This window comes from Vanessa atalanta, chromosome 11 (genome assembly GCF_905147765.1).
Source record: "Vanessa atalanta chromosome 11, ilVanAtal1.2, whole genome shotgun sequence".
NCBI classification, from domain to species: Eukaryota; Metazoa; Arthropoda; class Insecta; order Lepidoptera; family Nymphalidae; genus Vanessa; species Vanessa atalanta.
Window position 1 is genome coordinate 11,485,878 of NC_061881.1, and position 72,089 is coordinate 11,557,966.

The following is a 72,089-nucleotide window of genomic DNA, read 5'->3' on the forward strand; positions in this document are numbered from 1 at the left end:
ATTAGTATGAGTAGCGATTGTACTTACAAGATGTCATAGTGTGTGTGAGATGATTAACGTAAGAGCGTTTTTACATTACCCGATCCGATATCGGAGGAAGTAAAATGTATTAAATATGTTAGATACATATGAAAATATTATCCGATCCGATATCGGATATCGGGACCGACACCAATGCATTGGCAGTACCATTGGATGCCCGTGAGCTATCGGACGATACTATTTGTAAGTGTGCTATACGTGCATTTAAATTGTCTCTGTGTGCGCAGAGCCCTATGCACGGCGGCCATTTTCCTTTTTTGTTTTAGGTGCGTTTTGTATCTTGATAAAAATAATATAAAATGCTCCCTCTGAATATCTAGCTCCCTCAATGGGATGCATCCAATACTTTCTATGTACAGATCTTTTGAATAGGAACGATTTTGTCAGAATTATGTGAAAATAGCACATGTGTCGGTTATCAGCTGTCAGCTGTCATCGTCCGTCACCGACATCGGATCGTATAATGTGAAAACGCTCTAAGACTTAAGACGGCAATCAAAAATAAAATTAGATTATATTTGTTAATGCACGCCGACAATTTATCGTGAAGGTTATTATACGAAGTTGAAAAATAAATACAGATATATATTTAATATAAATTTAACATTAAGTTTTTATTCAAATAAACACAGTTAATAGGAAGCTCATTGAGTCCAAGTGAAGTGGGCTCTCGAGAAATACTCCTTTGAATACGTTAATTAAAATCAGGCAAATTAATAATATCTCTGAAACGATACATCGTTGGTTTTTTGTAGCTTAGGTAGTCAGGCTATCAAATTTGTCACCTGAGTAAGTCCCCGTAAACCACGAAGCACTAGTTTTAGGTATATTGGCTATAAAAAAGCGTGGAGTTAATGCTTGTTGACTTCCAGGCAGGAGACATAACATACATATGTATTTAACTAACATGACTGTATTTTTAGATATTCAAAAAGAGTAACTACTGAGTTTCTTGCCGGTTCTTCTCGGTAGAATCTACATACCGAACCGGTGGTAGCTTTACTTTAAATAGTTTGTTGAATGACGATTCAAAAGCCTACTTGAATAAAGTACATTTTGATTTTATTTTTGAATTTTTTTAGTGAGGTGTTAGTAAAGAAACCTACTTATTAATTACAATAGATTTTATATTATAAAACGATGAATAAATATTAAAAGAGCTTACATTGAAAAAGTATAATATTTTCTTAAAGAAAATAATACAAGCCTTAATTTTATTTCGTAACGGTTTTTCTCATAAATCTTACTACTATAAAATGTTTCAGAGTTTAAGATAAAGTTTGCGTGGTGAATGGTGCATGCTTGATACACGTATCGTAGCTTCCTGTGGTTTTATCTGAGAAAACTTTTCTTTTCCACCCTAACTTGAGAAAGAAATAATATCAGTAAATAAATATAAGTTAATAACGTTTTATACGAGAGAAACTATTTGCGTTAGTTATAAACGTAATTTGGCGTCTAGTTGAACGGTTGTATAAATATTTCTGTCATCACTGATCTATAGAGGTATTCTGTAATAAACTCACTGCGTAAATACGAGCGTGAAATCTCAGAATGTGACACGCGAAATACAACTGTAATATATTTTTTTTAGATGTACGTATAAATATCATCGTCGATTGTCAAGATTTCACGAGTGAGATACGATACGTGAATTCTTACAGAATCAAACGGCTGTCATTCGAAGGAGATAATATTATTTAATTAATCACCCCTCTGAGCGACATTTACAGATTAGATGCCCTACCTTGATGGTAGAGCTTTGTGCTAATTAGGTGCCAACGTCTGGTTGGGTATCACCTACTCATCAGATATTCTATCGCCAAACAGCAGTACCCAGTATTGTTGTGTACCAGTTTGAAGAGTGAATAATCCAGTGTAACTACAGGCACAAGGGATATAATCACCAATCATCATCTTAGTTTCCAAGGTGATACATTGACGATGTAAGGAGTGGTTAATATTTCCTAGAGCACTGATGTCTATAGACGTCATTTTACCGTCCTACATATACAAAAAGAACTTAAGTATTTAATCAAAATATTTAATAATAAATAGTTATAAAACAATGTCACCTTCAATAACAAGAAACCCTCGTTAATTGAATTATTTTATAATCAAATCAAGCCACATTTCGGCAAAACAATCCTTTACGGTAGTGTATAAATTCCCTTTATTAGGACGGGTCTAATATTGGGCTGGCAAAAATAGTGGCTCACCGCAGACCCGGGGGACCGAACGTAATAGCTAGCCCGCATTAAAGGGTTTGACGTGCCCTGTTTGCACCATCGTTTTATTTTGACCGATTTGTCGTATATATCGAATAACATTTTGCGTGACCACGATATTGAAATCATTTTTGTAATTAGTGATATGATGTTGATTTATAATCTTATGGTTATATTATTACCATAAATGCCTTGATATACTAACCACGTGAGCGAAGCCGCAATAGACAACTCTACCTAGTCATTCATAAACTGATATTTCTTGCTTTATAATAATGATATTACATGTTTTTAATTAATAGCTTACAGAAGCTCTAGCAACCGTTCTTCGTGGCTTTAATCAAATCAGCTAAGCCTCCAATACTAGTAATAGATCTTAGTTCCCAATAAATTCGTCACAAGGGGAATCCTTTGTAATCATAAATATTTATTAAATGCTCGCTACAAGTTTCTGTTTCTGTCTTTCAAATAAGATGTATTTGAGGAATAAACAAGACAGCACGAATTATTTTGTAATGTATATTTTTTAAATGATATTTTATCACAAAATTCTTCAAATATATTTCTATATTTCTATAAATAAATATCCACTAACTTAGTTTACCGTCCTCGACTCTGGTCTGTAGAATAAGTAAGTATTCCTTTGAAGATATTCAGATTTACGAAAGATATTTCTTCTAAATATACAGAATCGTTTGTTGATTTAAATTAAATCCTAAGAGAGGTCTTCAGCTAAATACTTTAACTGATAAAGTCGTACTCGTTTATTCTCGAGTTTTGCCTGAGTATGTACGCCATTTCATTCTCATTGTTAAAACATAAATATCAATACAATATTTATTTACATTATTAAAACAAATGAAATCTGAAATCATTCAAGTTTGCTAGGCTTTTGATGTTATAGTATCGAATTAAATTTAAAACTGCTAGCGGGTTTAAATTTGAATAAATGAAGAAAAGAATCACCAAGAAAATATTTTCCACCAATTTACACGTTGAGTATCGAAATCAAAGAATACAAACTCCATGCTGTCTGTCATCTATATTGCAATTTATCGGGTTGTCTTTTTCAATCAATGTTTTAAAGATATAAGATTCAAATTTAGAACAAAATATCTGATTTTAATGGTGCCTTTTCATAACATTCCAGACCTACTGTTATACAACAATTCGTGTATAATATCAGGTGCTAAACAAGGCAGTAGTGCTACGCCCGCCGTTTGTTCAATTTAATTTTTTCGTGCAATAAAGTATAATAATAATAATATATCAATAAATCTTCTTCTAGCCAAGTGATCGTCAATAATAAAACTATTTTCAACTCGCGCGATAGATAAAAAAGGGAACCCAATAGCACTCGAACTAAGTCCTTCGGTCAAATCAGTTCCGACACATTGGAATCAAATTCACCCACCCGTAAATGGAGGCCGGTATCCTGAAATTCTACTTACGAATACGAAACAATCCATTACCAGATTGTTTCTGAAACAATCGAACTTGAAATAATTAAACTCGGAACATAGATACAGAGTGTAATGGGTCTTAATAAAGACATGGATTCATGATGAAAAATATTGAAAATTAATTTTTTGAATATTCTGATTATGAGGAAAGATTGAACAGAACATGAAAAATGAATATCCGAAAATATAATTGCGGGTTCATACGGGGTTCAAAATCTAAACGTGGATTATAATAGAGAATGTAAAGGAAAATATCGTGAAGATAAAACGACACATGTAAGTTACATGTGTCATCTTGTAGATCTGAAGAGGTACGCCCAAATATACGAAAAAAGCTTTAGTATATATTAATCTCATCATCATCATCAGCAGGACATGATTAGTATATTATCATATTCTGATTATGGAAGATGATTTTGTAGTTCGAAGCGAAAATTTCTCCTACTACAAGCTTTAAATTTAATTTACACGTTGTATGCCTTTGTGTTGAGCCGATTGAGTGCCATAGACTCATCAATTATTCAACCGCCAAAGATCATACTCTGAATTGCTATGTTCCGGTTTGAAGGGTAAAACAGACAGTGTAATTACGGGGATAGAGGATATAACGTCTTAGATTGACGGAACATTGATTGAGTAAGTTTATGCTTATTAAAGTTCCAATGTCTGTGGGCGAAGTTGACCACTTGCTTATTCAGATGTTATTTGAAAAAACTATAATACTATCCTTTTTAAACCCACGTGCGAGAAAGAGATAGCTATACTATCCTGTCGATTAAGAGCTTAGACATAAAACATTAGATCATTGGTGTGAAGTTATTCTACATCAATCCCAAAACACAGGATCAAGAAGGATACAATGAAAGGAAGATGTGGCTTTACAAAATAGTTTACTTAAAGTAATAAGCTGTATATGTTCTTCTGCTGGGTGGTTTGCATTTGTTGCAGCGGTTTTCAGTTAAAAATGACGTTTCTATTACTATTCACGTATCAATCATAGCTCTTATGATTTTAACAAAAAAAACGACCTCAAATAATACTCTTAGAAAAAAATGTATGCATAAAATTCGAGCCCAAAAATGTCCATATTCAAATGCAACCAAACGGGAAGTATACAGTTTCAAATGAAAAACAATTTTCCGGATCGTTTCATAAACGCCTTCGTTCTGAGGTAACAGACATTAAAAAATACAACGGAGTTGAGAACTTTTTTTGAAGACTTAAAAACAATAATAAATATGTTCAATATCAAATAAACATAAAATGCGTTAAATTATTAAGTGACTTAAAAAAATCTTATTTTCTTTTAAGAATGTATTGAGCGAGTAATTTTTTAGCGTTAAAAATTCGTTAGCATTTTTCCCATGATCGTTGAGAAACTGTAATTTCAATAACGTACATTACAAATTTTCATATTTAATTGTTCTAGTTTGTGCACTAGCCCTTAGAAAATGTCTAGTAAGATTTCCTAGATTACGACTCACATAAATGCAATCTCTTCGTTTGAAACTCAACGCCTGTTGATAGCATTTGTCGTAAGCGAATCTTAATCACTATCACTTACTTTGAAATGTTTTATTTATCTTTATTCAATTTTATTTACAATGTTATGTGCAATTTATTAATATTACTATTATTAATTAATTATATCTGATTTTGATGCCGTAATAACATGCTCTTTAACCACGTGGCTTATAACCGCAGATCCATGGTTCAGTCACTGAGTTGGCCCAATATATATAATTTACGGAAAAGCTCATTAACTTATTACTTTATCCGTAATAAACAATTCCATTTCCAGTCCAGAGTTTGGAATTTGACAGTGTTTAACATCCCGTACGTCATAAATCAAGTAAACCAGTTAGTCTTGAGCATTGCTCCTGCGACTGAGTTCTTGTCGGACGTATCAGATGTGCCATCTAATAGGGTCATAGGAGTGAGAAAATTTAAAGTGCACCGTCTAGGTAGATACCACCCACTCATCAGATATTCTACCGCCTAACACCAGTATTCAGTATATACTTGCGTTCCTTTTCGATGGGTTAGTGAGCCAGGGTACAAGGGTTAGTTATCAAGATTGGTGACGCATTGGCGATGTAAGGAATATTTCTTACATCACCATTGTGTATGAGCGATGATGACCACTTACTATCAGTTGGCCAATTTTGCTCTTCTCTCTATATCATAAAAAAAGAAAAAAAAATAGTTGGTTTTTTTGTAACTTAAATATTTCTATAGGATTAACATTACTCGTTTCTTTCTTTCATAAATATTAAAAGAAGCAGAAAAACACCGTTTTCAAAGCATATACTGGGAATAATTTTAACAATTTATCCTTAAACGTAACGCAACTGCTCAGTATTCAGAATATGGGGTTATATAAAGTACATCTGAACTCTCAGTTGATCACATAAAAGGGTGTTTTATGGTTTATCCCGTAGCCAAATACCAAGTGGCTGATCGGAGGAAGGGTATACCGGTCATAGTACAGGAGGCAATTTTTTTTTAGTACTATGATATTTTTTTATGAAAAAGACTTAAGGAGTCAGTTTTTTTGTGACACCATTCACAGTATCAAAAGAAACGTTTAATACGCAAGAATGTTACATAAGTTAAATTACATTTTATTTTATAGCCGAGAAATAAAAATACCCATCAGTCGGAACCGTTTTATGTTTAAACTTTTCAGATCCTCGCTGTAAATTTTTAACATTAAATTCCGTACAAAACGTAAACTTTACTGCTTAATATAAATACAAAAAACTCACTCACAAAACAAAAATACTCATAGTATTTGGTCGATTTAATGTACTCGGAATCTAAAGTACTTACAAATCTATTGAATAAAACTATTATACAAACTTTTATCAAACTCTAAGTAAGCCCGGGTCAATTTCATCTGCTAATATACCAAAGTCAACTTTATATAAAATACTTATATAGAATATCTATATATATAATAATATATTTAGGTGATTGCACAGTTTAAATTGTGTTTTAGTACGCTTTAAGTAAGTCAGTTTATTTGTAGATACAAATAATAATATCTCAGTTAGCGTGGTAATTGTAGAATGCACAGAGCCTTAAATATATTTTTTACAAATTAAATCAAAATCCCAAAAATCTGTAGGCTATAAAGGATCAGGCTATAAAGGACTTTCGAAAGCAATTTTGAATTGTACAGCAACAAGAAGTTATGGCAGTTTTAAATTAATAACTTATTAACACGCAAACACATAAACGATTACTACTTTTTTTTATAACATCTCGTTCGTGAAAATGTTAAGTTGGACATCTTCTATAGTTTTTTCCCGTTTTCGGGCGTGGGTTTAAGATATAAAAAGTAGCATGTGTTTCCTTGAGGTTTGCTATGAACAAAATTATATCAAATCCAGTTCCGAGGTTTGGCCGTGAAAGCATAACAGACAGACAGGTTTAATTTCACATTTATAATATTAGAGTAGATCATTATTTTGCGGGGGCCGAGCTGGTGCTCGGCCGCCATTTCAATCCATGGTTCTAGAATATTTATAAAGGGCATCAATTAATCAAGCACTTAAACATTTTAACCTCCTGAATGGTGTCAATGTCAATACAACAGATAACGCATTCTCAAAAAGGATCTGTAATAGCCGCTAACCAGAAAAGCCTACCAATTCTACTCAGTTAACAGTTAACAAATCGCAACCCGACATAGGTGTAAAAGCTGGGGCGAATGATGACGTACAAAGTCTCGAAAGTTCTATTTGTATTACAAAAAGAGAATAACAATACTGTAACAAAAAATCGACAAACTACGGACATACGTATAAACTTGGATAACATCTTCCCGTTAAGGTGTGGGTATAATCCATATAGATTGCCTGTTTTTTGTTAACGACGTTCGAATCACTCCCAATACACTCATTCTTACCTATGAGTCAGTTCTATCTTATTTATACTCTAAGGATTTGATCATAGAACTTAATATGTATTAGAAATACTTTTAATGTAACATTAAGACAGAGGTAACATCGAATCTAATTAATATTTATTAAACAGAAAGTAGTAAAAATAAATGTACGAGTATAATTTGAACGAATAGTTCAAATTATACGGCATTGTGCGTATCTCATTCGAAACGCGAGGCAAATATTGCATTGAGAATAGTAATTGTATTTGATTTATGATTGATTTTGTTTCTGACATTTTTTTGCCGTAGGTAAGTTCGATTCGAATTGCGAATTATATTCATTATATTTTTATTAGTGTCGGTTATATATGTGTAGTATCTGAAGTAATTAAATACGATATACAAAATTAATCATACATAATTATTCTAGACTTTTATATAGATAGTATAATATTACACACGGTGCTGCTCGCCAGTTCTGTTACTAGAACTTGGCTGACACGCTACCGCGTGTCTAGATGTTTATTCATAATTCTTGGTCATACATAGATACTACACAAATTATCAACTTTTATGTTTGACCATATTATTTTATTCTTCTTAAGAAAAAAAAATTTAGTTTATGCAAAGAGTATGAATAAAAAACGTTAAACCCTGAATTAATAGAGTATAATAAAATAAAATAATACATATTTTTAACGATACAAATGTAAATGGTTCTATTTAATAATACAATCGATTACCGATAGTGGATTCGATTTAATTCGAAAGAAAATTATATGTGTATTTATTTTAAAAATAATCTCTATTCCGATAAACTAATCAGATTGACAGCTGTCAAATATGATCCCAAAATAATTTATTATAATATATAATCTGTGCCTTGACGGCACAACTAAAAGCTTTTAAGCTAAGAATTTAATTTATTTAATTAGTGAGTTAAGGAACCTTAGAAAATATTTCGTAGTTAATACTATTAAAATATATAAACGTGTTTTGTGATTTTTAAACATTTTCATTGGTATAATCTAATTCGGAATAGTGATATTGCGTAAGTTAAGTCAGATGAATAAGCCACGGTTCATCAATGTTGAAATAAAATATGTGATTAACAAATTCAGACATAACATCTGTGTTTGGACATTACATTTTTAATCTAGGCAATAGTCCTTACTTTAATCGCAAATTCGATCAGGCCCTTTCTTTAATCGCAGTAGAATTAAAATTACACGGTAAACGAATGTCATTTTACACTAATTTATTTTAATTCTTTATACTGATTCAAGTAACTAATATTTCATCTTATAAAGGTAAATAATAGCTGAACTATTTTCTTTTATATCTTTAGAGATAGCGAAGGGTTTAAGGTGAACCTTAACCGAAGACGGGTAATTCTATAGTTCTAACTACAATAAGAACTGGTGAAAAAATTGGGTATTCATGTGCATAAGATGATTTTATAATTCTAGCGTAATGTGTCACGTGAAATTTAATCACATGTGTATCAATCGAACCGCAATGGAGTAGTCCAGGCCAGGTAGTAGACGACCCACATGCTGCTATTACTATTAATCTCATAGGGTAGCTGTCGAGCAAATGTCACCTGATGGAGTTGGGTCGCCACCAGACATTCCCTACATTGCCAATGCACCACCAGTTTAGAAGCTGAGATTTTATATACATACGTTATGCCTGTACACTGGCTTACTCACCATTCAATTAAAAAAAAACAACAGAAAATAATATAGCTGTTGGGGTTAAATAAATTAAAAGTGGGTACACAACCAGGCGGGCTTGTACAAAGAACTGTGTACCGAGTGAACCACTTCCGTTATATTCATTGTTCTTTGCTTATCTGTTCTTCAAGCCAGTACTGTGACCATATATGTATGTGTATATTGTGACCATAGAGCTAAGATTTTTCATAGAAAATTATTTAAATAAACCTACAAAATTCTGTTGAAATAATTACTTAAAGTAATTGAAAGAAATGGCCTAAAAATTTTTCATATATTGACAAGTTGGGACTCCACTTCCACTAACCATCAGTTGGTGAAGAATCTATGCATACCCGGATTGTATTGCAAATAAAAAAAAAAGAAAAATCAAATTTTAATATTAGAAAATTGAAGTACATTGTTACATTATGTTCTAGATCCATGATGGCGTCTTTTGCGGAAGTAGGTATATAAGTGACTCAATATTTGAGAAGATTATATTACTTGTCTTCTGAGTCTCTTCTGACTTCTGAGTCAATCTGACATTTAGCTTATGATAAATACAAATATATTAAATTGCTTTAAAAATCCGCACAGCCAGGGTTATCCAGGGTATTTGTAAAAAATATATTTAAATGAATCCCAAAAATCCCACTTTGTATTTATATTCGTTAAACCTCAAACTTACAGGAAAAATTAGTGCCACACTGGAACAAATCGTTTGAATTACGAATAAAATCTTAGGATTTTGAAAAAATATTGTTCACATTCGCCACCTCCCACTTGGCATTATCAGACTTCTATTTATGATCATACAGGGATCTATTAATAAAAGTTTCAGGGTGGTTCAAAAGGTTTGGCGAAAAAAAAAATTACTTCTTTGCAGTATGGTATGGCGGCCATTGGGAACTGTCGGAAAAGTATGGCAAGGTGATTTTCGTGAATGGATACTTTACGATGATTAGCTATGCAAAAATTTGCCTGGTACAAATGGTTGAATTGTTTTATTTAAATTAATGTATTCGCGTTGGTATGGCGGGATTTAAGTCACAACCGATAAGTATGGCATTACGTTACCGCCTACTTCTTTTTTTTCGACTATCTGAAAATAAAAGCATTTTTGTGGAACAAATCGTTCGACACTCGTTATTTATCCGACGCATTCGATTAACGCCCACGCGATTGGACCGCCGGTGCGAGCGCTATGACCATCATTTTCCTTTTTGCCTTTAGGTAATTAGACCCCTGAAGAACCGCCATACTGGTACAAATGACCTAGTATTTTTGTCATCATCTCCTGGTCTATGGACTTTATTTAATATGTCAACTGCTATTAATATCTATTTAATTTTGAAATAATTAAAAAAAATCTCACATTCCATATTATTTGGTCTCCCTACAGAACGTAACTCACGAGAGTCTAATATCTGTGGCGGCATTTATCAAGTTTGACACGTTGCTATTGTATATAACGATTTTCACGATCTATTTACTACAATATTTACTTGAGATAAAGTTGTTATTAGTTCGACCTTTGATTTAGGTGTAGAATTGCAAATTAAAATCTTACATCTTAAAATTTGAGTAGGTTCGAAACGAATATTGTATTCATAATATAATTACACTTTTATTTTAAGGCAAATAAAATAAACAAACAAACAATACATAAAAGTAGAACCCGACGTGATGTTACCCTATGTTCTTTATTGTACTCCACTGAACATGTAAGCAAAATTTCATGATAATCCGATCATGTCTGCATGTATTACTCACTCAGGTAAGACATGAAAGAGTCTCCTTGGTATTAGTACTGGGTAGTCACCATTTACTCAAAGATTATTTCACCGTCAAACAGTTATATATAGTTAGTATCTTCTGTTTTCAATAGTGAGTGATTCAGTGTAACTACAAGCATAAGGGAAGTGCGATCAGAATCTATGGATTGGTTAATATTCATTACAAAGCTAATGTCCTAGGCGATCGTGACTTACTATCAGGTGGACCATTTGTCGTCGCCTTCCTAAATTAAAAAAAATCACCTCTCATTCACATTTGCAATATTTTTATCTTCTTTCCCCTTTACCAATGTTCTGTTTGCAAAATACATAACTTAATAATAAATGTATGTAGATTGTCTGTTTGTGTCAGCACATTCGTTAGGTAGACATAAGACAAAATGATAAAAATCCAAATATTTTGTTGTGATAAATTTTATTGTACCATATTTTTTTTAACTTAACAGCAGTCTCATAAATGTTTATTGTATGGATTGCTTTAAGTATATAATTTATTTATTCCAAAATCAGCTTACATTTAAATGTTATATAAATTTGTTTAATAAATGGTTTATTAGTATTAATGATGTCCTTATAACCGAATTACCACAAACAGCTTAGAAAATAACCAACTTTGGAAAAAATATTGTAGGGCACAAGTATGTTTGCAATCATAAGTGCACTATTCTATTCATACACTTGGTGTAAATTAGACTTGCTTGTAGGCCTGTGCTATGTGCTGTGTGTGCTAGTCCGCCTTGGTAGGTACACGCCACTTATCAGATATTCTACCGCCAAACAGTAGTACCCAGTATTTTAGTGTTCCTGTTTCAAGGGCGAATTAGTAGTATAAAATCTTAGTTTCCAAAGTTTGTAGTACATTGGCGATGAGGAAGGGTTAATATTTCTTATAACGCCATTATCTATGGGCGGTGGTGACCATTTACCATCAGATAGCCCATTTGCTCGTTCATCTACATAAATCATATAAAGAAAATAATTAATTGAAATGACCAGTAAGTGTTCAGATCGAGGACTGACGACTTAAAGTGATTTTCAAGGCACAGTTATTAAAAGCATTACCAACACTCAAACTACTAAGAAATAATATAGTCCAGCGTTTTATGAAGTTCGCCAAACTCACAAACTGTAATATTCATTTTCAAGTTTTTAAGCACATATTTATTCTTTAAAATATAATAATACGACGGACAGTTCTAACAATTAATTTATTAACAAAAATATTTTATATTTTGTGATTATATTGATAACGTTCTTCGCTGCTAATTAGATTTTTTAAATTATTATTTGGCACCCAAGTTCATAATAGCAGTCCATTGTTGTATGCAGTGTTGTATCCGTTGGTCTTACAATACCGTGCAACCGCTAGCTGAACAATGAAAATTATGAAATGAAAACAGGTTTCATTTCCATCATGCAAAGGTGTCAAGATCAGCGTTCGCAAATTCCATAAATCAAGGGAGATTAAACCGAGAGTTGCAGAAAACAGAGTCCGTTGTTGCAGGCGATTGTAGAAAAAATAAAATCCGGGAAAATATAGTCAACACGAACACGAAAAGAACCAAATCTCACAATGACGAAACATTGAGATGAGTTTTTAACAAAGTAAATATGTCATTTATAAAATAGATACGTCATTTTCGGAAGCACTCAGCGCTTTCAGTGCTTTAACTCATTCTTTTACTTTACGGATCCAGCTGTTAAGGTATGATTCCGTTTGTTGTTTTATGAATCAGAGAAAACACCATGAAATCTATGAAACGTGTATATTTTGTTTTAAATGATATGGAGTGTGCGTTAAGTTTTAGTTAATGGAATAAGGGATATAAAATAAAATAAAGTCACATATATATTGATTGTGTTTTTTTGGGCAGAAAAACTGTTTATTGATCCGATCCAGGATTTTCTCAAGATCGGGCTTACAATCTAGCCACTAGATCAACGAGACAGGATTTGTACATAAATTTCTTTTTTACAAACGTTATAAATAATAATAGCTGAAATAGTCTTGGCCTAAGTTCAGTCGAAGTCGTGATAATTCTGTGAAACATCTTCCTTTCGGTTACAGGGAATACTTCCACGTCGGGACCTTCTTAGGAAGCTAATATAAAACGACGACATGAATACGTCTGAAGATTCGTGCCAGATACTGAGACCCTTTGACGTCTCCTTTTTAGGATCATTTAAAATATTTAAATACGTAAGAAACGTAACGTCCAATATTATTATCATTCTAACCGCCATAGGATAATTCTTTCGCTATATTATTTAGTCAACAACGTGACCTTCAATATATTTTTTTCATAATTTGTGCTGATAATAGTTTGTTTTTAAAAAAGTCTCACTGTCAAATGGGTAACCTGATGATCAGCTGTTACCACTCATTAACTGTCACTTATAAATATAAGGTAACATATGTATATGACAAGTAGGTAGTACCACGATGGAATTGCACATCGTCCCATGGCCAAGTAGATTCAACTAAATATGAACAAATCGATTTCTAATAATTTTATAGTTTTTAAATCAAACTGAAGTCACAAGCAGAGTTATATACGCAATGGTATACGAAGATTTATTGTCTGGTCACTGAGAAAATATATTCCTGACACTTAGGTACGTGATCGAGTGGACTAGGTAACTTTGAAGAGGTAGGGGATTTACTATAATAAGAAATATATGTAACTAAATAGCGTTCAGTTCCGTGATCTATTGGAAGACCAAATTTGCATCTAAAAAGCTTGGTCTGACAAGGCGAGACAATGCTTCACGTTCCTTTTGGGTTATATTTGTTTATTATCGTTACTAATCATGACGAACTAATATATGTATGTCGGAAAAGCATTCTCTTGGCGACCTGATCCTTAACTCATATCAAAAATATCATAAGTGTTATAGGAATATTTTGTTTTCTACATACGAACAAACAAAAGACTAATGGTCGACACTGCAAGTTTGTCGTTTTCCATACTTACAATTTTGAGAACATCCGAGCCTTGCGTTTGTCCTTTATATGTACATAAAACTAACACAAAAGCAATTGAAACTAAACCTTATTTCAATACGCATACAATCCAAGCGGTTCGCAATCGAATTAAAGGCGACACCGTAGTACAAATTTATTTAATATCCAGCTACAGAATTTTCAACCTTATACTCTTAAGAATAAAGATAAAATAGTGGCAAATGAGTGTTTCATTTCTGTCGTTCACGTTCTGTCAGACCGTTTAAATGGTACAAATTGCCATTCAAAACGTCATCACGTTTTACAACCAGCGAATGAAAACTATTTTGTATTTTGGTGTGCATTAAAATTATATGGAACGTATTGTAACGTATCGTTATTGAGATTAAATGTTTTATTGCAAATATGGACGATACAGCCATAAAATCTTTGTAAACATATAAATGTTTAAACTTTATCGGCTCGGTAAAATGTACGAATACTGAAACGCTTAATTATTGAATTGATATTTTAAGAGAAATAGAAACAGGTAGGCATTTGTTTCGGCTCATCTGATTGGGGCCACTAAACAGTAATTCCACAAACTAACAGCAATATTTTGTATTCTTAAGTACTCAAGGTTAAATGCCATGGTTCCCGCATTTGTTTTTAACTAGTGACTATTATTACAGTGGATGTGTTTTATCGCAACTAATTCACAATTGTATCGCCTGCCTCATAAAATATATAAAAAAAAAATTGCAAAGATATCGATAGATATGTAGGTATGTATAGATTGTACAGGTAATTCATATATTAGGTATAATGGAACTGAAACTTTAAACTCTGTAGATTTGATACATATACATCACACAAGTGAAAAAAAACCTCGAAACCCACTTTAAAATAAAATATGTCTATCTGATGATCATCAGACAATATAACCATTAAACTCATTTAACTTTCGATATAAGTTTGAATATATTTATTTGTATATTGAGTTCTCATCATTCTCAATAGATAGGATTTTGTTTTGATAGGAAATTGTTACTACAACTAATTCCTTTAATTCTTCATATCTTCCTTTGAAATATTCAGTTTCAGTCACGTATTGTTTGAAACAGTTATTCTATTGAATACTTTTTTGAATTGTGTGTAAACACGTTCAGAATTCTAAACGTATGTTATTGTGGATTTTTCAAACAATATGATAATATTTACAACAAAATAGTAATCTGTAAAAAAAAACAGACTTTATGAAACATAGAAATTATATTATTTTATTCAAGAAAGAATTTAGGCCCTGTAAAATTTACTAAAGAATATTATGTACGAAATTCAATCGAATATCATCTCTTTACTCTATATTTTTTATATAAGGTAAAAGTTTAGGAAGAACTCTATAACTTATAATAAAATACACGTGTGGTATAAAGTTCTTAAGAGGCAGTCACATACCCGTGTTTAAATATAAGACTCAAGTGAAGCATTGTTTCCAATAAAACAATAATAGTTTGAAGTAAGAACTGCTAAATATCGAAATACCCAAAAACATTAACCTGCCCTATTGTTTTCATAATAGTCCTATGAGTTACCTATCGACAGTGACAGGGGAATTTCTGTTGAATCTCAAAGAATGATTCGACATTTTCCATCTACACTCACCGGATCATAACTCTCAGGGCAATAAACTTCCTCTTGAAGAATAACTGTAATAAAATTTATTACCGTTGTATCGTAAAAGACAATTTTTATGTAATTTTAAGTACAAGAAGTTCTTTATTTTACGACTTGACTCGTGACACAAAATTTAAGTTGCGCCATCGATTGGAATCGCGGATGATAATATTATTTACTTTGTAATTCGTTGTTTTGATATAATTTCCTGTTACTCAGAAAATACTGTTATTCAGAAAATATCTAATAACTGTAATTTATAAAAAGAATATTATCATTTAGAAAAGATAGGCAAATGTGCCACCTCGTGCCTTACATTGCCTATGCGTCAGACATTACAATTCAAACATTAGAAACAGAGACGTCACCTCTCTTGTGCCTGTAGTTACACTGGTTCAACTTTAAACTGGAACACACTCAGCGGCATAGCGAGGGTGATTAGTGCAGTTTATTCTCTCTGACGGTACTGGCCGTCTTCGTGTTTGGACTCCACTACCATTAACCATCAAGTAGTGAGGAGTCATATTCTACCCAGTTTGTATAAAAAAAAAGAAAAAAATAAGAGTTTAATTCGCTGTTTAGCAGTAGAATATGTTATAAGTGCAGCCACTTACCTACCAGACCAGACGGACAAAGACACAAAGTCACCAATTAGATAATCTCTCTTGTTGTTATGTAAGACTTTCTTATATTATTTTATAGAATGAATATATTGGAATTGTTAAGGAGAAATAAACGTGGGTGTAACAAAGAACAACCGATAGTGATTAATATTCATGAACATTACAACTCGTTAGCGTATTAAACTTAGTATCCCATCTTCTAGCTGATGGATAACCGAGTATTAAAATAGTAATATATTATAAGTTTCAAAAGAATCATTATCAACTAATAAATATTAGAAAACAAGAAAACTTAAATTTAGTTTGTTCAATTTTTTTTATCCATGATTATTAATTTTTATTATTTTATTATATACTAACTGTGCCCGCAACTTCGTGCGCGTTTAAATTTAATATATATTTTTTTTTATATCATAAGGTGGCAAACGAGCAGGAGGCTCACCTGATGGAAAGTGACTACCACCGCCCATGGACATCTGCAACACCGGGGGGCTTGCAGGTGCGTTGCCGGCCTTTCAGGAAAGAGTACGCTCTTTTCTTGAAGGTTCCCAAGTCGTATCGGTTCGGAAAAACTTAAAACGGAATAAAAAAGGGTATCTTTATTATTATTATTCATATAATTCTAAAATAAAAGTAAGTAGCCTAAGTTACTCCTTATTACATTAGCTATCTGCCAGTAAAAGTCCCGTCAAAATCGGTCCAGCCCTTCCAGAGATTAGCCGGAACAAACAGACACAATCAGACGGACAAAAATTGTAAAAAATGTTATTTAGGTATATGTGCCATGTATACATACATATGCATTTAGTAAAACGCGGTTATTTTAATATTACAAACAGACACTCTAATTTTATTATATGTATAGATGTAGGTGGTCAAAAGGGCCACCTAATGATAGGTGTTCACCACCGCTTATAGAAATTAGCGCTGTAAAAATTATTAACTATTTCTTACATCGCCAATGCGACACCAACCTTGGGAGCTAAGATGTTTCGTGCTTTGTACAATTACACTGGTTCACGCATCCCTCAAGTAACAACACTACGTATACCCAGACGAGCCTACACAAAACCCTACCACCAAGTAAATGGCAAATGTTATATACTAACCATTTCTTTTTTGGACAGTTAAATTAAGTTCCATTCTATCCAGGATGTTTTTGTAATATTTAAACACACTATGACTAAATCATACAATATTACGAAGATGGTGTTTTTAAAAGACGTTTGTCTGCCACCCGCATTCGAGCAGTGTCTTGAAATAATCAAAAAACTTCTACAAGAGGAGAGAAAGCCTTTGCTCAACAATGAAACTTACATTGAATTTACAGGCTGTTTGTTATTAACTTTCTTTTCATGATTCTATTATACGAGTATATAGAAAAATATTTATAACAGTTCGCTAATTGTACAAGCAATCCGACCTATTGGTAGGATGTATTTATATTTACCCAATTTCATGCTGATTACTTTCCAAACTCTAAGTCTGGCATGTTCTGTGGCAATGGATCCGACACCTCGCTCGTACAATGCGACTCAAAGGAGACGGGACGGTCTAAACTCTGCGAGCTATAAAGCGCTCGCTTTACGATGCAAACGCCATAGTGTTTTGTTGTATGGACTAAATGGGAGACGAAAGAGATTCCGTCTGTGGATAAATTATCTATGAACTGTATTGTTAGAGATGCCTATGTAATTCTTTCCCTTATTTTTATTCTATGAATTTTTTTTTTGATAATTACTCCATTTTACCTGTTATTATTATTTTTTAAATAAGCGCCGTGATAGTCAAGTGATCGTAGGATTTGATGCATCATTAAATTCATGTCAATACTTGAGCGCCTTTGTCTATGGGCGATGGTGACCACTTACCATCAGGTGGCCCATATGGTCATCCGCCAACCAATGCCATTAAAAAAAAAAGAAAAGAAAACCAACACTTACCTGAAGATAATCTGCCACGAGTATTCACTACATTGGAACAGCGTAGTCGAGTAAGCTCCAAATCTATTCCTCAAAAAGGAGAAGATGTCTTTGTCCAGCAGTGGCAGTGGCATTACTGGACTGTTACTGAAACTGACACTGTCAACACTATGCGTAGTAGATATTTCTATTCTTAGGTGTATTTGAAGACATCTCTTTAAAGTATAAGTATTATATATGTTAAGTATTATAAAGTGTTAAATGAATATAAATCACATTTTAAATGCGTTGCCAACCACGGGATATAAGATGTTACGGCACTCGTGTCTATAATAACCTACTCGAGATTTATGAGGCCTTGAAGATGTAAGAAGCGCATGCTTAATGTACTGCGAACACAAATGGTGAAAATTGCTTTGTTCAATGAAATTACATACTTATTATCAGATTATTATCCATCGCGCTGCTCTAACTGAGTTGGTACATACAGTATACAATCTTATTTGATCCACACTCTGGCTTCTTCGAGCATGAAAATCTTACGCAACAGACGATGAAAATTATAATAAATTGTTCAAGTAGACTTCGAACTCTTTGGAATAGTCATTTTACGAGGTTAACTTTAATATCAATCCATCGGTTCGGAATGTTAATTCTACTCCGAAGAACCGGTAAGAATAAGTTCTAAGATTTCAAATAACCACTTGTTTTTGCAGAACAAATACCGTTTTAAGTAAAAAGCATTACCCCAAAGTCATGAATAAATTACATTAAATTTTGGTGGTTGCTCAAGTTTTGATGCGCGATTTTTTTTTCTTTGCGCAAATGTGTTCGAAATAACGGTCCGAAGAAACCAGGTTTCTTTGGAGTTACTGTTTTATACGTGGATTGATTTTATTCCAAACAGCACCTTAATCGAAAATTCGGGATCTTCATTGTTTGTTGCGACTTTTTCATTGACCTAGATCACAGTTGTTTTCCAAGAACTGTCTTGCTTTTTAATGATCTTGATTGGTCTTTGTGAGATTCTGAATTACTATACTAGTCTGTATAATATTTGATCAGCCTGTCCATAATGGTTTCATCACTACTATAAATTGTCATTTGCTTAAGATTAATATAGAAGCTAAATCCCTAATTATGCTATCAATAGAAAAATATTATACCGTTCACAATTTCTTTACAATTGGACCATACATGAAATTTAGCAATTGCAGTTCCGACATACTGCAATTGACCACACCACTACGAAGCTTGCGACGACAATGTAAGTGATTGCAGGATGTGGCTTTCAGCTCTTACAAACTCCCATTGATGTCCTGGAACAGCATCAGTAACTGTGTAAGCTCTTAATGAAAGATTCATTGATTGTTTATATACTTAAGTACCAGTAGAATTGAACTCGATATGTTCTTTATCAAGGTAAAGTGAATTTTATAACTAATTTTCTCTGTAAGATTTATTTTTGACATATTCTTTTTCATTTTATTCTTTTCCTATTTTTATTTTGATTATAGCATAACGTCTTATAGTTCTTTTTAATATTAATTTCGTATTTATTATGTATTTATCTTAATACAGTCTTCTGACACTAAAGAGATGAAAATGTCTGGATGGTTTAATACATGAGCAATATTTAATCAAAATTATTAACCCAGACATTAATTGGTGTGTATAATTCAAACAATCGACATCTTTATCATTTACATTTCCTCAGAATTAAAAAAAAAAGTTTTTTTTTTTCAATATCATAATAATTTTTGAAAAAATTAACACCTTTCGAAATTCGAATTCGTCCCATTCATTCAACGTTAAATTGACCCGTATCTATTTCAGTTTCAGATCACATTGACGTTTAACGTGACATCGGTATTCGTTCAATCAGAAAACGTTCGTTCAATAAACGGATTGAATGAAAGACAAATACAATGAGTCAGCGTTTTGGTCACAGAGGAATTTAAATACAGAAACAAATATTGGACAATGTAATTTTGTTTGCAATGAGATTTCACTATTATGGCTCACATGAGAATTTTTGTTTTTTATTTTATTTACAGTATTTTTATATTTTAATATTTGTTTGAGTCCAATAAAAATATCTAGTAAGAAAAATACTTAATAATTATATTGAAAAAAAAGAACAACATAATTAATATCATAAATTAAAATAAGCTAGATATCCCGACTACAAATCCAATTAAACGTATAGTAAATAAATCAGCAAAAGGTTGTTACAGCGAGTGTATCTCAACCGATGATTTCAGGCCAAGGTTCAAGCAAACACTGCTGAATTTTCGTGAAGAAAAACATCGTGGGAAATAGCATATGTCTAATTAATATTCTGTCATAAGTATTTTTATTTCTAATGTTTAGTTTAATTTCTATGTTTCCCTGATATTGTTTAAATAGATATGTCCCGAAACAAAGTCGCGTTCTGTTTTTAGTTGTACCTCCACTTTCCTCTTCTAAAACATTCAACGGATTTCGATAGATACGGTTTTTACTAAAAGAAAGTGCGACAAGTGAGAAAAAATTGCATCCAATGCCTTATGAAATCTTTGATCAAGTAAAATATTTATGTGCAGTCATGTATTAAAATATTTTCATTAATAAATACAAATAAATACCAAACTTGATTAACTGTGCTGTACAGTTTCGTTACATCTTAATGATCTCATTAAGAACAACCCAAGAAACAGGTTAACAGGAAAGTTGCCTATGGCTTCAAATGAGTCGTTCGATGAAATCCGATAGAACTAATAAATCTGGTAGTCCATAACATTCACTATGCTATAGAATTATTGATTTGCCACTTAAAAAAAATTAAAACTCCAATTTTGAAATCATTTTGTTTTTTATAATAATAATATCATCGTGATAATTTCATGTTTAATAATGACGTTGTCCTGACCAAATTTTGGTGACTTTCAAAGACCCGACAGTTGCTATTTCTGTGCTAATCTAAAGGGCAGACTCATCTGCACTATTGCACACCAATTCCCCTACTCCAATATTTCCTTGGAACAGCAAACTGGTATGACCAGCAGGCAGTAGCTTTTACAAATGTCGTTCGATACAAAGGACTGCAAATTCGGTGATTCCTCGACAGGAAAACCCGCTAAATTTTCATTGTGTATTGTGAATACTAATACATAAATTAAAAGAAAAAACATGCTATTGCAATTTGATAGTAATCGCCCTTCTTTTGTTTTGTCAAATAAAATTTTACACCAAGGTTCAAATATATTAAAAACATTTTATATTAATTTGGTATTAATCGCTCCCAGTTCACACCTCAAAATAAAATGGAGTCAGTGGACAGCAAGCGTTAGCTAGCCCGTATAAATTGAATAGGAAAGCCACCTAAACATACCCTTAGAAGTAGGCGTCCCATAATTATCTTTTCCCCTTTTACGTGACATTTTTCGGACTAAAGGTTCACTATGTTTGAATGAACGACTGAATGAACGATTTACTGATGTTGCTCTTTTTATTCCGACGTTAAAAACATGTTAATTTGATTACATTAGGATGTGAACAATATATTTAATTTCTAGTAAAATTTGTATGTATTTGCTTTATGCGGTATTTCTTCAAATACCTCCCGGTTTCTTTGAGATGTTTTTCTTGACCTTTGACTACATGATAAATATGAATACCTGGTTTGAATACTGCAATATTTGTACGTCATACGTTAAATGGGGATTACACTTGGTGAGTATCGAATCGATTGACGATTAAGCATTACGTTCGCCAATTTTCTTAATAAACGATATTTATGTTGATTTTATATAATTTTATCCTCTAAAATCAGAAATATAATATTCACGCTGTACTTTAATGAATACCAAATTGCACTATTTTCGTCTAACAATTTCGAAGAAAATAGCCTGTGACACAACGGATAGAGTATAACCTAGGACTATTGAGTCTGCCCGTTACGATACCTTTGCCTTTTTTGTCGAATATACATATATATAACCTAAATATTAATGTGTTTATTAACTATGTCAATACTTTATGCAGTCGTTGTTCACACTTGTGTGAAAGGCACAAATGATATGCGAGTTGAATCAAATAATTTGTTTAAAAAATTAATAAATATGCATCACTATTTGTCAAGCATAAGAAACGTGTATTCATCCACTATCCACATATTAATTTTTATTTGGTCAATGTTTGTACTATATAAGGATTTGTAAAAGGGTTTTTGTTTGTTCTTTAATTTAATTATCAATGCGAATAATATTTACAGTAGATTGTTATGTACGTGTCATGTCACATGTCATTTCTTTTTACAGTGAATCACCCTGATACATAGATTAGATCCTGATACCAAAAAGGGAACAGGTTGATCAAATTATTTTTTATGGCATAGTTGGTTAAAGCGACCGCTACCGCACATGGATATTTGCAACACCGTAAGGTGCGTGGCCATCCTTTAAGAAATGAGTAGGCTCTTTAAGGTTCGCAAGTCGTATCGGTTCAGGAAACCCTTGGCGAATACTGTTTCTACAGAGTAGCAGGAAATGAAAAAAATGCCTTAAAATTGCGCTTTTGTTTTGTTGTATCAAAGGCTTAAGGACAATTCAACGAATGAAATGGAAGAAATCAATGTCGATTTCTTCCACTTGTTCCTCTGGCCTGTGTGTTTTGTTTTCCGAACTGATAGTAGATTTTGCTGTATAAGTAAGCGTGTATGTTACTGCTCGTCCTGACTTAATACGGTTGAAATAACCGATTTATTTATTTATTGTCATTTGATTTAAAAAGAAAATATAGAGTTATACTGTCACTTCCACATGGCGACGCGACACCGTAATAGATATTCCATGTCTCAGTTCCGTGATGGGCATCATGCATGGGCAGTGGTTATCTCTTATCACCATCTACTCGTACACATAATAACATAAAAAGAAAATTGAAAACGATTATAAAAGATAGTTTTAATCAATATTAAATGTCACTAACATTATTTTGAATGAGGAATAATAATTTATTGGAGAAAATCGCGGCGCTAATAACCGTTTTTTAATAATTTGTAACAGATACCTAAATATTGTTGACCTGCGCTTACCTTACCTTTTCTCAAAAGATAGACTCATGCTATTACGGACATTTTTGAAGTCAGTTTTAAACTGTACAATTTTTAAATACATTATGAATCTACTTTTAAGTTTAGTCGGCGTTAGCTATGTAAGCGTAAAAAAAGAGTTTTCACTAATTTTTTACAAAATATTTACAAATAATATGTAAAAACCTTTAGTTTATCGCTCATACAGAAACATAAAGCGACTTTATGTAATACCTACTATTTACTTTTTATAGATTAAATGAACTGATAAATGTATTTGATATATATATTTTTTTTATAATTTAATACTGTATTTATATGGTAAGATAAATAAAAAAGTAAAATATCCGGTTACTGTATACTATTCACTGGCTTCGTAACTTGTTAAAAGAATATATGTTAAAATTTACAATGTTGCTACCATAAATAATGAATCGTCCATAACACAACACAGTATCGAGGTCATGCGGTCATATAAGGGTTACTTCTCGTAGGGTTGCCATGCGTGAAAAAAATTGTTTTGCAGTATTTATTTAGCTATATATATTTTATGATAAAACAATATATTAAAAACACGAAAAGATACAAGTTTTGTTGATCTAAGATGATAATTTTCTAGACTAATTATGTCAACTCATATTAAGAGATATATTTGATATTCTTAGAAAATTATATTATATTAAATTGCAACTCAGAAGATATAACATTAAAAATCTCGACTTTTCTCCCCTGCTTTCTGTAGTTTAGTTTTCTAGAAGACCCAATACATATTTTAATGGAAAATGCCTATTCATTTATGTCGGTGAATTTAGGTGGGTAAATTGAGAGCAATTATATGAAACACATTCTAAATAAAGGTCAAGGGTTAGGATTACTAATCATAGACAATTATTCATAGACAATTTAAAAGGTATGAACATTCCACAAACAAATCCTAGATAGAATTATCGCAAATCCAATTAGATTGAAGGTGAAAATTAAAACAATGAAATCTAAACGAGAATCACACTGGGATTTCACTGGTATACAATACTACAAAAATATTAGTAATTGTATTGTTGGACGAAGCCACGGCCTTTGGAGATTGACGTAAATGCGTTCTGATTCCAAGGTACTTGATCCCTCGTTTGTCGGGGTAGCGTTACGATAAGAGTTTTAGGGTGAGGTTTAATATTATAGTAAAATCATCTCAGCCGAACTTTGAATCCCTGATTATTGAGTGTCTGATACTGAAATGCCTATACAGCGTGAATTTCTAGGCGTATTTAATATTCAAACTTTATAACAAAATACAATTTTGCGTAATTGGACTACGTCAAAGATGTCTTTGTACTTTGAGTCAGTCTTGCTTGTTCTATGTTGTATCTAGACAATGAGTGACTTAATATAAAAACACTTTTTTATTCGCTATCGTCTATGGAAATTGGTGAGCCTCATTGAACGTTTCGTTCTGGTCAACAATTTTTGCGGATCTGAATGTAGTCTGAGATACAGTCGAATAAATCAAAATATGATAAGGTACACTGATCGTATTCAATTAATTGTCATTATAATAATCTTATGAAATATATATATTTATACACTTACTTTGAAATGGCTCCTAAGATACGGTTCTTCCTAATTTAAGTTCCAGGGTAACTTTGAACATATGAACAAAAACCATTTCAAATATTAATATTTATTTATTTATTTTATTTATTTATACTTTATTGTACACCACAAGATACAGATTAAAATATGTTACAAGAAAAATTTAAATATTATTGTAGAGTACAACGGGCGGCCTTATGGCTAAGTAGCCATTTCTTCCAAATATTATACTTATTATAATAATATTATTAAAACATTTTTTTTTAAATATCGAATCTGTCACTTGAGAAAGCCTAAAAAGATTGGCCTATATTTATTTTAAACATTTTCAGGATTGAATCCGCAACTTTGTTCCTCTACATTTCTAGGAGCTATTGAAGTTCCTGTTAGTACAACATTATATAATATGAGAGCTTCCTGTTTCGTGTAATTACTGAGGAGGGATAAGTTTTCCTGTGTAGTTAGTTAGGTGTAAGACATTATAACTTTTTAAAGTAATTTCTTGATTAATTATCCTCTCTGCACAAAGGCTGAAGAAATCCCTTATTAGGATAAGCTAGCTTGCTCTAAATATCGTCTTGTGTATGTTTGTAATATAGGTTTGTAACTAATGTCAATAAATTAAGAGCGCGTGGTTAGTCTAACTATTATTATAAATACGAAAGTTTCAGTGGATGGATTGTTGTTCAATAACTTTGGAATAGCTGAACAGAGTTGAATGAAATTAGGCGCAAAGATAGAATATAATCTGGAATAGTACATAGGTTATAGTTGTAGGTTATGAGAGCCGAGATGGCCCAGTGGTTAGAACGCGTGCATTTTAACCGATGATTTCGGGTTCAAACCCACCAAGTTCAAGGCAGGCACCACTGAATTTTCATGTGCTTAATTTGTGTTTATAATTCATCTCGTGCTCGGCGGTGAAGGAAAACATCGTGAGGAAACCTGCATCTGTCTAATTTCAACGAAATTCTGCCACATGTGTATTCCACCAACACGCATTGGAGCATTATTTGGTGGAATGTGCTCCAAACCTTCTCCTCAAAGGGAGAGGAGGCCTTAGCCCAGCAGTAGGAAATTTACAGGCTGCTAATGTACATAGGTTATATATGTATATATATATATATATATATATATGATTATATTATCTATAGCACAAAGGAAATAGTGATAAAAAAAAACATTAATTGATCCATAATTGGCAAATAAATATCTATTACCGTTCAATATGTATTTAATTAAAAAATATTTAAAATGTGTTGTATTGATTGATCATTAAAGACATTCAAACTAAAATATGCTTTATTTCGTAAAGTGTAACGTCGTGTTTTGTTTGTTCTATTGAGTTGTTTACAAAAAGTGCCTTATACATATACTTAGTATTTTCGGAAGGTCATTCGTATTAATTTTTCTTTATTGATATATGCCTCATGTTTCGAAGTATTTCGAGAATGTTCTCCATGGTAAATAATCACTACATAGTATAAAACAAAGTTGCTTCCCGCTGTCAGTCTGTCCCTACGTATGCTTAGCTCTTTAAAACTACGCAACGGGTTTTGATGCGGTTTTTATAATAGATGTGATGTCGTAATTTTTTTCATATTTTCCATGCAGGGAAACAGCGGCTTGTATTGTCTAATAAAAAAAAATAATGTTAACGTTGTATATAAAACATTCTGTAGTATATTTAGTATCGGCATTGCACCCGTGCGAAGCCGGACCGGGACGCTTGAAGCGATATAGAATAGCGCGATCCGTGGTGGATGAGGCAGTTTACTTTCGTAAGCGACAGTGAATACATCTCTGCGATACGATGAACAAGGAGTATACCTGGGACTTAAGCGAATACTTTTTAAATAATGCACTTCTTTCACCAACAGTATTTTATTACCTAAAAGCCAAGGCCAGCCCTAAAACCGTGGCTTTAAAAACCATACATGATTAACCAACTAAATAGATATGACAAGCGTTTAAAAAAGTTCAAGCTAAGAGCCTTTCTTCCTGTTTATTCGACTCAGTCAATATGCAATCATATACGTAAACATTTTATGTCAGATTTTGACACTCATTTGGTGACTTTATACAGGTCCACAGTTACTTAAAAAACTCATAAATGATATATATTTTCCCAAAAATGTCTCCGTGTGAAGCCACTTAAAACTTAAATCTTCCAAACTCGATTAAATTTTTTATAATAAAATTGATATGTTAAGGATTCCAGGAATGACTACCTGCCCATCATAGTCTTAGACGAATCGATGACAAATTATTATTTTTTACCTCAAATATATAAAAAACATTTGCAACAGATAAGAGTGAAGTAAAAATTGAATATGTGTGCGATAATATTACCTGATCATATAAGAAAATCCATGTTTGTATCTAGAGATTGCAACCCTAGTTTTGCTTTACAAAAGGAAGCTCTGTATAGATGTGGTCCTGTACAATCTAGTTCATCGTACCCTACCTTCACTTTATATTGTGGTATTCACGTTCAAATGCGGTATTCCTGTAAAGCTAGCTCTTAGCAAAGACTACGATATACTAAAAACACTTATTTACAAAAAAAAAAAAACTTGTTCATATACGAGTATTTTATGTAATATCTGACGAATTATATTAATTAAATTCGGAAATAAATGTTTAATAGAATATTTAATCATTTATATCTTTAGTAACCAACAGTCTAAAAGGGTCTCTCTGTTGGCAAAGGGCATCATCTTCTCGCATGGAGAATATTTTGAGGTTACGATACATATGTGACATAATCTCAGCCAACACCCGTAGATTTCCTTACGCTGATTTTACCACAATGAAGTGAAAACTTTGTTAATGAAGCACATCGAAATAATGACGTTTTTCTACATGTTTCATGCAGGCAGACTCGAATTTTCTTGGTGGAAGGGTTTTGTGCAATCCCGTTTAGGTACCACCCACTCATCGAGTATTCCTGTTTGAAGGTGTGAGTGAGCCAGTATAACTACAGGCAAAAAGGACATATCATCTTAGTTCCCAAGGTTGATGGCGCATGGGCGATGTAAGGAATGGTTAATATTTCTGTCTATCAATGCCTATGGGTGGTGATAACCGCTTAACATTAGGTGACATATTTGACGGTCTGCCTACCTTTTACATTAAAAAATTACCAAAAACAGGGCCACACAGATGATGTTAAATCTGCTCAAAGATATAAGCACTGTCAAAAAAATATGCTATTTCACAAACGGTAATACACCGCTAAAATTGAGAATTACGAAATAATGCCCTTGTTTGCTCTGATTACATTTTACTTTTATCTTGGGATAACATAAGGAGTCCGACCTAAATATCGAGTATAATTTTGCCGCATATGTATCCATACCCTCACAGTGGATCAGATTGGCAAAATAAACCCTTACCAATAAAATCTGACCTAGAAATCTTGACTCAGGACTGAGTAATTCACGGTATGACCACTGATTTTGTATGCTTAATTTCTCTTTATAAGCTGTCTAGTTCTAGAAAAACTAGGAAACTATCGTGATAAAACTGACACAACCAACGGGTTTAATTTTGTCACATGTTTATATGCTAACTATGAGTGTGCTAAAATAGGTCCCAAGACTTCATTACCAGAAGAAGATGGCTTTACACAGTACTGCGTAATTTATATTTCGTGATTTCGTGTACGTTGTGTCTGTAAAAATCATTTAGTTCTTAATGTTCTAGGAAAGTATCGTAACGCAAACATTATATATAAATCTGCCACATACACATCCACTAACTCAGAGCGTAATCGTTTCAGAATATAATGCCCAACTCCCTAATCGTAAATAAGGTTTTTACCTAGTGGATCCTTAATGGCAAAGCCGCAGAGTGTGCTTCATTTGTGTTTATACGTCATTTGCTCTAAGAAAACGTCTTGAGGAAGCTAAGATATAGATCGGATAATGGTTCTGCGAACGAACTCTCATTTCAGTATGTAAAATAAGCCCCAAGCATTACCCTGAACAGAGGAGAATGCTGATGTCGTATCACATCGCGTTTACTTGGTTTAATCAGTGTGTACAGTTAAACGCCTGCATATAGACGTAGCTTACATTTATATTAAATGAATATTTGGGGCTTGTGTGATTTTGACAATTGTAAAGTTGTCGATTTATATAGAAATACTGCTATACTAAAATAAATATTGATAGCTACTTTTTTTTTAATTTAATTGTAGCAAACATAGAGGGTCACATTAAATTAACGTGACTCCAAATTATAGAAAACATACCACAGCGTTTCACATATCTAAATAAGAAAGAAAAATATAGGTTTTCAAACAAACTTTTAGTTATATCAACCACATACATGTTTAAAATTTTAAAGATTCACACGTTATTTGAAATAGTTAATATTCTATCGAGACTCGAACCGCGCAGCAATTGTACGCGTAATTATTGTGCTCATTCCCCAAGCGCGATTGTTTAGAACATTGTTCTTGAACGGCATCCGTTGCACTCAAATGCTCCGTATAATACCGTTCCACTTCTAATGAAATAAAGAAACGTTTTGTCTGCCCACCCCATTGACTGCAGACCTACATACGTTGAATGCTCTACTCTGACCTCCTTCCCTTTATCTATAAAAATCGATATTCAGATAACACTATATTTCAAACGTTATTATTTGATCGCTAAGTTAGTCTTGAAATTTATTCCGTGACTTACAAATATCATTCGACGGGTTCCAAGCTATGTTCAGTCACGGTAACTTAAGACATCGGTGTACTAAAATTAACCTTATAGATGAGAAAAGACGATCATATTTACTTCCAATTATTTTTTGAGATAGATAGGCGGGCGGGCATAAGGATCAGCTCATGGAAAATGGTCATCACCGTCCAAAGATATTGGTACTGTAATAAATATTTATCATTTCTTACGCCACCAACCTTGGGCAACTGGCTTGCTCGCCCATCAAACCAAAACACAGCAACACTAAGTATTTTTATTTGGCGATAGAATATCTTAAGTGAAAGTAGTACCAAAACTAGGACTTGCACAAAGCCCCACCACTATGTTTAAGCTATGGGGTGAGTTACATTACAACATGGTATAGAAGTACCAGTTATAACTTCAATGCTAAATGTATTTATTGAAATACCACTTTTTTAACGAGTACTATATAAAGATTTTTATTAAGAACATAATAACAAAAAAATAAACGTGCAACGTTTGTACGAGTATGTGCATGCGGGTGTGTTTGCGTGTGTGTAAACATAATGACAATATTAAAAAATCTATTTTCATTCTGTACATCCACAATAGTTTTTAATATTGAAAGATCAATAAATATACAATACATATTATTTCAAATTTGACTAAGCGTTTCGTAACTGTTGTAATTTGCATTAGTTAGGTGTGAAATCAATTGGTGCATTGAGTATGCTAATGTGCCAAGATTGCGGCTAAACGACCAGACGGGCGATACTCCCTATAATTATGATAATACTCAACAAATACATATGGCGACTTTTTTAAGAAATCATCACTTATACCAAGATTTTATGCGAGTCCCAAAATTAGAATTTACTTTTAAACCCCCAATTTTACACCCTCGAGGGGTAAATTAAAAAAGAAGTCTATTTTCTTCCTTGGGACTCAAACTATCTCGATACCAAATTTCAAATAAATCAGTGCAGCGGTTTAAGCGTGAAGATGTAACAGACAGAGTTACTTTCGCATTTATAATAGTATAGATATGGATTCTTTTACTTGTAAAAATATACTGCTATTTTTAAAAATAATGCTAAACTGTTATCTCTATAATTGTTATTTGACATCGACGGCATCGACAAGAAATCTATTTTTCCGTAATCCTATAATTAAATGGTCTATCTACTCATCTTTAATATCTTAAATTAGTTTCATAGTTATAGCGATGCCTTTTAAAAAAGGACAAGTAGAAATATTATAAAAAGGAATGCTGATCTATACTAATATTACAAATGCGGAAGTAACTCTGTCTGTCAGTTTGTCTGTGGTTTTTTTACTACCAAACCGTTGAACCTAATTTGATGAAATTCGATATGAAGCAAGCAATTTCTAACACTTCACCACCAACCCCGAGTGAAACTGCAGGCGACGACTAATCTCTTATATGTAGATAACATTGCAGTAAAAATAGTTAGTATTTTTATTGGAATTCACTAAAACAATAGTAGCACCAATAGCGAAATTGGCTAAATAAATCCAATGGAACTAGCAAAGGGGTTACAGCAACGAGATTCAATGACGCATTAGCGAAAGTGAGATTTATTCCCGAATTGAATAATAAAGCTCAATTCAACGATGAACGCTGAGAACGGGTGAATTTGAATAAAGGGTCCCAGAAATAGCGTACGCCTGGTACGCTTAGAAATGGGCATCAAACGGCTTATATTTTGATTCATGCTGACTTGATCAGGTACTTTTTCTATAATAGTGAAATTAAATATCTATTTTACTGTAAAATCTTTCTACGAGCTAGCTATGCATCCGTGTCAAACGTAAATTATGACATCATGAATTATTGATTTAATATAATGCAAAATGTATTATAGTTTAAAAGGCCTTAGGATCCAAATTTCAAAATTAGGTAATAGTTTTTTTTATGATTTTGATAATAAAAGTCTCGTATTTAAAGTCCAAATATTAAGTTAATATTTCATATCAAGATCATATTTTAATGCATATTCTGGTACCTATGTCGTCGGAACACTACTTTGCTCACATTATTTGATATAATGTATGATGGATGGAAACCTTAAACAGCTGGATTGCCAAATTTCGAAATAGGGCGTTTTAAAAGTGCAATTAACTTACTCACCATAGCTGATTTACCAGCCAAAGTGATCGATGCTGTTACAACTACAATTATTTCCACATTTATTGCAAGTCTAATACCTAGAATGATTTCTGCTGTGCTCAACACATATAAAAGGCTAAACAGGATTGGCGAGGACAAACGTCCCTGCCTGCACCATTACATCATACCAACAAATATATGTATAAAGTATGAAAATAAATATTTTGTTTGGTTTAACTGCCAACAAGCACTGTTAGTTCCAGTGAACTACATTAGTCTAACTTTTCGTAAATTATATCGTTCGATACCGAAAGTGTTTTGCCTTTCGATACAATATCGAATGGCCTACACAAATATTGCTTTCCGTGAATAACCTGCATCTGACACCAAATTTTAGCCAAAATTGTCATCTAACCTTAGATTTTTTTTTTAGTTTTACGAGGAGGAAATGTATTTACGCATACCGGGACGGGTATGTGGGACTGCCCGGGGCCTAGTGCCCCGTTTTACCCTCTAAATCCTCCTCGAGTTTCCACCGCACCGCATAATGGTGGGGCTACGGGAACGCACGTGCCACTGCAGCCCCGCCAGTCGCAACCACCATAAGGTGACTGAATACATTGAATGCGGCGAGCATTCCTCCTCTGCCTCCGTCCCGTGATGTGACGGACTCCCCAGTGTCCACCACTTGAGGCCAGGCGTCAAGGGCTGACGCCCTGGGATGGATAAGATGACTGGCTTCACCGCTGACCACCGGTGTAACCATACCTCGGATACTCGTAACGAGCACCCCTCCCCCACTTCCTGCCAACAAGGCCGCCAACACAGTCCACTCTGCTTACCAGAGACGTACCAGGAGTGACCCCATGGCAGACCTTAGTCTTAGCCTGACTGACTGACATGTACCCCATATAACCTAACCTAATCTAATCTGAAGTCGATCAAGTCTGATATATCTCCGGACTTCTTCCTCGGAATCAACAAAACAAGACTATATCCCTGTATGCCAAGTAGTTTCAGATTTCGCCATCAACACTCATTTGTAAAATTTTATCATATAGGTATTAAGATTTATATTTATTACAATAAAATATGTCAAAAAATATATTGAAAAATCAAGGATTTGTAATGTTGGCCTTGAAAATAAAATGTCCCGCACATTTCATTGAACATATTCGTAATTATGGTTATCTTTTAATACTGTTATAATGCATATTGATGTACTGTATTCAAAATAGGTAAAAACATTTAATAATTGATATATTAAATAGAGTAGTTAAAATAATCTAACCTATCTACAACGCACGGTTATCGCAATAACAAAACGCAAGCACGTCACTGAATTATTCTAATACGCAAAACGTCAAACTCAAACGTCAGTTTATGTGAATATTGTTTTTTTTTTCGTGTTATTAATTCCAAAAGTTATTAAAATTACTATATATTAACCCTAACCGTACATAAGATTAACGTATTTTTATTACCAGTGCTTATTTACCTTATTTAGATCATAATATTTAGAGCCACTTCCGTCATTGCACAACAAAGAAACGATATCTACATTTCTATTCCTGAAAATCTGTTAGTTTTTTTGCTTTCTAAGCAGCATGACTATGGATTACGTTACTGCCCTCAAAATTCTTGTAATTGGAGAAAGTGGTGTTGGAAAATCTAGGTAAGTTTTTGAGTTCTTATTCAGATTTATATGACTCATGAAAGATGTAATTAGCATCCCTAGTGTATATTTTTTTATGTTATAGATTGACAAAGATTTTATTTATTGAGCCTTAATATATGAAATATCAATTTGCTTCGATTATATCTCAGACATATAGTTCTTATAACAGATAAAAATATATATTTCATCTATTCTTTTACAAAGTTGTAAATATATTGTTTAAATTAAAAAAAAAAAATATATATATATATTGTTTTTAGGTTGGTTTTGAAAATATATTTACAAACTGAACCATCCATTATTATCAAATAACAGTCTTTGTTGAATTGCTATTTTGATCATTATATATTTTATTCTTGCTTGATCAGATAAATAAATTGATTGCTGTTAATAATAGATAAATTACAAACAAATGACCTCTTTGGACTGGACATACCATATACTTAATGTTGCATTCATTGTTAGTATATTGACATCATATGATAAAAAAAAATAAGTTACTGATGTTCGTCGAATAAACCTGATTTAATTTTCTGGAAATAAATTTTTGTTACTATTTTGTCTTACTTTACTTTAACCTTAATATTAGATATGATCACTGAGAAAATATCATTATTCACATTGTTTTTCAATTGTTTTTAATTGGGTGGCCTTAATAACTTGGCTTGCTAGCTTAGTTAACAATTATGCTACTAAGTGACGGATAAATAATAATACCAGTATTCATAATTATTCTAGTTACAAAAATGTTATTTTTACCGAGGATCGGTTAGAATGTTTTGAGTAATAAATGAATTTACAATTAGAGAATGAGGATTTGATAATAAAATTGTTGTATTCTTATCAAAACGAATACTCTAATAATCCTTAAAATATTGTTAACTCAATATAATTTAAATTAATTTATCGTAGTTTCACAAACAAACCTTGACTTAATTTTGCAAGGTTAATGAGGCCTCTGTGTTTTTAGCAACAAAATTTGACTATTGTAATTAATATTGAATCAAACAAGTTTTGGATCGAAACTGTGATAGATTTACAGACTTGAAATTTAGAGTAAATCTATAAATGGAAGGCATAGTAAAAGTCTTTACTTTTTAGTAGTTAGAGGCGTAGCTTAAAATTTTGTTAAATATTTTATATATTATTGGTTGGAACACAATCACCTTTTATAACTTTATTCAATTGATTTATTCAAAGAATCAGTCTTTTTAGCAGTTATGAATTTATTTTTGATTATCCATGTGTTTTGGATAGTCTCAATTATGGATACATTACATATAAATTGAAAAATAAAACATTACCCGTCATCAATTTGACTTGATTTGTAAAAAAAAAACAAATAGCCTTAAAATACATTAAACTACTCTCTTTTAGTATAACATTTTCCACATTTAACAAAATTAGAGATTTGGGATATTTTAATATCTAACTAATATATGGAGCTTTTTTGATACTGGTTATGAACTGTAGTAAATTATTGTGCTAAGACAACCACAAACAGCGGCTAGTACATAATATAGTATTATATGGATAACAGAATTCATATAATATAGATACTGTACAAGATTACGAAATCATATAAATTGTTATTTGCATCAATTTCAGTTTGATCTGCATTTTTTATATAAAAATATTGGTAGGAAAGCTTTGATTTATTTTTTTATTTTAGTATAATTCTGGCATTTACAACTGGTGACTACAATGCCTCATTCCCAGCGACTATAGGAGTTGATTACAAATGTAAGGTGATGGATGTCAATGGTTTAAAGGTCAAACTTGGTATTTGGGACACGGCTGGGCAGGAGCGTTATAGAACATTAACAAACAGTTTTTACAGGTAATTAGAAATTTTAAATCAATAATTAATTTTATGAATTATTTATATTGAGGATTTATACAAATCAAAGTAAAAATAGCTTCAGTACTACAACAAGGCACATAACATCTTAGTTCCCAACGTTAGGGCCCATTGACGATGTCAGGAATGCTTAATATTTCTAACAGCGTCATTGTCTATGGGCGGTGGTGACCAATTACCATGAGGAGGCCCAAAGGCTTGTCCGCCAATCTAAAAAAAAAAATCTCCTGTAACTGTAAGGACACACAAGGCACGTGCCCACAGACGCGCAAAAAACTTGCACTGTCACTGTTTGAGTATTGTCACAGGTGTTCTTAATAATGTTAAAATAAAAAGCAGTTTAAAAATACAATATATAAAATATTGTTGCCCCATATTCTCGTGTAGCCGTATGACCCTATGGTCCTGGATTTTGCTAAGATGATCCAGCCGTGTAAGTCATGTCAATATGGGTTATTATTTTATTAGCTACAGATCAAACTATGCTTTTAGTTTAAAAAAAATATTAAAACATTTTATTTTAATACATTACATTAGTTTTTTCTTTTAAATCGTAACAACTTTTATTGGTACTTCTTTGAGTTGGTTCTGGTAGGTCAAAATTGGGATTAAATGGAAGAATATTGTTCTAGAGACGCACATGGAGCTATTTTAGTATATGATGTATCAGAACCAAAAACACTGCAAAAGTTGAATGAATGGGTCGAAGAGTTGCAAGTGTATTCCACGAAGAAAAATATCGTTTGTTTAGTTGTTGGCAATAAAATTGACAAGGTATGTTATTATTATTTTTTTTTAGTCTTTCAAATCTACTCAGATTTTTCGTCCAAATCTTTGGTGTTTCTTTCAATTATTTCAAGCAATTTTGTTGAGTGAGTCCAATTTTTGTCCTCCTCTTTTAGTTGTGTTGCACTTGTTTTCACTGTGTAATAGATCTTAGTAGGATACTAGTTTCCAAGGTTGGTCTAAATGGTATTCGGTCAGTCTATCCATGTTATCATCTCTATTATGGATCTCCATTATAATTGTAATAGTCCAGAATCTCCTTAGTTTTTGTCCTTTTTCTTCAGTTTCTCCGCCACCGATAGTTATTTTATAAATTAGTAGTAGTAGAGTTAAGATCTTAAGCGTTCGAAATATTATGTCTTACAGTTCGTAAAAGGAACGGCTATTAGTAGCCTTTTCTAAGTTTCGTTTACATGCAATGACTGTTTGTAGCCACGCGCAGTATCCAGAGAAGCTGGTCAGGCGTTCGCGCAAAAACATAGGATGCTCTTTATAGAGAGCAGTGCGAAAACTCAAGAGGGAATCAATTTGGCCTTTGAGGAGTTAGTACAAAAGGTAAGATACAAAATGATATTCTAATATTATACATACTCAATGCATGTTTGAAACGCTTCCACGTTTTAACTTTTCAACCAATTATCGCGAAATTTTGCATACGTATTGTCTGAGATACAGTTGTGAACATAGGTTATCTAACACTTAACCCCACCCCTTTGAAACGCAGTCAGAGACTACTCGTCGTTATGTATTAGTGACCCAATTAGTCACAAAATATTATTCACATTATTTAGTTATAATATAAATTGGTAAGCAGACTTATTCGCCTGCGTACTGATATACGTAGTATGTGTATGTTACGTGATAGTGGTTTTGTGTGATTTTTTATGTGTGTGTTTTAAATTAAAGCAATGATTCGATTAACTTATTGTAGATCATAGAAACGCCGGGCCTCTGGGAGTCCACCGGCTCATCATCTAATATCCGCATATCAAATGATGAAAGAAGACAGCAAGAGGAATCTTCGTGTTATGACTATTCCTGTTCTATTTAGTATATAACGCTGTACATATTTCACAGGTTGGCTGCATGGAAGAATTTTATTTCTTATTTACAAATTAAGTACATGATAGAAATACGATGAATTTTCAAATAAAATGTGTTATAAATATAACATGACCAAATACCTCGTTTCCACGTGATCCTTCTGGGTTCTTCTACTCCTCGGCACGAGGAATCGCATGTCCTTATACTTATATAATGTTTATATTCAATAAGCACACTAAGGTACAGATTAAAAAGTATACATTTTTACAAACAAAATAAAAAAAAACGACCCTCAAATTTACTACAGGTCTAAAGTCATTCGTGATTTTGCAACGTTGAAGCGATATTGGGTATTCATTATTTAAGTATTCAGGGCTAGGCATGCTCTTTTAGCATCGTTTTGTCTCCATGCCTTCCTTCATAACAGATACGATACAGACCACAGGTGACGTCAAAAGTCACCCTCTCGAACTTTCGACACGGCTAAGAAACGTAACCCTTTTTAATATAGGACCAACCGACTTCGTTTAGTTTAACTGACAATAATAGAAGGACAGTACCAAGACACAAGTACCAAGTACCAAGGACCGTACCAAGACAAGACAGTCTACAAGCCGGAGATTTAACTTTTGTTAAATTTAAGTTAAGAAGAAGTTAAGTTAAGAAGTTAAATTTCTACATTTTCCTTCCAAGCCTGTCCATGATAATAAGACCTCCCAAACCTTTAGGAAAATCAACTAATAGTTCATTAATACTGGCACTGTCATAGTCAGAATAAAATTTAGTGAAATAATGATTTTGTAAAATAGTGACATAACTCTCATCTTCTCGAAATGAATGCAAATGTTAAGGTATAGCATTCGTTTCCTGCAAGGATCCACAAAGATCTTTCTGAATGATAAATAATTGACGGAAAGGGCTCCAGGGTCGAATTTAGAGGTCTCTAGGCTCTGACGTAACAAAGAAGTTCGGTGAATTATTTTCTAAACAAATTGAACAATAATTTTCAATCGTGTGTTTGGATAATTTATTGGAGAATAAATTAAAGTCTCTTAAATCATTGTAAATAAAATCTATTAATGGTAAGATACAGCAATTATACTTGCATTTTACTACATCTATATTTACACTGCATACAATATAGTTGGCCGTCGGAATTTGGATGTTATTTATTTTAGAAATCTATTGTGGTGACCCATCTCTTATGAAAGCCTCGGGGTTACAGTCCCGGATGGGCAACCGGAAGGGATCCTCTAAATCGGTTCCATTCAGTGTTTTGAATTATAAAAGACATTTTTTTTTGTTATAAACAAATGCAAAGCAGTTGCAAACTTCAATAGTTATCATCATCATTACCCAGTTACAATCCCCTATAGGACATAGGCCTCTTCCAAAGTGCGCTAAAGTTCCCGGTTTTCCGCATTCCGTATCCAGTCGGGTCCAGCCACCTTCTTAAGGTCATATAGTAGGAACATGAAAATATAATTATCTCTGTGGTGTTCAAAATGACATTTAATTTCTCGTGCTCCTATGGAGTAGAGAACCCATTATGGGCTTGTGGAAACGCCCACCAGATAATATCATCTATGATGTACATCCTTATAATTAAACATTTAAATAAGTACATTTATCATATCATTAATTTATTTTGAAGATTACAACAATAAAAAGCCAACCTTTATGTGCAATGTGATATTTTATAAAGTCTGCTTTTGTACATATATATTTTTTAAAAATGTGCACAGATATACATAGTATGGAATCGGGTGTCTGTCAAAGAAGCGATTTATGAATTTTAGGCATTATATTCATCTAAGTTGACACTGATAAACTATTTAAAAATTATAACTTTTATTTATTTGTTACAACTAAATTGATATTCTTCATGTAAAATTATAAATTTAAACATTCTAATTTAATTCTTCTAAATATTAATTCAAATTATTATCATAATCAGACATTTATCTATCACAAAATATCATTTAAAAATAAAGATTTTACTAATAACTGGGAAAGCTTAATTATGGTTCGTCTATCCAGTCTCGAATCGAGAAAATGATCCATCAAAAAGTCCTGAAATGGCAATTATTCTCGCCCAGTATCAAGCTAGATGGCCTAGCCTATATTGACGAGTCATCAGAATTCTGACAGTCGATAACGATGAGGGGTTTTCGATTCTAGACAGACGAAATTAGGTTCGATATCTTTGAACTTATGAGTTCATAAAGTCGATCCAAACTGCATTAGGACACAATTTATATAAGTCGCAACGAATTTTTATCTTATGCTTAAAACGTTAAAGTTCAAAATCGTATCGTTGATTATTAATTACAGGTAGTCCATGCTAGATCTTTGAATTAAAATAAATTAGCTGTCACTCACAAAATTAGTCTGATAATGAAATACAAAAATAAGCCTTTTCTATGAGTAGAAAATATAAGTAAATTCTGGTAAATATTTTTTAAATGTGTATAAAAAATCTAAATCATCCCTAATAGAATGTTTTATTATTTAATAAGGCGCTAGTGAGCTATTGTTGTTGTGTTAATCATTTTTATAATCTATGAATTTATTGTCTGTGGAATATTCATTGTGGGTTTTAATAGGACCAAAGTGCAAAATAAAGTGCTGATTAGTAAAATGTTTTTTATTTAAAGAAACCCTTTTTATTATTAAATTTAATAATTTATAAATATTACCATCAACATTTTTTTATTCAAATTTACTGTAAGAATATAATAATAAAAATGTATCAAATACTTATTCGAGCGTCAATTTCTGTATAATCTGTATTAAATATTGTTTTATAATATATTTAAAATTAATATGAATTTTTGTACACGTGAGAAGTAAAATGTTCTTGTAAAATGCCGAACCGGTTGTTCAAATAAATAAAAACATTATTTTTTTATGATTTTGGTAGATGGACGAGCAAAAGGGCCACCTGATGGTAAGTTACCTATATATACCTATAGTAGTAGCTAATACACAATAGGACTGTAAGAAATTTTAACCATTTCTGACATAACACCAGTGTGCCAATATTTTAAGGTAAGGAACCTAAGATGTTATGTCCCTTGTGTCTATCCCAAAAGAAAATGCACCCATGAGTATTGCTATAATTATTATTACAATAATTAAATATCGCTAAGTTCATAACGTTGCAAAGTCACGACACATACGAAAATACCAATTTCAGAACACCCATGAGAAGCCTAAATATCTTTGAAAGCAGGTATGTAGCCGCGGCTTTATAGAATCTTTATTTCATATCAATGAAAATAGATTTCTTAGGATACTGTTTAGTTTATTTAATTAAAAAAAATCAATTTTATAAATTACTTTACGACTAATTCATAAATGACATATAAGATATGATTTTTGGTCATACTGAAAATATATTAAAGATTTACATTAATTCATTATTAATATAATGTTAATCCTTTATAATTAAACTAGCCCGGCCTAACTTCGCGAGCGTGTATATTAATAATGAAAAGCATATGATGTAAACATAATTTATACTCTGTAGCACCAGAGATTTTTTTTTAATAAATAGATCATTCGTTCCGAAGACTACCCCCACACTCACAAACAACTTCTAGCTCTATAATATTACTGTAGATAATTATAGATACTCTGAAATCAATTACCTACATCTTGAAATGTCCGTCCTAATTTTGCCCTTCGTCTACTTAACATCTCTGACTAATAACAGTGACCGGCCATTTATCACATGCTCTGGACAAATGCTCTTCAAGGAAGCCTGCCCTCAATGGCCCTACGAAGGAGTCCCGACTAATGAGACGTCATCAGTCAGGAGCTTGGGATAAGCGTTGACAAATAAAAGCAGGGCCTAGAGATTTACCGCTGTTTACTTCGAATCATTTATAATCTGTAGATAAACATGACATATTAACTTGCGTGTCTTGGCGGGAAATAGTTGACTTACAACGTTCAGTCAAAAAGTAGTATTTCAATGATGTTACGTTAAAAGTAATTATTTTTCATTGTCATAGTTCAAAGGGAGTGATAATGCGGTTTTTACACTAATTTCCAAGGCTTCGAAGCATAATTCCAGGTAAGTATAAAAACTCTCTTTATTAAATAATACTTATTATTTTTTATCAAATTCCACGTCATATATAAAAAATCCACACCGCTGTTTTTCCAATAAGAAACATTCTGTTCCTAAATGTCTTATTGCCGGACCAATGTCTTCTACCCTATATTGGTTAGAGTTTATTCTGCCTCGCTGCTCTAATGTAGTTAGGCGAATATACATGCTGGAATTTCATGCTACACAATCTGGTCATCTTACAATCTGTAATTAATTTTTAATACTTTATTATTAAGCACTTAAAGATTCCATATTGTTTTCCCGAGTCGGAACCGCTATCTTGAATTAAGATTTACGTGAACTGGTCCATCTCAGTATGCGATTTGCTAATAGCTCTGTTATATTTTGCACTAATGATCATTCTTGGTTAATATATCTTCAGATATCTATCTTGCCGACATTAAAATCGCCATTCTTCATTAAATAATCTGAAGATCAATTCGAAGATCTCGACCAATGATATTGCGTCAATTAAATGTCAAATTTATTTGTTTTGATTTACTCTTCTTGTTATTGGAATACATGTAGGTAGGTATTCCTAAATTAAGAATCTGTTTCGTTCTATACACTTTTTAAAAGATATATATAATTCTATATTAAAATAGTTCTAGTATTTCTTCTAGATACTATCAGGCTTTTTCATCGCCGTCTCCATTGACGATCATCCGGTGATATCTACGTCATGCTAGGTCGAAACAATTACATAGGATTGTCGACAGAGTGCCTATATTACTTCATTTATCTTATAGTAAATTTTATGGTCACCTGATATACGTTAGTGATTCGTCAACCGTCAAAATTAACAAATTCGTGAATCATTATTCATGGACAATATTAAATATTATTAATTTCCAAGTTTCGACGAATAATATGTTTTATAATTTTCTTTCCTTTATATATAATTTCGGTATTGGAAATGTTATTACGAAAATCCATTTAAACAAATAAGTTTTGATATACGTAAATATACCCTTATGTTAAATCAACGCCAGACCTGCGGTGTATCGCGTAAACCGAAACTGTCGAAATTAATAGACACGGATGTTGAAATTTCAGGCAGCATATCCGACAAGCGCTTATCTTATCAAAATAACAGGAAAGCACTCGTGAAATAGTATTTCCAAATGGGCGAGTATTAATACCGGAGATGTACGTTCAATTTATCGCACCAACTTAAAATAGTCGGTTTCTTTTTATTTTTTTTGGGGCTAAATTTCTTTCGCACATACCTACTTGTAATCTTACTATTAACTTCTTCTACGAAGCCTATTATTGGTACAATAGTTTTATCAATTTCATTTGGTTAAAAACATATTTTATATAATATAATAATATATTTTCCCACAAGTACGTGTATAAAATTTTTTTGCCAGTTTGAATTATTATGTACCATAGCAGAAATTTTACATAATTCAAAAATTACTATTCAAATATTTGTCTTATTGTTAAAGCGGCGTATAAAAATTACATTCAAATTTTTAAATCATCAAAACCTTAAAATTTTTAATATGAAATACAAACTGCTACGCTAGTGACTAACGAATAATAATTATTTAAAAAACTTTAGCCAAAGTAATAATTATATATAATGGTATCGTTTTATATATAGTTTAGAAATAATTGGAACCAGAATGTCGTACGTACATACCCGAGAGCATAGTTGTTCAAATCAAGCTCGAATTTTGTGAAAATCAAGTGATTCACATGCTAAGTGTGCAAGTGATTCACGCACTTCATATTCAAGCTATAAGTGACACATTTGCATAAATGATTTTGGCAGTAGTCCCTCTTTTTAAGATGGACTGTAAATATGTTAATGCCTTTTAAAAATCCGATGTGCTTTCAAATAAATTTATTTAGATCAGTAAAATGTCGCGAAAGAAAAAAATAAATGTTGCAAGTTGAAAAAAACAAACAAAACCTTAATATACTTATATAGAAGGTATTGGAAGGTATTTTCAAAACTAAAAAGTGTTAGCAAAATTTAATATTTAGTTATGCTTATATACAAGTTGGCTTAACTAATATATTTATTTATTCAGAATATTTAACAGCAATCACAATAATAATTATAGATTAATATAATGGTAGATTTTATTTATGAGTGTGATGGTTTACAACGGCATTAACCTACTTCTCTAAACTTTATTTGTAAAAGAAATTATAAAAATATTTGATTCCTTTTAAGCCAGGACCTTTAAACCAGAAACTTTAAAACTTAAACGACGTTAGTCAAAGAATTTCGGCGTGGAATTTCTTCAGGATGCTCCAAATTTGTCATGCTTCTAAAAATGCATCCTAAATATTTCAATGTAGTTCGAAACTAAAACATCCCCTTGAAACGTTAAATAGTTGACATATTAAGAAAATATATAAATAGGTTTATTTTTTTGAATAACAAATAAAGTTTTAACAAAATTCGCTTTACTTTTTGTATGTGAACATAAACGATTAAATCAGATAAACTGCGCAAGAGCTAACGCCATAATTGTATTCGCGCGCGCATCAAGATAGACTTTAATCGTCCCGTTCACGGTAACGGGCCGGTAGAAGGCGCACGCGGCACGGACGACTTCCTGAGTCGTTAAGAAATCCTTTCGCTAAATAAATATATTTAATATATCTATAGATGTAAATGTATTCTAATAAATGAGACTATTTTTATCATCCCTAACTGAACTACTAAAGTACTTCTTTGTATGAACGAATCTTGAACGAATTAAATCAATATATATACATAAAACTTATAAAAGAATATGCAACGCGTTTTAGCGAAGGTTATAGTATCTGATATTATTATAAAAACAACTGCGTTTCAGTTTCACATGCTTTTAATTAAAACTATTGAAGTGACACGTTCATTCTTGTTTTAATTTATACTATATATAAGTGTTAGTGGTTATATTTGGTAGGATATGTGAATCCCAAGGGCAGTTTCTCGTCAGGAGCACTCGCCCTTAATGTATCTAAGATTCGATTTTGAGCATTACGTCGCAGTAATGCCTCACTGATTGACGAGCACTGGCCTGTAATGCAACAATCTTAGGATTCGATTTCGAGAATTCGCTTGTAGTCGAGTCAATTGTTTTAACATTGCAGTTTTCTCTCTCATTGATGTATGTGTGAAAGTAAACATTCGAGGATACCTGCGTGGTTGGAATAAAGTCGTGCCACATTATGTAGCCCACTTTTTTTTACTCGCTTGTATAATTATAAAGATTAATTGAAGATTATGTGGGACAATCGGTGGTAATCCCACTGGAAAACCAGTGGTGAAACCCGAAAAGACGGAGAGGATTCTCCGTCTTTTCGGGAAGCGTCACGAGATCGCTTGTCCATACTACCGTGTCGCCCGGACAGTTGGCCTGCCTATATGGACCTCTACTTCTAGGGTCTCCCGGAGTACAGAGAACATACATAGTCATACTCCCCCACCCTCTAGTACCGGCACGCTTATGGCCAGGGACGAAGGTGCGCATAGCTCCCCGGTGCTGTGCGGCAGTGGTACTTACCTCACGCTTGAAATTCGTCTGGGGGGACACAACGCACCACAATCCTTAAGTGTAAGGCTCCTAGGTACTCTTTGAGTATCTCTGTCTAAGAAATGAAATAACAAAAAAGTTGTACAAAAATGGAATATGGTGGTCACAATTTTCGACAATATTCCTTTTTTAAAACAGTACTTTTGCAGCATGGGCCGATATTATACTAAGGAGTTTTATAGGATAATTTTATCTGATTCCTAGACTAATATTATGAAAAGAAAACACAAACTGTTCAAAAGCATTTCACAACGGATACGACATCTATTATTGAATACAATACAATGAGACATCAAGTATAGTCTGGCCCGAATGGAAAAGTATAATTAATTCCATTAATAAATGCAACTTATTATGAACGCAAGAGGGATTATTTCATAAATATTCCTCGGAACGAATACCGAGCTGGCACAGGTCTGTAAGCAGACAATACTGGTTGATTTATGTAAATAAAATACGTATAACTTAGAACTACCCGTAAAGTGGAGCTGTAAGTATAATTCCAAGTATTTGCAATGCAAATTCTTGTAAGTACAGATAACAGTGACATCCCATTACATACCACAGAGTATTGTTTTTATTATTCTTTAGTCTGTGGTAGGGATTTGTGAAGGTTTATCTAGTTGGGTCGTATTGATATACTACTTATTACCGTGTTTCCGTTCGAAGGTTGAATAAGTCCATGTAAGGGACATAACATTTAAGAGTAGAGAGCTCTAAGCTTTAATGGACCTATTATGGACCTATCTCTCGTATCGTTGATTAATAAATAAACAGAATAAAAAAGTAAAGCATTATCAAGTAATGCAACCGCAGTGAGACGGTTGGACTAAGGCCTTATTTTTGAGGAAATGTTTTTGAGTTTAATCCACAACGCTGTTCTACTGCATGTTAGGGATTTTCATCTGTCATATTACCCACAAAATACTTGCTCTCGTACTCTAATGATTGGAATTAATAACAAGAATTCAGAGGTTCTTGCATAGAGGTTTTATTTTAATCCGCAATAATCGATTAGGATCCACGAGGTCTAACCGCTGAGCTAATTTAATCGTTCTATTTTTAAAAACGAATTTGTTTTGCTTTTTTTATAAGTATAGATGTTTCAAAAAGCCCCGCAGTCAATCGTGTTTGAATATGACGGATGGCAGGATAAAGTAAAACGTATGACTGTCGCTATACAGAGAGTTTGATTGATGGCCATTGTCTAAGCGATCAGCGTTCGTCATTTTGATTTGTTTTGTTTTAAAATTGTATCTGTTTCATATCGTTTGTTTTTTATTATACTTTAAATTCCGACTTTGAATAATTGTAATTATATATAGATAGAAAAAAAAACAAAAATATATGAAACGACTTATATTCTTCGCTCGAGTAAGTTTAAGGTTTTATAAAATGGATATTACATTACATTACATTTACATTTTACATTAGCAGCCTGTAAATTTCCCACTGGCTATAAGGCCTTCTCTCCCTTTTAAGAGAAGGTTTGGAGCATATTCCACCACGCTGCTCCAATGCGGGTTGGTGGAATACACATGTAGCAGAATTTCGTTGAAATTTGACACATGCAGGTTTCCTTACGATGTTTTTCTTTACCGCCGAGCACGAGATGAATTATAAACACAACTTAAACATATGAAAATTCAGTGGTGCCTGGGCTTGAACCCGAAATCATCGGTTAAGTTGCACGCGTTCTAACCACTGGGCCATCTCAGCCAGGCAAAAATGGATATTAAAAGGTTGTGTAAAAGTGGAAGTAATATTATGTATACCTTATTCAAATTCGCTAGTTGGCCGGTAAATATTTCTCTGTTTTATGCGCTACAGTTATAAAAATGTATCTTTTGTTCAGCAATGAACGTTTACAAATCTGTAACGTTGACTACACTTATTCTTAAGATTCCGAACTATTTGCTTCATATACAGACTACATCTAAAACTGCCAGATGCTCTCTGTAGACTCTAATGCGGTCTTTTACGAAAAGTGTACAATATTTGGCCTAAAACAGACTATTGAGCAAAGCCTAATTGGTCAAGTGCCTAACTTATAACGTCACACGTCTCGAAGACCGAAACCTAAAACGCGTCAATTAATAATAATTAATATTTTACTGTAGAGAATGTATCTTTTCGAATCGAAATTTTGGAAATTGACATTGTTGACACCCTCGGGGCTCCAAAAGCAAATAATGATTAAAATATTGTCATAACAGATATTTATCCACTATTTAAACTATAGTAATAACAGTGACTGACTATCAAAATTGATGTTGGATGATCAAACCCACCAACAAAGCATTGTTAGTGTTTATAACACAGATTACTAACTGCCATTTGATCTCGATTATTCTAATGTATTAAAATTGTCAGAACTTTAACATATTAATATTTGGATAGTAAATTTAATATATATATGTATTGTTTATGGACATACTACTGCGCGTCTGGCCGGTTCATCTCGGTAGAATCTACTTTCAGAACCGGTGGTAGCTTTAAATTTAATTCAACACTGTAACAACTTTAAAATGGTTTTATAAATCTACTTGAATGAAGAATATTTTGAATTTGAATCACTTTTATCGAGGAGCTACAAGCTATTTTGAATCGCCATTTTATTTTTGTAAGATTTAAATAAATTCAAGGAATATAAGTTACACTCAACACAGGATTTACTCTTTTACTAAATAATTTACATACATTATTACCAACATAAAGTTCAAAAATAAAATTATATTAGTTAGTGTGTTATACGCGTAACACGTTCGTTTAAACTAATTATCAGCATATGATTAATTAGAATAATATTTATATATTTTCACTAGGTGTATTGCTTATAGTGTAACTTATGTATATACGTTATTTAAAACATTCAATACATACATCAAAAATGACTTATGTACATACTTTAGTCCGGTTTAAATTTAAGACCAAATTTTCACATACGACTTTTTGTTCCTACAGAAGCCAATTTCAATTATAATAATTAAAGTAATTATACATTCGTTGATTTCCATGCAGGATTCATAATAAAATTGGTTTAATGACATACGTAATTTAACCATCGGAAAAGAATAACGATAAGATTCTTATCGGTTTTTTTTTGGGTAGGTTCGAACCGGTGGTTTATTTAAAATAATACATAGATAATTTTGATTTAGAAAAAAAAAGCTGTTAACAAATATTGGTTGTTTATTCATGTCTATACACAATTAAATGCTTAGCACGCCTTAGCTTTGAAAACGTAAAAGTGTTGGCAATGACTTCTGGCAACATTAACAAAAAGTGAATTAACTTCTCGATTTTTAAAAATACGTTACAAAATAATTTTATACACACAAGCAATCAAATAAGAAAATATAAATATTTTATCACACGCAATAAAACAGCCTTAAGTTGGAGATTCTTTTACATTAATTAGAAAACAAATTAAACCTTTTTGCGTCAAAATTGTATCGACCGAGCTTCACAGTTCTATCTGTGCCCTTTAATTCATCTTTGAAAATTTGTCATCTTAAATTAAGCTTTAAGAATATATAAATGTATGAAGAAAAAAAAGATTTTTAAAGATACCATTTTATTTCAGATATTTACAAAAAGTAATTATTGTGAAGCATGCTGATGTTTAAGGTCTACGAGATCTAGTTATCATTTCCCTGTATAAGACAGACTTATAAATTAGCCGCATATAGGCGAACCAAATCACCTTTACAAAACTCAAAAAAATATTACATTCAAAAAAAGTTTTTTAAATGTAATACTTGTACAGACCTGAATTAAAATTACATAAAATGCAAAAACCTTCGTGTTATATTTACTCAACTACTTAAAAAAAAACATTAGTGATCTTGGAAATAAATCGTTTTCAAAAATTGGCATTGCCATACATACTCTCAAGTAAGAAATAAACAATATTATTATTCATACAAGAGTCGAGATGGCCCAGTTGTTAGAACGCGTGCATCTTAACCGATGATTTCGGGTTCAAATCAAGGCAGGCACCACTGAAATTTCATGTGCTTAATTTGTGTTTATAATTCATCTCGTGATCGGCGGTGTAGAAAAACATCGTGAGGAAACCTGCATGTGTCTAATTTAAACGAAATTCTGCCACATGTGTATTCCGCCAACCCGCATTGGAGCAGCGTGGTGGAATATGCTCCAAAACCTTCTCCTCAAAGGAGAGGAGGCCTTTATCCCAGCAGTGGGACATTTACGGGCTGCTAATGCTTATACATACATGAGTACTCATCTTTTCTGATCTACTCAGATAAAAACTAACTAATCCTCTTTGTAAATGACGTTACGTCGGTTAAGAAAGAAATAAATTGTTTATTTAATTTAAGAGGACGAGCTCGTGTGAAACGAACGAAGCCAGAAAATATCATAAATTCCGTTGTAATTTGCGATTTAATTTGAAATCGTAGCGAACATTTTACTTTTTGAAATACGAGAAATGTGTATTGTTTTAAACGAAAAAATCGAGTAAAATAAAATTATTTCAATTTAGTTCGAATAATCATAAGTTAATAATACTTTTTTTATGCTGAACTATAATTATAAATAGAAAATTATTTACTTATGTTCGTTAAAATGAAAAGTTTAATTGAAATCACTTTAAACGTCGAGATAAAACGAGCAAATAATTTGCAGAATTACAAAGTAGTCCAAATTCTTTAGCAACACCCGAAACTCGTCTTTCCTTTAAATATAAAAATTATGTACCTAGCAACCTGAAAACTGGGACAGTCAAACTTTATTAAAATAACTGAATTACTACCTTATATTTTAAAGTCAGTTAGATATCATTGTAATTTATTTATATCACCGATATCCAGCAGTATGCCGCTGAAGACTCATTCAACCTTGACTTTCAACAAATGATTTTTCTGATCTAAGAAAAGTGAAGGTTACAATAAGAAAAGGCGCTTGCAAACATCGACATCGCCTTGATGGTTAAAGACCTGATGGACTGACCTTGACTCTTAAAATAGTTATATTGTGAGATCCTATATACGTTGATATATTGGCATCGTTTTATTTCACAAATACGATGCTAAGGGTCGGAGCGGAAAAGTTTACAAATAAAGAACAATACCGTCTGGGTCATCATTTGTTTTATGGCTAAGCATCAAAACTTTGTATTGTTGTGCTCTTGTTGAAATTGTGAGCGACATAACGTCTTATATCCGGTGGCTCGATATACATTGACAGTCTAATAAGTGATTTTAATTTTATGTTATTTTCTTGCCCGACGATGAACAACTTAACACCGATCGACTCAAATCGAATGCCATCGAAAATTAACACAAATAAATATATCCACATTATTTGCGATATTTACTGAATCCTTCCTATTATTTAGACGCACGATAAATTCTGACTATACTATTACTTTAAGCACGATTATAGCCATTGGTTTTAAAACTGCTACAGATAGTAAGGAGATCCAATACGATCAGAAATTCTACTATTAAGCAACAACATACATTTCCTCTGTGAAGGTGGATTAAACGACTGCAATCAAGGCGTGCGAAACTCAATCACTTCAATTTACAGGACTTTATCGTAGTCTACAATTTATACATATGTACTGTATATACAGGACAATATTCTCGAAAATTGAACTATTATGGCTCAGTATTGCAAAAGGCTTTTATAACTAAACGGTGACAATTAGAACATATGTAAGTAGTCGTAATATTAGGAATTCCTTAATTCGAAGACGCATTTCCAGATAGTATATTTAAGTTACGACAAAATAAATATATTAACAGCCCATAAATATCAACTGGACAAAAGCCTCCTCTTAAGAAGAAGATTCTTTCGCTATGCCGCTTAGAGCGGATGCGATACCGAATCAACTTAATCGGTCATCCCGAGCACCTGGGTCCTCTCCATGAAATGCAGGAGATTTTTCCTTATTGTAGTTTTTCTTTTCATGTATTGGATTATTTTTCTACGTCTTTGCCTCAGTTGTAAAACTGTTTCAAATAAAGTTTATTACTTATCAATTTAATTTCAATTACGCTTTTGAAATTCCAAGATTTCTTTATAAAAATGGTAACATTTCAAATGATTAACTACTAACTTATATTTCTATGGTAATTTTCAAGACATTGTTTCAGTAAAAGTTAATATTTTTTCGTATTTATCGAAAGAGAACAACCCTTAGGCAACTTAATAAAGCATAGTTACATCTATTATTTTCTTATCAAAGTCTCATTTGAATATCATTTTAAAAACTAGTTGGAGCTAAAAAATACTTAACTGCATTTAAAGAGTATTACGAAATAAAGTGGAAAGAAAAAATACGGGCAATGATAAAGATAGAACCTCGCGCAATAATAAAAGTTTCCAAGCTGAGATGTTTAATTAATTCAGAACCTGACCGTTAAATCATTTTTAAAGTTTTTGCAAAAATTCACTCAATAAATGCTAGAGTAACTTACTAAAAGTATGGTCGATGATAATTATATCCTATAAAAAGCATTCTATTCTCTTATTGAACGTAAGAATATTCATACGGTAGACAATCATGTTTCTTGAATTAGCTTCCTAATAATCTTTAATCAAGAGTCGAGATGGCCCAGTGGTTAGAACACGTGCATCTTAACCGATGATTTCGGGTTCAAACCCAGGCAGGCACCACTGAAATTTCATGTGCTTAATTTGTGTTTATAATTCATCTCGTGCTCGGCGGTGAAGGAAAACATCGTGAGGAAACCTGCATGTGTCTAATTTCAACGAAATTCTGCCACATGTGTATTCCGCCAACCCGCATTGGAGCATCGTGGTGGAATATGCTCCAAACCTTCTCCTCAAAGGAGAGGAGGCCTTTATCCCAGCAGTGGGACATTTACGGGCTGCTAATGCTAAAAAAAAAAAAAAATCTTTACTCTAGTAATAATCGCTTCATTTGTCAAAGGGTTGGCAGTAACGGCTCGAAATCAGGAAGTTTCCAAGACTACGTTTTCTATTGAAAGGTACAAAAATTAATAAACTCTTCAGTTATGAAGCCTTTACGTGATATTTATAATAGTGATGATATCGTCTCTTAAACGGTGAGGACGACATAATCACACATTTATTTCTTTTATTGTTTTATTGTTATATTTGTATCTCTGATGACATGTGGTCCGTGCTTTGGCTTACTTATTTTTAATTTGTATTTTATTTATATTTGCATATTTTTACAATCAGGCAGTATCACAATTTAAATTTGAGGATTTTTTAGGGCAAGGAATCTTAAATCCTAATAAGACAAATAACATCAGCCCTCAAGGAAACATTCAGAGTGTCCATCTAGGATCTTCATCTTCTTTGCAGACACATGTATTATGACACTGCTTACAAATACCATATATTGATTATAAAAAATACAATTTTATCGTTTAGATCACCAACAACACGTTTTTCTTCGTGCAAATATTATTGAATATTTATAGACGCAAATACGCGTCAGAGCAGAGTGAAGGTAAAGCGAGTGCGATGGACATCCATCTGTAAATGGTACACCTATGGAACTGAGTGATTGTGAAATCTCTTTGTGGTAGTTATCTCGCTTGGTCGCTCGAGTTTGGTCGTAGTTGTACAGATCTCATCACAGACGTTTCCGTATTGCTTGGTCGCGCGTGAATGCTCGACTCATTTATTCAACATACCCATAATTAATACAACGTAAATAATACTATTTTCATTTGAATAATAATCGATATTAACTAAACGAATTACATTGAATTCGTTTATTTGATAAATGACAAATTCGCTCGACTATCGTAAAAGCTATTGTAACCGTTTTGATATTCACGATATTTATTCTGTATCATGCGAATGAAATTATCGCACTGGGTACGGGAATTTTGTATGTTTCCGGACCTAAATGGAACCGGTTCGAGCGTTGTTGTCCTTTGCATCCGGATATTATAAGGAAAACGAGAAAAGGTCACTGTTGTTCTTTGTAAATGACTACGAGAATAACAAAATTTTTTCGGTTGATAAAGTTTATCTTTTTCCTATAGCGTTTGTGTCGTTTTTTATTATAAGACTTTCGGTATGACTGTTGTTTGTTGATTTTGAATAGCTATCCATTTTAAGTTTGAATATATATTTTTTTTATTTTATAAGTGGCAAACGAGCAGGAGGCTCACCTGATGGAAAGTGACTACCACCGCCTATCGATATCTGCAACACCGGGGTTGCAAGGTATTTGACTGACACAACCTTGTATTTGAAAGAGTATCTACTGAGATTCTTGCCTGTTTTTCTTGAGAGAATCTGCTTTCCGAACGGGCAGGTTTACATTTAATACAATGCAGTAAAATAACGATTCAAAGGTGCTTGTATAAATAAATCTACTCGAATAAAGTATAATTCGATTTGATTTAATGAAGGTGTTTGAATAAAAATCTTTTTTCTCTTTTTCTTGTTATCATTATGATATTTGCAAGAAGAAGACAAAATGATGTGTGACTTTCTTTTTAAACAACACGTTTATACATAACGCAACATTGTAAGATGTCAAATTGTTTACGCTAAGAACGTCATAAGTGCGAATGCATGAGATAACATCTACGTAATACGAAATATTTATGGCTAATCTGGATGTGTATTTACAAACAATTATATTTTAATATGAGTAATTTCTTTTGTTTTTTTTTTTACTATTAACTTTTCTGCAAACAAACTCTCCAAAACAACTTATAGTTAAAGAATGCTTATGTTATCACTCATATTTATACAGTTATTCGCACATCTGTCAGATATGCAATTAGGTATCGAATTCAATTGTTTTTTCGTGTAAAAAGTCAAAACAAATCGTATCACAATAAACTAAATTATCGAGTATCCTACGACAAGTTTCCGCAAAAGTTAAGGGCATGATTGAAAGTGGTATTTTACTGGGGTACAATTTATAGGGGGCGGTTCAATTGATAGCGTGCTAACCGCGGCCCTAAAGGATACTGATAAGGATTATCGGCTTAACGGATTCGCTAGCGAAAGTTCGAGATCAAATAGGTTGAAACTGTGATTGTCGTTTGACATGATTCTATGTCAATGCTTTCCAAATTGTCTGGGTATTAGAGTATAAGTAGTCTTAAGCTGACCATCATATTAACAAAATAGTTTAACTTCCGATTTGTTTGAGGATCAGAGCAATGGATAATGGTAAGGATTTTGGATACTTATGTCTTATGTTTACCCACTGAAACCTCTGCTATGACCGTCCTAGACGTAAACTGAACTTCTCAAATCATAAGCAAGATGCTTGCACTCGAAAGTTCACATTTCCATAATACAGAACAATTCTAAATTAAAATTAACATTCTTAATATTTTTTCAAATTAAAAATTTGAAACCTTATCAAAGCGCTGCAAAATTGTTTGACGTTGAACCTCTTCGTTAATGGTTTTGTCTTTGAGTTGGTTTTCGCAAACATTTGACGTTTTGATGAGTTCAAATTCCGAGACTTAAAAATGTCTTCTCGTTATCTGTTCTCTCTTGTCAATATAACCATTCGCAATGATTATATTGTCAAGAGAGTATAATAATTATTTTTTACTAATTATAATGGAGATCTGTTAAACAGTATAGAAGTTGATCTGCCGCAGCGCTATATAGCGGCTAGTTTCATAAAATTGTATAGAAGAAATACATTCATGATAATCGGTCAAAATATCGGAGGAGTCTATCACTCTCAAAAAGACCAACATCCAAATGTATATAATTATAATTCAGTGATATAATGTAATTATTTTTGATAAGAAGAAAATAACACAAGCGTTAATGTCAAACTTTGATGGAAAAACAATAATGGTTTACCGAGACTACCAAATTTTAGAAATAATAAAGATATATATTTGATAAATTAATTCTATATCTTTGTTCCACTTCTCGAAAACACTGTAATTAGGTAAAGCAATTCAAGCGTTAATTCTTTCAAATCAAGGAAATTGTAATTTGAGTCAATTTGCTCAACTTATTGAAACGAATTTATATTTGCGGTATAAATCTAAAGATTCGAAGTATTGGACAGTATTTTTCTGACTTTGAATTAATTAAGATGTCACGATAAAAGATATTTTATTTCTGACATTTTGCCACAAATTCGAACAGTCGCTGCAACGCATCACCACATTTTAGCTATTATTCTAAGTCGTGTGTGTGAACGTGAGCGCTAGTACTGCATGTGTACATATAACTGTGTGTGTTACTTTTGTGCCCGCGAGACATTTCATTTCATATGTATGTATGTGTACAACATCCCTGTGTGAGTTGAGTATATTTGTTCGAAATTAATATGGAGCTTCCATACATTGACTTTTCAACTGGTACCTACTTACAATTACGTATAAAATGAAAATTACCCTTTGAACGCAACAAAATAAAAGCAATCACAATAAATACACTTATTCGTTTGATAACGAAACAGCGAATTTAACAATGAAAAATAAAATTAACACAAATTATTTCAATACCGTTTTTGATGTAGCCGAATAATAAAACTTCATACGGGTTTAAATGTATCCAATGACTACAATGGCCATTATTTTCCAACGATAATTACGTCTGGTTGAAACGGTACGAGAATGATAAATATAACCATCAATCAATGCCAGTAATAATGACATTTAGGCGGAAAAACTGCTCCGGGTCAACTCGGTATCAAATTGTACATCCTTTTGGTTAAGGCAAAGTAATATAATTTTTTTTTATTAATAAACTGACTTGTTGAACAAAACTGACTAGAACCAATCTATATATGTATATAAAAGCTAAATACCACTCACAGATTAATCACGAAATCTCAGAAACTATAACATCACAAACTTGAAATTTGGTAGGTAGGTATAGGGTGTAGACATACGCTAAGAACGGCTTTTACGAAACTCTACCCCTAAGGAGGTAAGACAGGGAATGGAATTTTGTGTTTTATAAATTTCGCTTTGGTAAAGCCGCAGTTTCAGCTAATAAACTACAAAATTAAAATCAAAATTAATTTTTAAATATTTAAGATGCACCTGTTGAATGAATTTATGTTACATATATATCGATCAACCTGATTTAGAGCTGCGTATTGGAATACGCTGCACATTTTTTTAAGAGAAGAGACAGCTTTCGACAAACATTGGAATATTTATGGGATGTTAATTGAAGGCTGTGTTAGTTTCAGCGAAAATCAATACGTTTTAATAAAAGATTTCTTTCGTTCTCCGTAAGATGCGAGCGGATCTTTAATCGCCCATAAGACATTCACACGCTGTCATCTACTTTAAAAGAAGAACAGTTAGTCTATTCTGTAACAAAAAACTCGAAACTCACCCAATATAACCAACTCGAAATGTCAGAATGTGATATACGACTATGACTATAATAATTTAAAAAATTATAGGATACACGTATCAAAATGGCGTATCACTATTCACGAGTTAGATACGAAGTGATTTCTTACTGAATCGCACTGCAGTTTCGAAAAATGAAACGATTATCGTAATAGCAAAAAAAAAGTTTATAAGCCCTTTGAAACGATGGGGAATTATTCCGAACGGTATTACCCTTAAAGAAACAGATCAATCTACATCAGAAAATAACACGTGAAATTATATTTGTTGAACATTTCCCAACTCAAGCTGATAACGATTACGCAACATCGCTTTGTTAAATGATGATAATTTTGCTTTTTAATTAGCCAATTTGTTGTTCGACAGATAGAACTGGGACATGATGCTAATATAAATAAAGAAATGATTTTTGTTTGTTTTTGAATCGAATTTCTTTGGCTTACGCTTGAGTGAACTGGCAGAAATCGTCACGTAAGAAAAAAGCGTGATGCCCTTCAGGTGACCTTTCACTCTTTCTTCTATATATGGTTTTTCTAACACTATTTGTAATCCATTGTAGATTTAATAACATTATTATTTAAAGTAATTCAATTATTTTAAAATTTGTGTCCTTGAATCTTTTCAATTGGTACATAATATATATCGCAAGCACCTCCGTTCTCACTTTATGTCCACATAAAATTACATGTCCACATGACACCTCTCTTTATTTTCATTTCATTTAACTTCAATTTAATTTTACCAATTCAATTTATGTGAAATGACACTTACTAGTTTTTTGTTAGAAGGTTGACTAAATGTTTGTTTACATAAAATATTTCATGTTCGCCCTTTTAGTACGGAAAATTTGGGTACATACATTGGAAATAGTATTTATAATTATTGAAACCATTGGAGTAGTATTTATTCAAGCACGCTGCCACAAGTACTTTTGAATCGTCGTCTTAGAGGATTTAGTTGTACCGCCTATTCAGAACGGATTAATTCAGCCATAATAAAAATTTTCGTCCTATAAAGAGATCGCTTGATATCGCCTCATCTTAATACATTTTTTTAATAATTACACACTTATTGGTGGTTAATTAGCTAGTTATATATAATTTAAATAACAATAATTAGTCGTCATATAAAACAAGATTAATTAAATGTTTTGAGCTGCATGTCAATTAAGCAAAATCTAAACCCTGATGGTTTATCGGTAGCATTTGTTTAATTTAACATTAATGACATCCAACAGTAGTTAAAAACCAATGAGTGATGTTTTTAACCATTATATGTACCAAGCTTACTTTTATGTGGCGCCCAACGTGGGATCCATTTTAGTCTAAATGGCATTATATTTAAAAATGCAGGAAATTTGCTAAGTAAATAAAAAAAAAATTATACTTTGAATATATTCTTACTATTATAATATATTACTTCACACTCAATCTCGAAACGAGCCCTTATATGCGGCAAAACGAGTTTGAATCAAAACTCAAGTCAATGAACTGTGAAGTGCTGCAATACAAAAAATACAGCGTGCAACTTACACATACGAAATTTATACTTGTAATTTAATTTCACTCTAATTATCAAGTATCAAAGTAATAAAAAAATAAATCAAAACCGTGCAGTTAACGATAAAAATAACATCAAACACCGATTCATATAATATAAAGTAAATAAAATATTAAGTTGTTCCTAAAAGTGATTCCGGAGTCTTTTCCCACCTTCTCGTATAAATCGAAAATTGACTAAAGCTAAAAGCTGTTTTATATTCAAGCCGTGAACAAACCTTGTCAGACTGTCTGCCTCACTACAGGTATAGAACTTATTTATACTTGAAATATGAATTTATCAGCATACATTTTTTAGTTTTATTTACAGTTACGTCCAAAATGAAAGCACATTTTTCAATCGTGGATTTTTTTAGATTTCCACTTACGAAGTTGAAGAGATACTCGCTTCATTTCATCAATACTATGAATTTGATATATTTTTTTTTCAATAGTGAAAATAAATTGAGATAATACAACTCTATTCAGCTCTGATGACATCAATGAAATTTTTACATTTATTTTTGTTTAAAATAACGGATTTAAAAATAAAATTGGTTATATTTTCGAAGTGAATACATGATGATTTTGAATATGTGGTTACTTTTATACTATTTCTTAACATTAATATATAACACAGCACAAAATACTGAAGCGATCATACAGTGCAAATATGTTATTCTATTTTCAAATTATTTATTTAAATCATTCGCAGTTGCACTTAGATTTTGGAGTATAAATTCGGAAAAATATAGAGCATTTTATATTTCGCCTTACCCCTTCTGGTGATAGGAGACTTGATTCATTTATTGTTCAAAGAATCGTAATTGCGATTCGACAGGAAAATGTTTTTAGCGTTCTTACTAGCATTCCACAAAATTAATTTATACAGTAGATATTCGAAGTTTTTTTTTAATTTGTAACTGTTAATTCTTCTTCTATGTAAATAAATCTTATGTATATAAGTTTTCATTATGCATATATGCCCTAGGCGTGCTAGTTATCCTGGGTACCGAATAGTCCTACTCATATCCCCTCCTCCCACTTAACGTGGGGAGACGCGTAACGCGTTTTTCCAGCGAAAAAAAACTGCCTGATTTTGTACCACCCGTACTCATCAGATATTCATTCGCCCTTAAGCAATACTTCGAATTGTTTTGTTTCGGTTTTGTCGGTGGGTGACCCACTAACTACTACTATTACTACTACCACTAAATACAACTACTAGTACAAAGGACATAATCTTAGTTCCCAAGCTACTTTTAAATAAAATGAAAATCATTCATTGAAAAATATCTCTTGAATTTTACCTCAAATTGTAATAAAATGTATTACCCTTAAACACTCATGTAAAAAGGGATAGGCTTTTTAGGCGAGCCTAGCGTTTTGCCCTAAGATTTAGATTTGAAAATTTGAAGAAATTCACGAACGAAATATAAATTGAACTTTATTACGATAACTCAAGTCTCTATTTGCCTTGTTTGAAGTTTTCAATGTAACACACTTTTCTGCAATCTCAGATCAGAACGGGGCAAATCCAATGGTTGAACGGAGAAAAATGCGGATTTTATAGCGGAGGTTAAAAGCCAGGGCGAGAGTCTCAGACGTTTTTTCGTCGGAAGCTTACTCCAGCCGCTTATTGGTTTAAACAACATAAATGTTTCTACTTTATTTAATAGCCAATAACAGCCTTTGAAGGAATTTAACTCCCCTTATTTAATTTAAAAATTAAAATTAAAAATTTAATTTAACTTAAAAAACTGGAATTTGAGAAACATTACATGGAACATCATTAAGACTAAACTCAATATGGTAATTGTTCGACGAATATACATTATTATTAAATTTTAAATCTTTATTTTATTACGCAGTTAAGAATAAATTTTCCCGCCATGACGAGAATCTGTCAATGTTTATATACCAGATATGACAGATACTCGTCTGTGATATACAGATAATAATATGTTCATATAATATTTAATAAAAAGTATTCCATTCTAATTTAATCTTACAATAGAATATGTTGAATCACCTTTACTGTAAAAATCTTAAAATTATATTTTTGTTTACATAACTAACTGATTTATTTAATATTTTCTGAATGTAAAAAAAAAATTAATGCCATAAGTAATTCTCATAACTATGCCAAAGTTAAATTGATGCGAGATAACAGATCAAATGAAAAATTAAAATGAACTTAAAACTGATAAATTTTTTCACTTATTTGCATTGAAACCCGTATGGTAGTGCCGCGGCCTGAATATTAATGGCTTGGTTACTGGCGTACATGAGAATAAAACAAAAATATTGACCTTTGCCACTCGCTTGAAACGAATACATGAATTGAAAAAAACATGTTTTTATTTTTCATTCTAAAATGTCGTAAATTACAAATTATGTAAATATCTATTTCAGGACTAAGATTTAAGCTTTTTCCGTTACGCTGGTTGGTCTCGATGTTTTCCCTTTATTAATTATAAGCACAAATTAATCACCTGAAAATTATGTACTGCTTGCTCTTTACATACAAATAAGATTTACGTGTTATAAACACTGGGCTATCTCGGTTAAATTATTATACCTGCTATGAATGCTTAACGTTCATGTGAAAGTAATTATAGGAAGAGGGGAGACAAAACATTTGATGGTAAGTGGTCACCTTCACACAAACTATACGGTCACCACTGTACCCTATCATAGGATCTATATTTGCTGAGCTTTATGTAGTTTGAATGGTGAGTGAGCCAGTGTAATTACAAGCACTAAAACATGATATTATATCTCTTGGATGTCTAAGCATAGACGATGTACGAAGTAATTACTGCGAGAATGCTACACATGTATATAGACACAGGCATACCATTATCGCTGTTAAATAGCATTTGTTTATACTAATATTATGAAACTGAAAGGAAAAAGCTGCCTGCCTGTCTTTCTGTTACGCTTTTACGGACAAACCATGAACTGACTTTGATGTAATTTGGTATCAAGCAAGCTTGAATGCTAAGGAAGGACGAGAGCAATTTTTTGTACCTAACAAACTGAAGCCGCGGAAGGCAACTCGTATACAATAAGAAAAATAAAACACAATATACCGAATAAAGAATATCGCGATTTATAGCGTATAATACGTATCACGTTAATAGCCGACGAAATAAAAAGTCTAATAATCGAGATAACGTACAAACAAAGCGAAACGGTAATAATAAGCCTCCGATAACGTGGAGGTGAAAAATGGGAATATCTTCAAATGGAAAAAGAAATATCAAGTTGAAATACAAACGTACAACTCAACTGACTTTTAATTAGATTCCTTCCAGCCTTGTTTTTTTATCCGTTTCTCACCTTTCTTTAAAGGCCCTATAATGAGAAAAGTTTAATGTTCGCAGCAGCTCGATGGAACTTTATGCCTTATTTAGTTAGTTATAAGTGGCAATTTATTTTACTAATAATCTTTTTCTTTATCGCTGTTTAGTTGCTAGTTAATGAAACTGCAGATACCGATGACTTAAGATCAGCTAAGTCAAGCCAATAAAAAGTGTTTTGGGTTTTCTGTCAGATATTTTATAATAGTAATCTGATGTTTGGAAATTCGTGTCTGATAGTCTTTCTATCTGATTATTAAAGCGAGGGAACAACGAGCACTGAAGTTTGCTCAGATACTTGAGCAAACTTTAACATCTCCTGACCAATTGACTATCCTAAATAGCTGTTGTGACCGAAATTGTTCAAACTGGTCACAAGCATATTTTCAAATTGGTTGTGTATTAACCATATCTATTAAAAAGGGATCTTGTTGAGTTATACATTATTTCAGAGATTAGTTAAAACAATTGCTTCCATTAAACTTACTTTTACTTGTACAATGTTTTTGCCGTTTTACTTGGTGGTGGAGGGCTTTATGCAAGCCAGGCAAACCAATCATTATATATTCTATCGCAAAAAAACAACTGGTTTAATGGATGAGTCAGTGTTATCACAACAGACATAACATCTTAGTTCCCAAGGTTAGTGACGCAATGTTGGTGATGTGAGGCATCAGTAATATCTCTTACAGTACCAATGTTCACTTACCATCAGGTGGCCCATTTATCAGTTGGCTGACTATATGATATACAAAAACAATGACTATTTGACAACAATCGTGTAATATCTTTCGTCGTATATTTCTAGTGGAGCAGTGTAGAGCCTACCCTATTCAACCCGACTATGTTAAATATTTGTGTTTAGCGCATCCATCAACACCATCATGATTTACCGCTTCAACAACCGTTTACGGCGAGAAATTAATGCATAATCAATGAAATTAAAATCCAAATATTATCCTTGAAGTGTCTCGGAAAGGCATCGGAATAGCACTGACCCTAATTAAATTGATAGTTAAAGGAACAGCGGATTATAATGATGTTGATGGATTTAAATAAAAAAACATTCAAGCTAATCTGATATTCCAAAGGCAATAACTACTTATTGATTGTCAAGAAAAATTTTACCACTGGTTCCGAAATATATATAACGATTTTTTTGTATTATTAATTTAAATAATTTTATCGTTTTCTGGGATTCATTTGGCCACTAAGGCCAACAGATCTTTCTGTACCGTCAATTCAAAAAAAAAATATCGGATATTATTTATCCTACTATACAAACATTTATTCAGATAAAATATAGTAAAGTGACTCTACCAGTCTAGTAGGTTAGACCGTTTCTTTCGAAATGACGGTTTCTGAGTTTATTCTTCCATCCCTTTTTTACTGAGCACGACATGAATAAACACAAATTACGCAAAAAAGGCCAGGATTATAAAAGGCAATATTCGATTAAGATTAATTTTTTCAATATAATTATTTGTTCCAAAAACATACTCAATGAAAAATATACCTATAATCAGTTAATAGCACACAACAAATATGTAATTGAAGTAAAAGTTCACCTTATAAAGGAATCGCATTAAGTCAAACAGAGAACTATATACTAAGTAATTAAATCCCTGTTTAAATATACAAAAGTTAAATTGCGCAGTTCAAACGTTTCCAAACGAAATAATGTTAAATAAACAATATTCCCGCGACCGTGCAAAATTTTAACAAAACCGCAAGTCAAATTGTTGTGTTTACTTTAAAATTATGACTAAATTATACAATACCATGCTCATTTTAAGATGACTCTCCTTAGACTAATTATTCGTTGATGTGATAACGCGAAGGCACTTATTACTAATTCCTCCAAGCGTAAATTACGTTATAACCATAATATAAACGATATGCGCTTATGAGTCTTAATTTTACGAAAGTTAATTTCTCGACGTAAATCAACATTAAGATTTGCGTATTTAAATGTAATTAGAAAATAATATAACACATTTGTAACTTAAATAGTACTAGATGTTTTTTGTGACGTCACTTGGAAATTGAGAGTTTTACAGTATGTGTTAGGATTTTGTTTTAAATCGACTGGCAAATGGATCCGCTTATGGTAAACGCCCCCATCACCTATAAACATCGACGCTGTAGGAAATATTAACCATCTTATCAATGCCAATGCTCCACCAACCTTGGGAACTTAGATTTGATGACTCTTGTGTAGTTGTACTGGCTGACTCATCCTGAGTATTGTCTTGCCAAATATCAATACTAAGTATTGCTGTTTGGCTGGCAGTAGAATATGTGATGAGTGAGTGGTACCTACCTAAGTAGACATGCACAAAATTCTACCATCAAGCAGAATCCCTAGATAATACGATTCATAATTACCGATTAATGTTTACGTTAACATTTCATGCAGTTATATTTAGTAAATTCATAATTTAAAAATAATTTGTTATAAGTAAAATACGGCATAGCTTTTGGACTACGAGAACCTTAATCAAAGATTACGAACTCAAAGTCCAACAAACACTGTATTTTAAATTTTTCTTTATAATATATCTCGTAACCGAAGGTGAAAGAAAACAGCGTTATATTGTATTACGATAAAAATCTGTCGCATGTGCAATAAAGACAGAATAAATCCCAAAGCTTCACATTTAAGGGAGACTTAGCCCTTAGGACATAGAAATGGGATATTGACAGCCTGTTACTTCACCCTGCTCATCCTAATATTAAAATAAGGGTTGCCTTAAAAATATACGAAAACAAGTGAAATAGATTAAGCTAAAGTATTTCTCGCGGCGACTTGTTTGTAACGCCACCGGAAAAAAATGTCGCGTAAAAAATGAACACGAAAAAAAATGCGAAACACTCAAATAATTCTGACAGCGTTCGCAATAAAATTAAAACTTTCGTTTTGCGTTTAGAATTAATGTTTTATGTACTACGTTCTCGCTATGTTTAAAAAAACTTTGTACATTCGTTTTAATAATATACCTACATAGTAACGTTTTTATGCGTCATTACTTTAATAAATTCTCGTTAATTATCTATTACAATAAAAAAAAAACATGTGAAAGTGTAATGTATACCATTTGTAGTATAGAGATATATAGATAGTTTAAAGATACTTAAAAATATCATAACAGAAGGTGTCAATTGTTTTATTGTTACTTGTAGAGTAGTAATGTAAGATATTAAATTTATCATAGAACACGTTCGTGAAATGACAATAACATAAAAAATTGCCAACAAAAAAAAACGTCTTAAAATAATCCTCTGAGAAATTAATTTTAAATAAAATTTTAACCTATGAAAACGTGTGGTATTTTACCTTCGAATTTAAACGGGATCAAACGAAAGAAAAAAAGAATATTCGAAATCGATTCATAAATGACAGAGTTCTAAGGTAAAAAATATAAAAAGAAAAATTCGACTAAATTGAGAGTTTATTTTTTTATGACGTCGGCTAAAAAGTATATTTTCATGGTGGTTGGTTTTTGTGCGAGCTTAACTATGTAGGTACAATCTACTCATCATACTTAGCTGCTTACTGAATATTGAGTGAGCTAGTCTGACGACAGACACAAAGGACATAACAATAAGTTCCCAAGATTGCTTAAGAGTGGTTTAAATTTCTTAGGGTGCCAATCTAGGCGGTGTAGATTCAGGTGGCACCCGTCCGCCTACCTATGCCACAAATAAAATGTCATATAAAAAAAATTAAAAAAGCAAGTCTCATAAATATAAAGTTAAAATAAGTGTGATTTTATATAATTATTACAAAAAATATTTTCACTATAATTGGTATAAAACGTACATTTAATAAAATTCTTATAATTTTAAATTGAGTGAGTTTTTATTTGTTTTACCACTATAAAATTGTCGTTACCGTATATTGTTTTTACTTGTGTAAACTGAGCACATCACTACCATTAATATTTTAAAATATTCTCATTTCATCATAATATATCTAACTTTTAGTATTGTAAGAATTTATATAACAGTTTCAGGGATGGCGCCTACTCGTTGTGAGGGACTTACCAGATTCCATTAAAGAGGATTATCGGTTATTACAAGGATTATGATTATCACCACGAGCCCATGTATTCTCATAATTTACAACAATTAACGTCACAATTATTGTCGTAACTATGAAAATATAGTTTTGAAAAGGCACGTTTGTAATGAAATTTAAATGACAATAATTACATTTCAATTGTTTTCCGTTTTAAATTAAGTACTGCAATGTGTATATCAATTGGGTTTTGCCCAGCGATGGACGTTAATAGTGTAAGATTGGTTTTAACTTTCTTGGACAACATGATGCCTAAGTTTCATTAAAAAAAATCTACAATATCTTAATCTTAATATAGAATAATTCTTCTTCTAAAGGATAAAATATTAATTGATTTCCACTTTATCATTGCGTATAATTAATGCGTGCACGTATTTTTTTATAGTAAAACAAAACCAAATATATCATGTGTCACAGATAACTAGTTTAAAAAGTCTGTTAATTAACAGCTTAGCCAATCCACTAAACAGCCCTCAACCAGCTTTCTGAATCCGCCAATATTATACATCTCCCGTTTCTAGAATAGGGTTATAATTACGCTATTCAGGAGAGTCGAAACCAATTATAACCAACTTAGCCAATGTTTTTGTTTCTTGGTTTTGAATCTCCTGAAATAATCAAAAAAATAATGGTTAGGTTAACATTAAAACATCATTATTTAGTTAAGTTTTAAAAATTAAACTTTAAGCACACTCTTTAGAATATCTAGTGGCTGTTTGATTTAATTTTACACAAATATGTTAAAATTAAAAAATGACCCGTTATACAATTAAGATAATTAAACTGAACGAAACTTACTTATCTCTATTCTAATCAGCACTATCAATGTGAACGAAGTTTTCAGCTCAAAAAGTTGGGTCAAATTGGTTTGGAATTTAGAATAAAGATTCGACCCATAAATCCTAAAAAATAAATTTAAAAATGTACAAATAGCACACAAAACGTACAATACAATATAGAAGCATGACAAACTTTTATATAATCTGTGACATTAAAAATATTACCCTAATTATTCAGATCAAGTGAGATTACTTAGATTAGAAGCGCCAACAATGATATAAGAATATAATACCTAACTTATCGTATTTGTAAGAGCCCATTTAAAATGATTTATAACAAAACTATCCAGCTTGATGTATTGCTTTTCTTTTATTAATAAATAAAAAAAAAATCTTTTTAGGCCGAGTGAATTAATTCCTTTGTGTTAGGAAACAATGGCGATGGTAATGAAAGCCGCTTTTTATTCCTCCTCTATTGCAAATTCATTCTGAAATAACACTACTTCGCATCTTAGTCTTGATGATTTGCTAATTACACCGGGAAATATATTTTTATAAAAAAAAACTATAATTTTTTTTATTACGTAATCATTATATACATTTATTATAATCGCTTTATACATATTTATTGTATGTATATTATGAATCCCGATGTAAACTCATCGTTAAAAGTTTAACTTGTTTATTTTTGTGTCTTTATGTAAAAGGTGAATTAATCGAGAGTGTGTTATGATTATAGAAAATCACTTACACTGTTTAAAGTTCAGACAAGTTTTAGTCGTCGAAAGGATATAAATAACAATTACTGGTCTGACTCTCCCTTTGATAGTAAGATTTGGAGTTTATTCCCCGCATGTGGCAGAATTTCATTGATATTAGACACACGTAAGTTTCCTCACGTTGTTTTCCTTCACCGCCGAGCATGAGATTAATTATGATAGACACAAATTAAGCACATAAAAAATCAGTTGTAATCGACTGGATTTGATCCTGCAATCATCGGTTAATAAGCACTCGTTCCAACCAATGGGTCATCTCGGCACATCCATAAGTTATAGATAAAAATACTTTTTTGAATTTAGAATCTAGTGTTTTATGTTATTTCATACTTAAAGAAACCTATATAATTATTGATTTTTAATTAATTTGTAAATTGACTAATTGAAGTGATTAAACTATAAATATAGAAATATAAAATAAATTCCCTTTATCTGGAGGCATATTTTTGCAGAATATATAATAATAGATGCGGATTCAACTATTCATATATTCGGATAGATATCTCTTTAGGTAGGAGACGAGCAAAGAATCGTTTCTTTGCTAGTTGGATTGTGTGAAAGACGATATGGTTAGAAATAATGTTACTTGTGAGATGACGTCCGAAGTATGGAAGAAGAAGACATGCTGCGCCGACCCCAAGTAAAATTGGAATAAGGACAAGAGGATGATGATGACCAGGCATATTCTTATTAAAACAAAACAAACGAATATATATGAATGTTGACGTAACTTACACATACACGTTACAAGTTACATACAACATATGCACAAGTTACATTAATGAAGTACTTTTTGTGTAACTTACACACATATCGGACTAAGTGATTCCAAGAAACAATTCGACAATTTAAAATCATTAAAACATTTTGAAATGAACGCGTTCAAGTTAAAAATGATACTTAATTCAATTTTCCATCGCTTTTGTAAAAATCCATATTAAATGGATTTCGGGATAAAAAGTTAGAAAGCTCTCGGCCATTTTAATTTGAGTTCATAAAAGTTTTTTCTTATGATATTTTTTGTTTGGTAAAAATATGTCTTCATTGAATCTTATGATTCTAAATCAATGGGTTCTCTGTGCATGTTCTAAATTTAAATGTTTTTGTTTTAATATTGGAAATTTGATATAAAATAATATATCCAGTTTTTATGTCGTATAGGTCACCTAATAGTAAGTGACGAGTCAACCATTGACTTTGGTACTGTAAAAAATATAAATCATTTTAGGTATTATCAATGTGCCAACAATCTTAGAAACTAAGATGTTCCATCCCTAGTTACACTGGCTGACATACCTTTAAACCGAAAAACCAATTATTGTACTTCGGTTGAAAGCTATACTAAGTATTAACCAAGTATTGCTTTTTGTGGTAGAATACATTAGTGGTACCCAGTTTTTGTAGATCTCATAAATACCTACAACTGCTAGAGCATGTATCTATCTTTTGTAGATAAATATAAGTTTTAAGTTTCGCGAAATTATTTTTGAATTTAATCTTATTTTGTTAATTCTTTGACGTAACAAGTGATATATTTGTTTGATTAATACTTAAGATGCCTAAGAAATATTTGAAAGCACACTACAGAAAGGCAAGAGGTTTTAGCAATGAGCTGGCTCGTTGGGTCCGGGTCCGAAAAGGTCGCTTGTACGATAGTATTTTGCAAAATTACTTAATATACTCTGTATTGAAAAAAACATATATTTAGGTATAACAAGTTTTTTATACAGGATAGATATAATATTATAAAGATATACACACACATGTATACTATAGAGAACCGAAATAAGCCAGTGGTTAGAAAGCGTGCATCTTAACTGATTATAGCGCGTTCAAACTCAAACGAGCACCATTTAATTTCCATGTATTTAATTTGTGTTAAAATTCATGTACTTGGCAGTGAAGTAAAACATCGTGAGGAAACCTGCAAGTATCTTATTTCAATGAAATTCTGCCATTCGTATCCACCAATCCGCGTTGGAGTAACGTGGGACGGGAGATGGGGCCCTCAACCTAGCAATGAGATATTAACCGGCGTTTACTTTAAACGTACACATATAATTTAACGGAAAAATGCATGCGACTAAATAGATTTACACATTTTCAACTTCATTTTTGTACTCTTAAGAACGAAATTTAAACATAGGCAACCCTAAATAATAAATATAATAAATAAATAAATATTGGACAACATCACATACATTACTCTGATCCAATGACAATGTAAGTAGCTAAAGCACTTGTGTTATGGAAACTCAGAAGTTACGACGGTAGCACATACACCCAGATCTATGACAACATAGAAAATAATGAACTTTTTCTACATCGACTCGGCCGGGAATCGAACCCGGGACGGAGGTCGTCAAAATAACAATTCAAGTTAAGAATGAGGCGTAAATTTAATTAATATTCTTAAATTGAGCAACGAACAGATCCAGTGAATACACAACACTCCAGTATACTCAACGTTTAAGCACCAAGCCAAGTTATTACAGAACGGTTTATCTTACTCTGTGATAATAGCCCGAGTTTGAAATTAACAGACGTGTAGCTATACTAGTGCTGATATCAACAATGACTTTGTCTTGCGAAGCGTTATTTTAATTGCAAAGAGCTAATTAGTTGGGTTATGTTAGTATGTGTGAAGTATTTCTGTTGAGTTAAAGAATAATATCGCCTTAAGGGACGAACGTTTCATATAACACTCGCGACCGGCCCCAGCATCGCACGGATGCAATGCTGATAGTGAATGTGCTACAGAATATCTTTACGCATACAAAGTTCACAGCTTTTTCATTTAGCTCAGAATCACATTGATCAATATTAAATGCACAGTGTGTACTTAATTGGATAAGGATTAATACTGTTTTGCTTAAAATCGCTTCATAAATGAGCCATTATTTCTCGTAAAAAGTAAAGGATAAAAAATGGTTATTGTGGGTTATCCCTAAGATATAGACAGATACGATTATGGACTTTTTCGTAGACCTTTTTAGGGTGTACAATACTGTACATTATTTTGGTCTATCTCGTAGGGTTCAGACAGCGTTTTCAATGGAAGCGCAAAAAAAGTGTTTATTTACGACATCACATTAGAAACCTGTAAAAATATCAGTGTTTCTCTAATATATTGTACATGTATTAAAAATATAAACTTTCCTCTTGAATTAATCTATCTAAAAAAATTAACCGCATCAAAATCCGTTTCGTTACTTTTATAGATCTAAGCAGATCTTTTATAGGGACAGACAGACAGCGGAAAGCGACTTTGTTTTTTACTATGTAGTAATAATGGCGAACGGTATAATGTTCTCTTAAGCCTTACATTATATACTGTTATTATTCGTTGCTGTATTTTAATATAATAATAAGAAATCTGTGCTTTGTTTCGTTAGTAAAATTATAAACGAAACCGTATTATATGTTTTCATATATTTTTCTCGATATTTATTTATTAGTTTTCTTTAAAAATAAATTATTTCATGGTAATTTAGATGTTTACATATCCGGTCGACCCGAGTGACGCTGTTACGAATGGTCACATTTTTTTTAAATTATGAATATATTTCATGAATGATGGATAAATTATCATCATGGTAAGTGGACACAAGAATCATTCCATCAACAATGTCCCACGAGGCTATCACACTTCAAACTGGAGTACACAATACAAACTATTGTTGTTTATAATACTAAACTAGAAAATATATCAGATCTGTCAATATATGAGCCATAATTAGTAGGTATTATTGTGTTATTTTTAAACCACAGTAACTTCGGAAAAGTATTTATAAAATAAATTAGATTATTCGACAGCCAAAAAGCAAAACTTAGTATGTTGTGTTCCAGTTTGAATTGTGAGTGAGCCAGTGTAACAACAAGTACAAGGAAGATAACAGCTTCGCTCCCAAGGTTAATGGCGCATTGCAGATGTACAGTGTTGTATACAAATTGGTTACCATTAGGTAGTCTATTTACCCGCCCGCCTACCTGTACTATAAAAAAGGAATATATAATAACACATATATATTTAAAAAAAAACACGTATGTAAAAATCCCACAGCTAGTCAAAGGCTTCATCTTCAAGATAATGTTTGGAACTTGTTATAAACATAGATACGCTGATCTCGCTGCTCTGCTGTTTCTCCCGACGTTTTCTTTCACCGCACACAAGATGAATTATAAACAAACATTAACACATAATATCAATGAATAAAACAAGAGCCCTGCTTGTTAAAATTTTCCTCGATCCTGATTTTATACATGTACATATCGTACGTACAAGGAAAAAGCTTCATCTTGCGTCGTTTTTGCTAAAAAACTCTGCCAAAAAATGCTATATAACATTTGGCTTAATAAAAATCGTTATTTTATATATTACCGGGGAGTGTTGCAATCCTCGCGTGGCCTATCGCCTGAACTTGGCGTAATAAAAACCTGACATTTCACTAAGACGTGAATGGTAAAATAAGATTGAAGCGGAGCCGCTGTCTGCTTGAGCGCAGTGGAACATTTTCACACGGTGTGTTCTAAGATATGAGCGGGCTGCGTCTGAGCTTCGTTACACTTTTTTTCTAATTTAACAAAGATAGGAGTGATTTATTATTGAGATAGTATTGGTAACTTATGGTTAGTGGTCATCACCGCCTATAGACATTGATACTGTAAGAAATATTAATCTTTCCTGACAAACCTAATGCGCCGCCAACCTTGGAAACTAAATTGTGCTTGTTACCTTGACTCATTCACCCTCCAAACCAGAACTCAAAAATGCTAAGTATTACTGTTTGGCGGTAGAATATACGATGAGTGGGTTTTACCTATCTAGACGGGCTTGCACAGCCCTAATACCAAGTATAAGTTAAATAATAATGATGGCTTCTTAACTGCGGTCTGCCACAGCAGTCATAGTCAAGATACTAGCTTGTGCAGGACATATTAAAGTGCACAAGTGTGACGCAAACAGAAGCTTACTTTATTTTTTCACCTACGTTATCCGATGGGATAGCAATTCCGAGACAATTGTTGAGGTGCAGAACCTTTAAAATAATAATAATAAAATAATATGATATTGTTTATAAAAAAAAATGGTCCGACCAGGAATGAACGTAGTATCTCAATATCAACGACCTAACAAGCAAGCATAATTAATTACACAGGATACATTCGAATGTAAAGTAATTAAAGCTAAATGTCCATAAATAAAAAATGTTGTAATATAAATAATGATATAATATAGAACTTTTTTTAGTCTGTGACTTAGACCGTGCCTCGAGTCTGGACGTGAACACAATATAATGAGGATGGGAGTAAAGAGAATTTTCAGCGAACTCCAAAGTGCTCCAAGTAATTTTTCCTGCTTGATTTAAAACGATCGTATCGAAACCCAGTT

The 72,089-nt window shown here is 32.2% G+C and overlaps 1 protein-coding gene across 1 annotated transcript; it reads left to right on the top strand.

The window, feature by feature from the left end:
- The first annotated feature begins 33,154 nt into the window (after window positions 1–33,154).
- Window positions 33,155–39,786, top strand: LOC125067268 (ras-related protein Rab-18). The gene is made up of 5 exons (XM_047675756.1): window positions 33,155–33,457; window positions 35,133–35,300; window positions 35,954–36,095; window positions 36,540–36,662; window positions 37,039–39,786. The coding sequence occupies exons 1-5, from the start codon at window positions 33,390–33,392 to the stop codon at window positions 37,156–37,158; spliced, it is 621 nt and encodes a 206-aa protein (XP_047531712.1). The 5' UTR covers window positions 33,155–33,389; the 3' UTR covers window positions 37,159–39,786.
- The last annotated feature ends 32,303 nt before the right edge of the window (window positions 39,787–72,089 follow it).

What these genes read in the sequence shown, in the direction of transcription:
- LOC125067268 (XM_047675756.1), top strand. Translation starts at nt 33,390, where the DNA reads ATGACTATGGATTACGTTACTGCCCTCAAAATTCTTGTAATTGGAGAA. An exon ending in TTGGCAATAAAATTGACAAG is followed by an intron (nt 36,096 to 36,539) that starts GTATGTTATTAT and finishes GACTGTTTGTAG; the next exon opens with CCACGCGCAGTATCCAGAGA. An exon ending in TTGAGGAGTTAGTACAAAAG is followed by an intron (nt 36,663 to 37,038) that starts GTAAGATACAAA and finishes AACTTATTGTAG; the next exon opens with ATCATAGAAACGCCGGGCCT.